Consider the following 72,089-nt stretch of genomic DNA (forward strand, 5'->3'; position numbering starts at 1 on the left):
ACAACTCAAGAATAAGAAAACAACTCAATTTTTTAAATGGGCAAATGATTTAAACAGACATTTCACCAGAAGAAGATATATGAATGGATAGTAAGCACAAGAAAAGATGTTAGTCATCATTAGTCATTAGAGAAATGCAAATTAAAACCACAGTGAAATATCATGACATACCCACAATAATGGTTATAACAGAAAGACAGATAATACCCAGTGTCAGAGAAGATGCAAAAAAACTAAATCCTTGTTCATTGCTGATATGATATTACAATGTAAGGAATGTAAAGTGGCATAGTCACTTTGGAAATCAGTATACCAGTATCTTACAAGATTTAAAAATACACTTATAGTATGACCCAGCAATTTCACTCCTAGGGATCTAGGCAAAGAATTAAAAACATATGTCCATAAAAGGACACGTACATGAATGTTCACAGCACCATTATTCATGATAATCCCACCCTGGAAACTATCTAAATGTCCAACAACTTTTGAATGGATAAACAAAATACTATTCAGAGATATAAAGGTACAAAATACTGATACATGCTAAAACATGGGTAAACAGCCCATCTAAATTCATCAAATGCAAAATACTACATTTTATATGATTTCCTTTACATAATGTCTAGAAAAGCCAAATCTGTAGAGACAGAAAGCAGAATATCATTGTCTATTGTACATTTTGATGTAATACCACTGACAAAAATTCTTTAAAATCCAACTTAATGTTATACAGTAGGAATGGCCACTTTGCACTTGCAACTGCCATTGTCATTGTGAAAAGGTATCAGATTAAAACATAAGTCAGTATTTTCAGATGATTTGCCCAATAGAATGATATTTAAATAAAAGACAGTTTTTAGTTTTAAAAATAACACATTTTTTACTACTTTCTACTATAGAACATTTTTCAAAAATGGAAAAGCTTTTTTAAAAATTCCTGTAATATTATCACTCTGAAAACTAGTATTTCCTTCCACGTCTTATGTTTTGAATAAAACATGGTAATATTAATAACTAGAATTTAATCCTACTATATTTTTATCCTTAATATCATATTTTAAGCATTTTTCCCATGCCTTTAAACATGCTTCAAACCTTATTTTTAATAGTCATATAACAACATAGCAGGTTCTGATTTCATTGAAAAATTTCTAAAAGTGGGATTTCTATTATGAAGAGTGTGAATATTTGCAAAGTTATTCATACACATAGTCAGTCTCCAAAAATAAGTAGACAGAGAGACAGATAAATACAAAGACTGGAACAGTTTATATTCGCACCAGAAATTAATTAAAGTACTCATTTGTCCTTAAAATTATGTTTTTTTTAAAATCACTGATAATTTAATAAGGAAAAGTTATTGCCTGTTTTTAATTAACATTTAATTATTATATGATGGAATTTTGATGATCTAGCTAAGCAAGTATTACTCTGATGACAGTCTTGAAAACTTTCAAGTTTTAACTCTTGCCTGTTTAATTCTGTGATCGAGAATTTTAGATACATCTTTTGTTAAAAATTCTGCATACGTAGAAAGACAACTAAATGCACGAATGATTGAGCCTGGAAGAAAGTGTAAAATCCTTCTACTATACTCATAACTGCCCTTCAAGGCACAGTCAATTGTTACTTTCTTGAAGACTCTGGAAGCAATCTGCTCTTCCACTTTATATATCCCTGAAATTTTTATCTGTTCCTTTCCTGTTATACCAGATTCACTTAAAAAATATATTTTAGAGGAAAAGTTGACATGAATTACCAGAAATGCAGACACTTGATGTGCTCTCTTTTAAGACTATCTTCCCTCTAAACTGTTCCTCACAAAGAGATGTACTGAATTTCTGTGGTAATTACTGATCCAATTAGTAAGTCAGGGTTACATACCTAACAAAAGTAGAAAAGCGAATGGTTAACACAAATCTTAAGGTATGTAGAAATACAGATCCATCGCCATTTCAAAACTCCCCAGATGCATAAGCAAGGAAAACATGTATTCAGGGGATAGTATGATGGTATTTTTTAGCTGCTTCTTATACTGATTAACTTTTGCCTCTTATTGTTGCCAGTTGAGTGAATCTGGGTGGAATACAAGAGTTAGTGTACTTTTCAAAGGTAAGAAATTTTCCAATGGTAATTTTCCATTATTCCATAATTCTCTTTTTAAAATAAGGGTTAGTATAGTACTGTATATGATGCAGTTTTATTTTTATTCCACACAAACTTATTGAATATCAGGAACTACCTGAAGCATTAAATACAAAGATAAGACATAGTTCCAGCCATTTAGGGAACTTATATTCTATAAGTTTAATATTTATATTAGCAAATATTCTGCTGACTTCAAGAGGGTCTTGTGTTGGTCAAAAAAAAAAAAAAGAAAGAAAAAGGATGTCATTCTGTTTCTTATTGCAATGTTCCTGTGAAAGGAGTCAGTTCACTTGCTCTTGGCTGCTTTATGCCAAGTTTCTTAAAATTGCAGCATATTATTCTATTTAGATAATTTCTCATTGTAACTACACTAGTCAGATTATTTGCTTAATAATTATTTGACAATATTTTAAATTTGCTATTGGGAAATAGATTGAAGCAATATTTAAAACAAAATTTCAAAGAACATCATTACATTTTGTCTTATTAGTAATTGCTCTAAGTTCTATATTGCAGAAATAATTTCAGTACAACTAATTTAGTTTGCTACTTATTCTTTTCTTAGCAAAATTAAAAACAAAGTTTTTCCAATATAGCTCCCCTTAGTAAATTTTTACTTAGTACGGCCAGATTTAAAATATATGTAACATACTTCAAAATGCAATGTTAAGATGCAATGTTTTAAAAATAATTGACATTTTCACGAATTTTGTATCATTTAAGTTTTTGCTTGATAACTTTTGTTTATAAGTTGTATTTGTATTTTATAAGTTCATCTTGATGTTTTAAGTTTCCACCTTAACACCAAGGAAAGAATCTGAGTAAGTACAATCCCATTTGCTAAAAGTTTAGATAAACAATACTAATCTTGACAACTAAAAGTCTAAAGGAATAGACTCGTTGATTCACAAATATTTTCCTTCTTTCACTTAAGCCTTTTACCAATAGCAAAAGGGTTTTTTTCTTACAAGAAAGAAAATTCTCCCAGAAAAATAAATTATGACATAAAATAAGTATCAAGATAAGTATCATGAATAATTGACAGCTAAGCATTCTCTCAAGGGAAAATTCAATTATATATTTTAGTAACTCTATTTATACATCTAATATCAATTCTAAACATGAATGTTTGCTTGAATCATCTGCTTTTATTATTAATTAAACATTATGCAGTTGAAATTCCCACATCTTACATTCTACAACAGAAAAGGACTGGTCATATTTTGAGCAGCCATAATCAAGGTGCTAAGACTAATTTAAGCTAAGAACTGATTATTATTTATAATAGAATGATAAGATATTACTAGTTTCTGAATATGGAAATAACATGGCACTCCTTCGATACATGCTAAGAGTTAAGGAATTTCTGCTCTTTTTATAGTGTTCTTAGGTAACAGTAATAAGAGAATATAGAGCAGGGAAAATGCTAGTCTATTAAAAAGAAAGAATTCGTTAGTTTCATTGGAATGTCCATTTAGATAAACTGTGAAATAGTTATTGTAAAAGATTAGTGTAAAACCTAAAAATAGAAATGGTTCCTTAACAAATGCAAACAGAAGTAGCCAAAGTTTAAAAGGAATTAATATAGGAAACTTGATTATTTAAATTATTTAGGCCATTACTTTTACATTTTCTTTTCAATGACATAACTATCTTTTTCTTACCAAATATGAGAGGTGACTTGTGGTAAAGACATTAAGATCTGGAGTAGCCTGTCAGAGTTCAACCAGCTTGGTGAATTTGAGAAGCCACTTAATTCTCTACACCTCAGTTTCCTTCTCATCAAGACTGAATGATAATAGCATCTATTCCATCTATTTGTGGTGAAGATGAAATATGTTATTACATGTAAAACATTTAGATTAGTGCCTCAGCACATAGTAAGTACTCAATAAAAATAGTATAAAATATATACATATACTGTTTTAGCTAGCTCAGGCTGCTATAACAAAATATGACAGACTGGGTGGTTTAAACAGCTGTGAGTTTATTTCTCACAGTTCCAGAGTCTGGGAAGTCCAAAATCAAGGTGCTCATAGGTTAGGGGTCTGGTAAGGGCCCTCTTCCTGATTTACAGAGGACTGTCTTCTCCTTACATCCTCATGTACCCTTTCCTTGGTATAAGGGAAGAGATAGAGATCCCCTATCTCTTTCTCTTTTTACAAGGGCATTAATTTCGTCATGAGGGCCCTACCTTCATGACCTAATCTAACCTTAACTACTTCTCAAAGGCCCCACCTGCAAATACAATTACATTGCTAATTAGGGCTTCAACATATGAATTTGAGGTGGATAAACGTTCAGTCCATGGCATATACATATATGTGATGTATGTATATGACATAAATAATAAGATATGTAAATAAGAATGGAGGAATATTCCTTTGAACTAGAAAGTACAATTTCATTAATGTGTATGCACTTAGTACAATATGTAGAATAATTGTTATTCTTCAATAACAATTATTGAACAAAATGTATAACAAGTATATATTTGTATATAATTCTCATAATCTGACTCAGTTTTGCTCTTAAATTTTAGTTTAAAACTTTATTGGACTTCCCTGAAAGCACAGTGGTTAAGAATCCACCTACCAATGCAAGGGACACGGGTTTGAGACCTGGTCTGGGAAGATTCCACATTCCGTGGAGCAACTAAGCCCGTGCACCACAACCACTGAGCCTGTGCTCTAGAGCCCATGAGCCACAACTACTGAGCCCGCGTGCCACAACTACTGAAGCCTGCGCACCTAGAGCCAGTGCTCCACAACAAGAGAAGTCACCACAATGAGAAGCCAGCACACCATAACAAAGAGTAGCCCCCACTCTCCACAACTAGAGAAAAGCCCACGTGCAGCAACGAAAACCCAATGCAGCCAAAAATAAATAAATAAATTTATAAAACAAGCCAAAAAGAAAACTTTATTAAAAATATTAATTTAACTGACTTAAAAATACTTCTTTCTATTGAATCATCCTCTTAAGGCTTATAAAAGATGATACCCACATGGTTGACTAAATATCTGACTTTCCACTGGATATAATCTAAGTTCCATAATAAGATAAAAAATATACACTTGTATCAGAATAACTGTACTTGCACAAGGTAAGTATGATACATTATGGCATCTTCTATATAGGCCATATCATTAATATGGCTACAAGTAAAATTCAAAATCTTCAAAGCACAAAAAACGTTAGAAATATTTCATGACAGATTATGCTATTAAATCACACTTACAGAGGGTTCAGCAATCCACAGGCCAGACAGAAGTAATGACACTTGGCATCAAAGTGTCAAAAGATTCACCTGATAAGGAAAAAATAACTCCATTTTATTTAAGCAGGGGGTCAATGTTCAGCAAGCTTTTCCTCCCTGGAAGGGTAATGATTTCAATGCAATTACCCCTCAGCTGTCAGAACCCAAAGGTCAGATTTGACCATTTGCTATTTTTAAATGCACTCACTGGGCCTACCAGCTAGACTGAAATTTGCAGTAACTATACAACTAATTTTGAGTGCTGGTAAGAAAGGAGGAAATCATGAAACAGAAACTGTAAGTTAACCTGTGAAATGGAGGTCAGTAGCAAACGTAATGTGCTAGGTGGTTTTGAAATATTAAAGTTTGGAAACTGAAATTCTACTATTACTTACCTCCAGTTAATAAGAAGGTAAACAACTTTATCTAATCTACCAGAGAATCATAAAAAATTATATTTTCCCCAAATTACTCTTAACTTTCAAAGAACTTTTGTTTGTTTTACTGTTTCATTGTCTTTTTCTTTCTGTAACCTCAAGCAGATTGCTTATTCCTTCTCAGAGTTAATTTCTCTATGTAGCCCATAAAGAATTTCAATCTCCCTCACAAATTTCCTGAGGTATTAATTCCATAAGATACTTAGGTTATTAGGTTGTATCCAATTTTTTACAACCAGTAATTTGAAGGGTCCCTCCTCTTCATGGGTTAAGGTGTAATTAGCCCTTCCACTGAGACACAAACATCTATCTGACCCAAACTTTTACTTTCCTACAGGTGAAGGGGTTCCCTACCCTCTTTTTCTTGCTGGACATATTTACAGCTTTATTGAGGTATAATTTACATTACATAAAATTCACTTATTATATGTGCATAAATTGATGGATTTAGGGAATTGCACACAGTTATGTAAACATCCCTATCAAGATGCAGAATAATTCCAGCACCGTAAAACATTTCCTTTGTCCCTTAGAGTCAATCACCTCCCCTGACTGTGACCCCAGGTAAATAGGATGCAGACTGAAAATGGTATAATGTTAGTGGAAAAGGTATGATCTTAGCCTAAGGCTTCATGTTTTTTAAATCTTGCTTTACATTGGAAAGAGTGCATGTGTTTATTAAATCCTTTGAGTTGAAATGAAGAGAAAGACTGGATAAATAATAGGGGTTTACTGAAAGGGTAAACAGCAGCTCTCCTCTAATATTTGGCCATCGGGTATCTCCCTCTATATCCATCCCTCTCACAGTGCTTTGGTCAGTGACACTGCTAGCAGCATTGTCTTTTACTCCTCTCGATATGTATTGATGTTGAGGTTGCTTGGTTTCTTCTGTCATTACTGGTTCAGATGCTGTCAGGTCTTGGGTTTCTTTGGACTGACTGGCCAGTGGGAAGAGTGAGGAGAGTTTGCTGCAATCTTTGACTTTACCATTAACTGCTTCCACTACATTCCTGGATATTTCTCTCTACACTCTTCTCCACCAACCAGCCAGTCTCCTCTGCACCTTCCAGTCTTAATTCCAGGAGAAAATAGGCTGATTGATTTAACTAAATATGTTCCACACTTAAAATATCTGAAGGAATATAAATTCTTGATAGGTTAAGTGGTATTTCTAAAATAAAAAGAAATATTTTCAACTACATTTTTCTTACAATGATTCTGTATAAGAAACATTTTTGCTTTTTCACATCTGGAAAGTTCTCAACCAATGTCATGTATCTAGAACCTGTCATACAAGGATACCTCACATATCACTGTCCAGTATATAGTCTGCCTTAAGGTAAAGTCCATACAAGGATACCTCACATATCACTGTCCAGTATATAGTCTGCCTTAAGGTAAAGTCCATATTCTTAGTCCACCAGTGACCAACACTGCCCAAATCATACAGTAGGACGTCTTCTCTGAACAGAGAGGCTGTTTGTGAGGAAGAGTTACTGAGCACTATTGAATGTCTGACACAATAAATATTTATGTGTGTTTGCATATGTACACACATATGACACCACACCACCACACATTTGAAACTGATAGCATTTTGCCTGCTCATTTTAATGTATGGAGAAATGTTCTAAGTGAATGTGGAGACCTAATCTACAGTAAGTGACAGTAATCTATACCTTTGTAAAGTCTGGACATTTGTCACCTTGATACTTCTATTCTGAATTATGAAAATAATGCCTGAAAAAATAAATCATGGTGTATATTCAATGGTAAACATATATAATAATATGTTAAAACCTAACTTTGTACAGTTCTAGTTAGAGAAATTGTGATACAGTAGGTGCTAACCAGCAGCCTTGACAATCATTTCTTAATAGATCTGTAGGTTCATGTCTAGCAGACTCTAAGAGAACTGTTCCCAGACATACAGTTTGGGTAAATGTAGTGTGGGGCCTGAGGTTCTATATTTGTAAAAATTTTCTAAGTGACTCAAGTGTGTAGCCATGTTTGCATATCACTGGCCTAGGAAATCACTGTAGTCACTTGGACTCATTTCATTCACTTTTACCTGGTTTGAACTCCCCAAATGAAGCTAAATCATGGCTTAATCTTTCTGGTGATCAGCCCCAGTCTAGGATCCCACGAAGAGTTGCCTCATTAGAACAAAAAATTCTGTCACTCAGAAAATGTCAAGGGATTTAGGAGTCCTGTGTCTGATGTGCCTATAATATAGGAAATTATAAGGGTTCTAGGAGCTCTATGTCAAGATCAAATATTAGAACAAAAGCATCTCCTAGTACCCCTACTCATAAGGTTTTAGGAGAGCTATATCAGAAATGAGGGGCATAGACCAATATACATTTCTTATTATTTCACAGTTCACTAACTCTGGGCATTATAAATGAGAATAAACTTAAAATAATTTAAACAGTATATGGATAAGCTACATTTGCCTGTTTACTAATAATTACTTTCATTTATTTAATGATTTTACTATATTCAGGGTACTTTAATTAAGAGCTTCACTTATACTACCTTATTTAAATTTCACACAATCCTATGACTAAGCCATATTTATTATGTTTACATTACAGATGGAAAACAAAGACATGAAAAATTAAGAAACTGCCCCAAGTTCACATAACCTTGATAGGGCTGGGCAGTCTGATGCCAGGGCTCATACTCATAAGAAGATGCTGCCTCAATTTATATAATACTTATTAACAATGTTACATACCTAACAATTAACTTGGGCACCGAGGTAATTAATTAAATTTACTACATAAAACTGAAAAGTAGTCTTGTTTCATCACAAAGCATAGCCCTCTTCACTAACAACTAATAAACACATCTAGTCAATATGGTTAGAGTGGAGTTTCTATCCAAGGTCCTGGATCCCATACTCCTGTCTCTGACTTGCATTGTCTGCTTATTGAACCACATGCTAACTTTTGATGATAGTCAACAGGAGCTTTCAGATCTCCTCTGCAGTGCTCACTTCAGATTATTAAAGGGTAAGGTTTGCAATTCTTACCAAGAAAAGTTTCCACAACTGCTGCAATTACTGTTTTATTGTCATTATGGTTAATTTTGATTAAAGGTGAGTAAGGGTTAATAAAACCCATCCCCTTCTGCATGAAAATCTGATATTTGGTTAACTTTCTAACTCAGTTTTTTTTGAACTGATAAATATAGAATATTGACATTGTTATTGGGATATTTTACTTGTAGTAAAAATGATCTCTGACTGGTAGATTGCATCTGGACTTTATAAACTATAAATACTTTGTGGAAAGCCATAATTTTAGGCATGTTCTGGTTCTCATAATTAGGCATGTCACATATGCCACATAACACTCTGGCTCAGAGTCTCATCTGATCTAGAGAACTGTCCAACCCTGAAGGAATTTGGATTTGCCATTATGAGTTATCTTTCATCCATGGTAGGGTTTTTGTTATATTATCGGACTTGAGATTGGAGACAGACTTAGTGGAGCACTCTTATCAAAACTAGACCCCAAGAGAAAAAAAAAAGTTTTAAGAAATTTTTTCTTTCCTTTCTCTTTTTTGGACGTACATTTGCCATATCTAATGACTTCATTATCTTACACATATAAAGCTACAGCATGAAATTTAGAATGGTTTAGAATAGCAAGAATCGGTATAAATGGTCATACTAAAAATTTAAAGTATAGCATGTTTCAAAGCTTTTAAAAATTACTTTGACATGTCTGAGATGAATTCAGTTACTTTTAATAAAATTTATTTTTCTCATAGTTCTCAATATCAATCCAGAATGAAATAGCAGTTAAACACATTTTTGTCCAATTTCATCAAATACTTCTAATAAATTTTAAAGAAGAAGAAGCTTAGGGTTAGGACTAGTGAATTCAGCAAAATTACACTGAGTAGATCCAGTTACTCTCAATAGAACACCATTTTAAGGGAAAGAAGTAACAAGAAGTACCCTGTTATTTAGAGAACAGTATAAATTCATAGTGGAAAAAAATCAGACCCATCCATTCTATCAGTTGTTGTAATTCTATCACTTTGCATATATTCACCTAGTCTTAGACAACTGTAAAACTATTTATCTTAGAAACAGAATTCAAATTACTAAACAGAGTATTTCCCTCCAGTATAAATCAACTCAATATTTATGAACTCCATTTTAATAAGTAAATTTGTTCAATATGCAGATTAAATTCCAATGTTAATTAACATCTTTCTAGAAAACCCTAAATAATACTATTCAGAGTTTAAATTATAATTTATATGAACACTGATTTCTATTTTGATAAATTATTTTCTCATAGCAACTTGCATTTTAATTGGATGGGTAATGGTTTTATGTAACCAAGAATTTTAGCTGTGGAAAATTGAGCCACTAAAACTTAAAACATAAAAGAGAAGTACAAGGTTTAAGTTGAATTAACTAAGGGAGGTGATGAGTGGCTAGAAGTAGAAGGATTAAAGAGACAGAGAAACAGAAAGAGGTTTTTGGTAAGAGACAAAAAGAACCAGAGACGCATGCAGGTTGCCCAGCAGTGGGACTGTGAGAGGGGAAGAATTTTAAATTCCTTACTCCTGAGTAAAATATACACTATGGACAAAGCCAAGAGCATCATTAAATTGCCTAAGGCAATGGGCCCTCTTTGGTCTGTCCTAGAATCTGGGCACAAACAGCTAGTGATGAAGAATAGGAAGAAGAAACTATTAAAAAAAGAAAAAGTTGACTACTCCAGTTTAAACAATGGCCCATACTCAGCCATAAAAAAGGAACGAAATAATGCCATTTGCAGCAACATGGATTGACCTAGAGATAATCATACTAAGTGAAGTAAGTCAGACAAACATCATATGATAACACTTATTTGTGGAATCCAAAAAAATGATATAAATGAACTTACAAAACAGAAACAGGTTCACAGACATAGAAAACAAGCTTATGGTTACCAATGGAGAAAAGCAGGGGGAGAGGTAAATTAGATTAAGAGATACACACTACTATATACAAAATAGATAAACAAGGACTAACTGTATAGCACACCAGAAACTAACACAGCATTGTAAATCAACTATTCATCAATAAAAAAATTTTAAAAGAATAAAATAAAAACAATGGCCCAGCTCAGTGGCTCCTTGCTTAAAATCAACAGAGGTGAAGCCGGCAGATTTTCAGCTAGGAGACATCAGTGTTGGGGTTGATGATACTATACTAAAGGCATCTTTCAGGCAGTTGCCTAGAGCACTGAGGAAAGTGGCCCTCAACTCGGGCAATAGCTAGAAGCTAAGAATGCAAAGGCATTACGAAAGAAATAATATATTTATTAATAGTTAACACTGCAGCAGCACTTGCCAAATTAATGCAATTTAGGGAATTTTTGTTATTTATGTTATTTTTGTTATTTATGACTGTTCCCCACAGATTCCAGGTATAATCAATTAATTAGGTCAGAGATCTTTTTAATTCCCTGACTCCTAACATGCTAATAATTCCCAGCATGAGAAGATGTGTAACATGAGACAGGCACAGGTTGCTAATGGAGCATAGGAAGGCAAGGATAATAGCAGGATTTAGAGCAGCAGTTCCCAAACTTTAATAAGCATATGGATCAACTGGAGATCTTGGTGAAAAGCAGATTCTTTTTTAAATTTAATTTTTATTTTATATTGGAGTATAGCTGATTTACAATATTGTGTTAGTTTCAGGTATACAGCAAAGTGATTATTATACATGTAGGTATATCCATTCTTTTCCAGATTCTTTTCACATATAGGTTATTACAGAATATTGAGTAGAGTTCCGTGTGTTATACAGTAGGTCTTTGTTGATTATCTATTTTGTATATAGTAGTATGTATATGTTATTCCTGAACTACTAATTTATTCCTCCCCCACCCACCCCCCGCCACATTTCCCCTTTGGTAACCTTAAGTTTGTTTTCAAACTCTGCAAATCTGTTTCTCTTTTGTAAATAAGTTCATTTGTATCTTGTTTAGATTCCACAAATAAGTGATATCAAATGATACTTGTCTTTTTCTGATTTATTTCACATAGTGTGAGAATCTCTAAGTCCATCCATGTTGCCGCAAATGGCATTATTTCATTTTCTATGGCTGGGTAGTATTCCATTGTATATATGTACCACATCTTCTTTATCCATTCCTCTGTCTATGGACATTTAGGTTGCTTCCATGTCTTGGTTACTGTAAACACTGCTGCATTGAACATTGGGGTGCAGGCATGTTTTTGAATTATGGCTTCTTCTGGATATATGCCTAGGAGTGGGATTGCTGAATCATTTGGTAGTTCTATTTTTAGTTTTTTTAAGAAACCCCCATAGTGTTCGCCATAGTGGTTGTACCAATTTACATTCGCACCAAAAGCGTAGGTGGGTTCACTTTTCTCTATACCCTCTCCAGCATTTATTGTTTGTAGAATTTTTGATGATGGCCATTATGACTCATGTGAGGTGATACCTCACTGCAGTTTTGATTTGCATTTCTCTAATAATTAGCAATGTTGAGCATTTTTCATGTGCCTTTTGGCCATCTATACGTCTTCTTTGGAGAAAGGTTTATTTAGAACTTCTATCTATTTTTTGATTGGGTTGCTTTGTTTTTTTTTATATTGAGTTGTTTGTATATTTTGGAGATCAATCACTTGTCAGTCACTTCACTTTCAAATATTTTCTCCCTTCCTGTGGGTTATCTTTTTGTTTTGTTAATGGTTTCCTTTTCTGTGCAAAAGTTTTTAAGTTTAATTAGGCCCCATTTGTTTTTGTTTTAATTTCATTACCCAAGGATGTGGATCCAAAAAGCTGTTGCTGTGACTTATGTCAAAAAGTGTTATGCCTATGCTTTCCTCTAAGAGTTTTATAGTATCCAGACTTACATTTAGGTCTTTAATCCATTTTGAGTTTATTTCTGTATATGGTGTTTGGGAGTGTTCTAATTTCATCCATTTCCATGTAGCTGTCCAGTTTTCTAGCACCACTTATTGAAGACACTGTCTTTTCTCCATTGTATATTCTTTCCCTTTTGTCATAGATTAGTTGACCAGAAGTGTGTGGGTTTATCTCTGGACTTTCTATCCTGTTCCATTGATCTATATTTCTGTTTTTCTGCCAGTACCATAATATTTTGATGACTGTAGCTTTATAGTATAGTCTGACGTCAGGGAGCCAGATACCTCCAGCTCTGTTTTTCTTTCTCAAGATTGCTTTGGCTATGTGTGTGTGATCTTTTGTGGTTCCATACAAACTGTAAAATTTTTGTTCTAATTATGTGAAAAATGCCATTGGTAATTTGATAAGAATTGCACTGAATCTGAAGATTGCTTTGGTTAGTATAGTCATCTTCACAATATTTATTCTTCCAATCTAAAAACATGGTATATTTCTCCATGTGTTTGTGTCATCTTTGATTTCTTTCATCAGTATCTTATAGTTTTCTGAGTACAGGTCTTTTGCCTCCTTAGGTAGGTTTATTACTAGGTATTTTATTATTTTTGGTGTGATGGTAAATGGGATTCTTTAATTTCTCTTTCTGAACTTTCATTGTTAGTGTATAGAAATGGAAGATATTTCTGTGTATTAATTTTATATCCTGCAACTTTACCAAATTCATTGAAGAGCTCTAGCAGTTTTCTGGTAGCATCTTTAGGATTTTCTAAGTATACTATCATGTCATCTGCAAACACAGTTTTACTTCTTTTCCAATTTGGATTCCTTTTATTTCTTTTTTCTTCTCTGATTGCTGTGGCTAGGACTTCCAAAACTATGTTGAATAATAGTAGCAAGAGTGGACATCTTTTCTTCTTCCTGATCTTAGAGGAAATGCTTTCAGTTTTTCACCTTTGAGAATATTTACTGTGGGTTTGTTGTATATGGCCTTTATTACGTTTGAGGTAGGTTCCCTCTATGCCCACTTACTGGAGAGTTTTTATAATAAATGGGTGTTGAATTTTGTCAAAAGGTTTCTCTGCATCTATTGAGATGATCATATGGTTTTTATTCTTCAATCTGTTAATGTGGTGTATCACACTGATTGATTTGCAGATATTGATAAATCCTTGTATACCTGGGGAAATCCCACTTGATCATGGTGTATGATCATTTTAATGTATTATTGGATTTGGTTAGCTAGTATTTTGTTGCGGATTTTTGCGTCTAAGTTCATCAGTGATATTGGCCTGTAATTTTCTTTTTGTGTGTGTGTTATCTTTGTCTCGTGTTGGTATCAGGGTGATGGTGGCCTCATAGAATGAGCTTGGAAGTGTTCCTTCCTCTGCAATTGTTTGTATTAGTTTCAGAAGGATGTGTTATCTCTTCTCTAAATGTTTGATAGAATTCACCTGTAAAGCCCTCTGGTCCTAGACTTTTGTTTGTTAGAAGTTTTTTAATCAGTTTCAATTTCACACTTGTAACTGGTCTGTTCATATTTTCTATTCCTTCCTGGTTCAGTCTTGGGAAATTGTATCTTCCTAAGAATTTGTCCATTTCTTCTAGGTCGTCCATTTTATTGGCATATAGTTGCTTGTAGTAGTCTCTTATGATCCTTTGTATGTTTGTGGTGTCTGTTGTAAATTATTTTTCGTTTCTAATTTTGTTGATTTAAACTCTCTCCCTCTTTTTCTTGATGAGTCTGGCTAAAGGTTTATGAATTTTGTTTATCTCTTCAAAGAACCAGTTTCCATTTTCATTGATCTATTCTATTGTTTCCTTCCTCTCTATTTATTTCTGCTCTAATCTTTATGATTTCTTTCTTTCTACTAACTTTGGGTATTGTTTGTTCTTCTCTCTCTAGTTACTTTAGGTGTAGGTTTAGGTTGTTTGAGATTTTTTCTTGTTTCCTGACGTAACATTGTATTGCTATAAAACTACTCTTAGACTATTTTGCTGCATCCCATATGGTTTGGATCATGTTTTTGTTGTCTTTTGCCTCTAGGTATTTTTTAATTTCCTATTTGATTTCTTCAGTGATCCACTAGTACTTTAGTAGCATATTGTTTAGTCTCCATGTGTTCATTTTTTTACAGTTGTTTTTTTTCTTGTAGTTGATTTCTAATCTCATAACATTATGGTCAGAAAAGATGTTTAATATGATTTCAATTTTCCTAAATGTACTGAGGCATGCTTTGTGGCCCAGCATGTGATCCATCTGGAGAATGTTCCATGTGCACTTGAGAAGAATGTGTACTCTGCTGCTTTTGGATGGAATGTTCTGTAAATATCAATTAAGTTCATCTCGTCTAATGTGTCATTTAAGGCCTGTGTTTCCTTATTGATTTTCTGTCTGTCTGTCCATTGATGAAAGTGGGGTGTTAAAGTCCCTCACTATTATTGTTACTGTTGATTTCTCATTTTATGGCTGTTAGCATTTGCCTTATATATTGAGGTGCTCCTATATTGGGTGCATATATATTTACAATTGTTGTATCCTCTTCTTGGATTGATCCCTTGATTCTTTTTTGCTTGATGAGTCTGGCTACTGGTTTATCAATTTTGTTTATCTTCTCAAAGAACCAGCTTTTAGTTTTATTGATCTTTGCTATTGTTTCCTTCATTTCTTTTTCATTATTTTTGATGGGATTATTATGATTTCTTTTCTTCTGCTGACTTTGGGATATTCTTTTTTTGTTCTTTCTCTAATTGCTTTAGGCATAAGGTTAGGTTGTGAGATTTTTCTTGTTTCTTTGAGGTAGGATAATATTGCTATAAATTTCCCTCTTAGAACTTCTTTTGCTGCATTCCATAGGTTTTGGGGCATCGTGTTTTCATTGTCATTTGTTTCTAGTCATTTTTTGATTTCCTCTTGGATTTCTTCAGTGATCTCTTGGTTATTAAGTAGTGTATTGTTTAGCCTCCATGTATTTTTATTTTTTACAGTTTTTTTTTTTTCCTGTAATTGATATCTAGTCTCACAGCATTGTGGTCAGTAAAGATACTTGATACAATTTCAAATTTCTTAAATTTGCCAAGGCTTGATTTGTGACCCAAGATATGATCTATCTTGGAGAATGTTCCATGAGCACTTGAGAAGAAAGTGTATTCTGTTGTTTTTGGATGGAATGTCCTATAAATATCAATTAAGTCCATCTTGTTTAATGTGTCATTTAAAGCTGGTGTTTCCTTATGTATTTTCATTTTGGATGATCTGTCCATTGATGAAATTGAGGTGTTAAAGTCCCCCACTATTACTGTGTCACTGTCTATTTCCTCTTTTATGGCTTTTAGCATTTGCTTTATGTATTGAGGTGCTCCTATGTTGGGTGCATAAATATATACAATTGTTATATCTTCTTTCTGGATTCACCCCTTGATTATGTAGTGTACTTCTTTCTCTCTTGTAATAGTCTTTATTTTAAAGTCTATTTTGTCTGATTTGAGAATTGCTACTCCAGCTTTCTTTTGATTTACATTTGCATGGAGTATCTTTTTCCATCCCCTCACTTTCAGTCTGTATGCTTCCCTAGGTCTGAAGTGGGTCTCTTGTAGAGAGCATATATATGGGTCTTGTCAATGAATACACTCAGCCAGTCTATGAGTTTTGGTTGCAGCATTTAATCCATTTACATTTTAGGTAATTATCAATATGTATGTTCTTATTGCCATTTTGTTAACTGTTCTGGATTTGTTTTGTAGATCTTTTTTTTCCCTTCCTCTTTTGTCCCCTTCTCTTGTGATTTGATGACTCTCTTTAGTAATGTGTCTGGATTGCTTTTTCTTTTTTGTGTGTGAATCTATTGTAGATTATTGGTTTGCAGTTACCATGAGGTTTTGATATTGCAGTCTATATGTATATACAAGAATGTCTTAAGTTTCTTGTCTCAACTTCAAATGCAGTTCCAATATCCTGCGTTTGTACTCTCCTCTTCTCACAGCTGCTGGTTTTGATATCATATTTGTGTGTGGATGATTTCCTACCTGTACTGTGCATTTGCCTTTGGTGGTGAGCTTTCCCATTTTGTAATTTTCTTGTTTCTATTTGTAGCCTTTTCTTCTCTGCCTAGAGAAGTTCCTTTAACATTTATTGTAAAGGTGGTTTGGTGGTGCCGAATTCTCTTAGCTTTTGCTTGTTTGTAAAGCTTTTGATTTTTCTGTTGAGTCTGAATGACAGCCTTACTCTGTAGTGTATTCTTGGTTGCAGGTTTTTCCCTTTCATCACTTTAAATATACCATGCCACTCCTTTCTAGCCTGCAGAGTTTCTGCTGAAAAATCAGCTGATAACCTTATGGGGTTTCCCTTGTATGTTATTTGTTGCTTTCCCCTTATTGCTTTTAATATTTTCTTTTTGATTCCTTTCTTTTTTTGAATATTTAACATGACTATATTTCAGTACAGATAATTGAAATTACTTTATTATTTATAACACTTTTAAGAGTTAAACAAATTATTATTTTACAGTTATCCACTCCCCAAGAAGAAAATGGGTACAGGAGCTTTCAGTAACGAAGTTGGAACATTGTAGAAGTAAATACAGCATTTGACAAGGAAGATGACATAAATTGGTCCTGTCATTTGTTGTAGAAACAAATGCTGCTTAACAATGTTGAGTCTCTGGTATTATTTATCTCTGATAACATTTCTTGGAAGTCTTGTGCCTTAACAAAATGCTGTGTGATAACAGGTAATAATACAATCCCAAGATTAAAGCTATGTTGCTTGTATTTATCTATTTCCATAATGTATTTTCTAAATTTATTTTTTATACAGCAGGTTCTTATTAGTCATCCATTTTATACACATCAGTGTATACATGTCAAACCCAATCTCCCAATGCATGCCACCAACAACCCCACCCCCCACCGCTTTCCCACCTTGGTGTCCATACATTTGATCTCTACATCTGTGTCTCAATTTCTGTTCTGCAAAACGGTTCATCTGTACCAATTTTCTAGATTCCACATATATGCGTTAATATATGACATTGTTTTTCTCTTTCTGACTTACTTCACTCTGTATGACAGTCTCTAGATGCATCCACGTCTCTACAAATGACCCATTTCGTTCCTTTTTATGGCTGAGTAATATTCCATTGTATATATGTACCACATCTTCCTTATACATTCGTCTGTCAATGGGCATTTAGGTTTCTTACATGACCTAGCTATTGTAAATAGTGCTGCAATGAACATTGGGGTGCATGTGCCTTTTTGAATTATGGTTTTCTCTGGGTATAGGCCCAGTAGTGGGATTGCTGGGTCATATGGTAATTCTATTTTTAGTTTTTTAAGGAACCTCCATACTGTTCTCCACAGTGGCTGTACCAATTTACATTCCCACAAACAGTGCACGAGGGTTCCCTTTTCTCCACACCCTCTCCAACATTTGTTGTTTGTACATTATCTGATGATGCCCAGTCTAACTGGTGTGAGGTGATACCTCATTGTAGTTTTGACTTGTATTTCTCTAATGATTAGTGATGCTGAGCATCTTTCCATGTGCTTCTTGGCCATCTGTATGGCTTTTTTGGAGAAATGACTATTTAGGTCTTCTGCTAATTTTTGGATTGGGTTGTTTGTTTCTTTAATATTGAGCTGCATGAGCTGTTTATATATTTTGGAGATTAATTCTTTGTTCATTGATTCGTTTGCAAATATTTTCTCCCATTCTGAGGACTGTCTTTTCGTCTTGTTTATGGTTTGCTTTGCTGTGCAAAAGCTTTGAAGTTTCATTACGTCCCATTTGTTTATTTCTCTTTTCATTTCCAGTACTCTAAGAGCTGGATCAAAAAAGATCTTACTGTGATTTATGTCAAAGAGTGTTCTTCCTATGTTTTCCACTAGGAGTTTTACACTGTCCGGTCTTACATTTAGGTCTCTAATCCATTTTGAGTTTATTTTTGTATATGGTGCTAGGGAGTGTTCTAATTTCATTCTTTTACATGTAGCTGTCCAGTTTTCCCAGCACCACTTATTGAAGAGGCTGTCTTTTCTCCATTGTATATTCTTGCCTCCTTTGTCATAGATTAGTTGACCATAGGTGTGTGGGTTTGCCTCTGGGCTTTCTAACTTGTTTCATTGATCTATGTTTCTGTTTTTGTGCCAGTGCCATATTGTCTTGATTACTGTAGCTTTGTAGTACAGTCTGAAGTCATGAAGTCTCATTCCTCCAGCTTTGTTTTTTCCCTCAAGACTGCTTTGGCTATTAGGGGTCTTTTGTGTCTCCAAACAAATTTGAAGATTTTTTTGTTCTAGTTCTGTAAAAAATGCCACTGGTAATTTGATAGGGATTGCATTGAATCTGTAGATTGCTTAGGGTAGTATAGTCATTTTCACAATATTGATCTTCCAATCCAAGAACATGATATATCTCCCCATCTGTTGGTATCATCTTTAATTTCTTTCATCACTGTCTTATAGTTTTCTGCATATAGGTCTTTTGTCTCTCTAGGTAGGTTTATTCCTAGGTAGGTTTTGTCCTTTTTGTTGCAATGGTAAATTGGAGCCTTTTGTTAATTTCTCTTTCAGATTTTTCATCAGTGTATAGGAATGCAAGAGATTTCTGGGCATTAATTTTGTATCCTGCAACTTTAGCAAATTCATTGATTAGCTCTAGTAGTTTTCTGGTGGCATCTTTAGGATTCTCTATATATAGTATCATGGCATCTGAAAACAGTGACAGTTTTACTTTTTCTTTTCCATTTTGGATTCCTTTTATTTCTTTTACTTCTCTGGTTGCTGTGGCTAGGACTTCCAAAACTATGTTGAATAATAGGGGTGAGAGTGGACATCCTTGTCTTGTTCCTGATCTTAGAGGATATGCTTTCAGTTTTTCACCATTGAGAATAATGTTGGCTGTGGGTTTGTCATGTATGGCCTTTATTATGTTGAGGTAGGTTCCCTCTATGCCCAATTTCTGGAGAGTTTTTTATCATAAATGGGTGTTGAATTTTCTGAAAAGCTTTTTCTGCATCTATTGAGATGATCATATGGTTTTTATTCTTCAACTTGTTAATATGGTGTATCACATTGATTTACATATATTGAAGAATCCTTGCATCCCTGGGATAAATCCCACTTGATCATGGTATATGATACTTTTAATGTGTTGTTGGATTCTGTTTGTTAGTATTTTGTTGAGGATTTTTGCATCGATATTCATCAGTGATATTGGTCTGTAATTTTCTTTTTTTGTAGTATTTTTGTCTGGTTTTGGTATCAGGGTGATTGATGGTGGCCTCAAAGAACGAGTTTGGGAGTGTTCCTTCCTCTGCAACTTTTTGGAAGAGTTTGAGAAGGATCGGTGTTAGCTCTTCTCTAAATGTTCGATAGAATTCCACTGTGAAGCCATCTGGTCCTGGACTTTTGTTTGTTGGAATATTTTTAATAACAGTTTTTATTATATTACTTGTGATTGTTCTGTTCATATTTTCTATTTCTTCCTGGTTCAGTCTTGGAAGGTTGTACCGTTCTAAGAATTTGTCCATTTCTTCCAAGTTGCCCATTTTATTTGCATAGAGTTGGATATAGTAGTCTTGTTGGATGCTTTGTATTTCTGCGGTGTCTGTTGTAACTTCTCCTTTTTCATTTCTAATTTTATTGATTTGGGTCTTCTCCCTCTTTTTCTTGATGAGTCTGGCTAATGGTTTAACAATTTTGTTTATCTTCTCCAAGAATATGCTTTTAGCTGTATTGATCTTTATTGATCTCTAGGTATTTTTTTATTCCCTCTTTGATTTCTTCAGTGATCTCTTGGTTATTTAGTAACGTATTGTTTAGCCTCCATGTGTTTGTGTATTTTACGGTTTTTTCCCTGTAATTGATTTCTAATCTCATAGCACTGAGGACAGGAAAGATGCTTGATATGATTGCAATTTTCTTAAATTTACTGAGGCTTGATTTGTGACCCAAGATGTGATCTATCCTGGAGAATATTCAGGGAGCACTTGACAAGAAAGTGTAATCTGCTGTTTTTGGATGGAATGTCCTATAAATATCAATTAAATCTATCCGGTTTATTGTGTCATTGAAAGCTTGTGTTTTCTTATTAACTATCTGTTTGGATGATCTGTCCATTGGTATTAAAACCCCCACTCTTACTGTGTTACTGTCAACTTCCCCTTTTATAGCTGTTAGCAGTTGCCTTATGTATTGAGGTGCTATGTTGGGTGCATATATATTTATGATTGTTATATCTTGTTATTGCTTTGATCCCTTGATCGTTATGTAGTGTCCTGCCTTGTCGCTTGTAACATTCATTTTAAAGTCTATTTTTTCTGATATGAGTATTGTTACTCCAGCTTCCTTTGAGTTCCATTTGCATGGGATATGTTTTTCTATCCCCTTGCTTTCAGTCTGTATGTGTCCCTAGGTCTGAAGTGGGTCTCTGGTAGACAGCATACGTATGGGTCTTGTTTTTGTATCCATTCAGCAAGCCTCTGTCTTTTGGTGGAGCATTTAATCCATTCACGTTTAAGGTAATTATCGATATGTATGTTCCTATGACCATTTTCTTAATTGCTTTGGGTTTGTTTTTGTAGGTCCTTTTCTTCTCTTGTGTTTCCCACTTAGAGAAGTTCTTTTAGCATTTGTTGTAGAGCTGGTTTGGTGCTGCTGAATTCTCTTAGCTTTTGCTTGTCTCTAAAGCTTTTGATTTCTCCATCAAATCTGAATGAGATCCTTGCCAGGTAGAGCAATCTTGGTTGTAGGTTCTTCCCTTTCATCACTTTTAGTATATCATGCCACTCCCTTCTGGCCTGTAGAGTTTCTGCTGAGAATCTGTTAATCTTATGGGAAGCTGTTAATCTTATGGGAATTCCCTTGTATGTTATTTGTCATTTTTCCCTTGCTGCTTTCAATAATTTTTCTTTGTCTATAATTTTTGCCAATTTGATTACTATGTGTCTCAGTGTGTTTCTCCTTGCATTTATCCTGTATGGCACTCTGCACTTCCTGGACTTGGGTGGCTATTTCCTTTCCCATGTTAGGGAAGTTTTCGACCATAATCTCTTCAAATATTTTCTCAGGTACGTTCTCTCTCTCTTCTCCTTCTGGGACCCCTATAATGCAAATGTTGTTGTGTTTAATGTTGTCCCAGAGGTCTCTTAGGCTGTCTCCATTTCTTTTCATTCTTTTTTCTTTATTCTGTTCCACAGTAGTGAATTCCACCATTCTGTCTTCCAGGTCACTTATCCGTTCTTCTGCCTCAGTTATTCTGCTATTGATTCCTTCTAGTGTATTTTTCATTTCAGTTATTGTATTGTTCATCTCGGTTTGTTCTTTAATTTTTCTAGGACTTTGTTAAACATTTCTTGCATCTTCTCAATCTTTGCCTCTATTCTTTTTCCGAGGTCCTGGATCATCTTCACTATCATTATTCTGAATTCTTTTTCTGGACGGTTGCCTATCTCCACTTTATTTAGATGTTTTTCTGGGGTTTTATCTTTTTCCTTCATCTCGTACATAGCCCTCTGCCTTTTCATCTTGTCTATCTTTCTGTGAATGTCGTTTTTGTTCCAAAGGATGCAGGATTGTAGTTTTTCTGGCTTCTGCTGTCTGCCCTCTGGTGGATGAGGCTATCTAAGAGGCTTGTGCAAGTTTCTTGATGGGAGGGAATGGTCGTGGGTGTTACTCTGCTGGGCAGAGCTCAGTAAAACTTTAATCCGCTTGACTGCTGATGGGTGGGGCTGGGTTCCCTCCCTGTTGGTTGTTTGGCCTGAGGCAACCCAACACTGGAGCCTACCTGGGCTCTTTGGTGGTGCTAATGGCAGACTCTGGGAGGGCTCACGCCAAAGAGTACTTACCAGAACTTCTGCTGCCAGTGTCCTTGTCCTCAAGGTGAGACAGAGCCACCCCCTGCCATTACAGGAGACCCTCCAATACTAGCAGGTAGGTCTGGTTCAGTCTCCTATGGGATCACTGAACTTTCCCCTGGGTCCCGATGCGCACACTACTTTGTGTGTGTCTTTCAAGAGTGGAGTCTCTGTTTCCCCCAGTCCTGTCGAAATCCTGCAATCAAATCCCACTAGCCTTCAAAGGCTGATTCTGTAGGAATTCTCCTCCCATTGCCAGACCCCCATGTTCGGAAGCCTGATGTGGGGCTCAGAACCTTCACTCCAGTGGGTTGACTTTTGTGGTGTAAGTGTTCTCCAGTTTGTGAGTCACCCACCCAACAATTACAGGATTTGATTTTATTGTGATTACGCCCCTCCTACCATCTCATTGTGGCTTCTCCTTTGTCTTTGGATGTGGGGTATCTTTTTTGGTGAGTTCCAGTGTCTTCCTGCCAATGATTGTTCAGCAGTTAGTTGTGATTCAGTGTTCTCGCGAGATGGCGTGAGAGCATGTCCTTCTACTTCGCCATCTTGAACCAATCCCCTCTCTGTCTTTAATTTTTGTCAATTTGATTAATATGTGTCTTAGCATGTTACTCCTTGGATTTATCCTGTATGGGATTCTCTGTGCTTCTTGGACTTGAGTGACTGTTTCCTCTCCCCTGATAGGGAAGCTTTTGGCTATTATCTCTTCAACTATTTTCTCAGGCCATTTCTCTCACTCTTTTCCTCCTGGGCTCCCTATAATGTGAATGTTTGTGCATTTAATGTTGTCCCAGAGGTCTCTGAGACTGACTTCTTTTCATTCTTTTTTCTTTATTCTGTTTTGTGGCAGTGATTCCTTGCAGTCTGTCCTCCAGCTCATTTATTTGTTCTTCTGCCTCATTTACTCTGCTACTGATTCCTTCTAGTGTATTTTTCATTTCAGTTACTGTATTGTTCATCTCCATTTGTTTTTTTCGTTAAACCTTCTAGCTCTTTGTTGAACATTTCTTGTATCTTCTTGGTCTGTGAGTCCATTCTTTTTCTGAGATCTTAGATCATTTTTACTATCATTACTCTGAATTCATTCTCAGGTAGATTGCCTATCTTTACTTCACTTAGATGTTCTTCTAAGGTTTTACCTTGTTCCTTGTTCTTGAACATATTTCTTTGCCATCTCATTTGTCTAACTTTCTATGTTTATGGTCTCCGTTCTGCAGGCTGCAGAATTGTGGTTCATCTTACTTCTGGTGTCTGCTCCCTGGTGGGTGAGGTTGGTCCTGGGGCTTTTGCAGGCTTTCTGCTGGGATGGACTGGTGGCTGCCCATTGGCGGGTAGAGCTGGGTCTTGTCCCTCTGGTGAGCAAGGTCATGTCAAGGGGTATGTTTAGAGGTGGATGTGGGCTCAGGACTTTAGCCAGCCTGTCTGCTGATGGGTGGGGCTTGTTCCCACCTTGTTGGTTTTTTGGATTGAGGTGTCCCAGCACTGGGGCCTCCAGGCTGTTGAACGGTGCCAGGTTTCAGTGCCACAATGGTGACCTCTGGGAGAGGTCACACTGATGAACATTCCCTGGGGCCTCCACCACCAGTGTCCTTGCCCCACAGTGAGCAACAGACAACCCCTGTCACCATAGGAGACCGTCTAAGACCCTCAGGTAGGTCTGCCCCAGGCTCCTATGGAGTCAGTGCTTTACCCTGAGTCCCAGTACATGTGAAAATTTGTGTACACCATCCAAGAGTGGAGTCTCTGTTTCCCCCAGTCCTGTGGAGCTCCTGCACTCAAGCCTCACTGCCCTTCAAAGCCAAATGCTCTGGGGGCCCCTCCTCCTGATGCCACACCCTCAGGCTGGGGAGCCTAATGTGGGGCTCAGAACTCTCACTTCTGTGGGAGAACCTCTGTGATATAATTATTTTCCAGTTCGTGGGTCACCCACCCGGTGGTTATGGGATTTGATTATATCACAAAAGCACCACTCCTACTGTCTCATTGTGGCTTCTTCTTTGTGTTTGGATGTAGAACATGTTTTTTGGTAGGCTCCAGTCTTTTTTGTAGATGATTGTTCGGCAGTTAGTTGTGATTTTGGTGTTTTCATGAGAGGAGATGAGCTCAAATCCTTCTACTCCGTCATCCTGTCTCCTCCTTTCCAATTAAATTTCCCCATGATGAATGGATTATTTCACTGGAAAAGTGAGTTGCATGATCCTTCTTGCCTGATGCCAGCAGTGTCTCCATGACCCTCAGACAGGCAGCAGTGGAAACAGAAGGGACCCAAGCAGCAGCAAGTGCTGGGCATGGATGGCCTTGAGGATAAAGTGCAAACTGACCCAGATGCAGACCTATGACCCAGAGGGTTTCAAGAAGTGGGCAGTATTGGTCTCCTCTTACCTAGTTAATTTTTATATTAGCCTGGGCTCATTCAGCTGCAAGTGATAGAATTCCAACATCTGTTTCAGATAATCTGAATAAAGGGGATTGTGTCAGCATGAGGCATCCATGCTAGCTCCAGGCTCTCAGCACACACAGTCCACTTAAGCAGGTTCTTATTCAGCCGTTCTGGGGATAGGCCTGAGATTCTGTGTTTCTAACAAACTCCCAGGTAATCCCAATATTACTGGTCCATGGAACACATTTTCAATAATATGGGCTCAGAGAATAGAAACAATTTCTAGGAATAAAAAAGATAAAAAATTCTTGGCTTTGAGTATGGAGTAATACATAAGATAGGGCAATATACAAACTCTTTTGATAAAATACAGCAAGACCACAGCCAAACAACAGTCTGATGCATCACACTTCTGGCCACCACAACCTTCTAAGCAATTTCTATTAGTATGGGAAAATCAATGCACAGCAATGCAACATTCGTCCAATAAAAGAAAATAATGCATGTGTACATTTCTTTGCAGTGTAAGCTGTTACTGAATAATACATTTCCACACTAGAATTATTTTAACTAACAATAATTCTTTATGAGCTTTCATTAAGTTTTATAACTTCCCATTAATATTATCTTTTAACTCCAATCAGAAATACTGTAAACTGTTGGTAGATTTATGCACTGTGAGGAAGGTAAATTACAACCTTATATAAAAGGCATTTCAAAGTTAAGGATGATTTTCCCATTAACCTTCAAGGAAACTTAGATATGACATGAGATCAATATGTAGTGACTAGAGAAGAGATTAGGAGAAAGACTGGAACACAAGATAGAATTCCACAAAATCCAAGCTTGGCCAAATATGTCCTGAAACAAGAGCACTGTTTGAAAAAGAGTGAAAAAATATGATGACCCAAAAGTACAAAAAGTCAAGAGTCTGTGACACCATGTGTAAATCAAATGACACTCACACCTATACAGATAATAGGTTGCTTCAGAATACATTACATAAAGAATAAATTAGCACAAAGAACCAGGAAGCAAAGGATGATCTACAAATTCTATTATTGCCACTGTGCAGAAGAGTTATATATCCTTAGAAAGGCCTGCCTGTGAAGTTGATCCTTGGCTGGCACCTGGGAACGTGATTTAAAGAGGATATTTTTCCACCATTCTGAGAACTGATAAGAGTCACTCATTATGCCTAAACTCTGTTAAAACAATGTGGTTTATGCTGAACATCTACATCACTCCTGGGAGACTAGAAATTTGGTACAGACTAGGCAGAGGGTGACAAAATGACCAGTTCCCAGTAAAAATTTTGGACACTGAGTCACTAATGAGTTTCCCTAGTAGACAGCATTTCAAACTTGTCATCACAATTCAGTGCTGGGGAATTAAATGCCTCCTCTGTGACTCTACTAGGACTCTTTAGAAGCTTACATCTGGTTGCATTGAGACTTTGACCCGTGCACCTTTCCCTTTGCTGTTTTTTTAAAATCCTTTTGCTATAAGAAAATGTAGCTGTGAGTACAACTCTATGTTGAGTTCTGTGAGTCCTCCTAGAGAATCACAAAACTAGGGAATATTCTTGGGGACCCCTAACATGTCATTCACAGTCATAATATATAAAATAATTATGGAGAAAAGCCAGACACTGAGTTTGGTTAATGCAAACATCCTTCAGCTTTGCAGCCCATCAGCACTAGCAGTCATCTGTGTTTAACCCAATCATAGCTTCTTGAGAGTCTTCACTTTTCTCACTACAAATCTCTGCTCTATTTTCAAACCCTGCCCTTCAAACACTGCCTACCTTCTAACCACCTTACAACATGGATCCCATTTCTAATTCAATCTAATTCCCTAAATCTCACCTAGTTAATCTTTTTTACTGGGTTAGTTCTTTCCTCATTGCTTACTAAAATACTCAGATTTGTTCTTTAAGTAAATACCTATTAGAAACATATTATATATGTTTATTAATTATATATTAATTGGATAAAGACTAAAGTATTTTTATTTTTTATTGAAATATAGTTGATTTACAATGTTTCAGATGTACAGCAAAGTGATTCATTTATATATTCTTTTTCAGGTTCTTTTCCATTATAAATTATTACAAGGTATTGAATATAGTTCCCTGTGCTATACAGTCAGTCCTTGTTGTTTATATATTTTACAAATAGTAGTGTGTACCTACTAATCCTAAATTTCTAATTGATCCCTCCCCACCTTTCCCTTTTGGTAACCTTAAGTTTGTTTTCTATGTCTGTGAGTCTATTTCTATTTGGTAAATAAGTTCATTTGTATCTTTTTTTTAGACTCCACATATAAGTGATATCATATGATATTTTTCTTTTTCTGTCTGACTTACTTCACTTAATGTGATAATCTCCAGATCCATCCATATTGCTGCAATGGCATTATTTCATTTTTTATGGCTGAGTAATATTCCATTGTGCATATATTTAAATATAAATAAATGAATATATATATATCACATCTTCTTTATGCATTCATCTGTCAATGGACATTTAAGTTGCTTCCATGTCTTGGCTATTGTAAATAGTGCTGCTATGAACACTGGGGTGCATATATCTTTTTTGAATTAGAGTTGTTGTTCTTTCCAGATATATGCCCAGGAGTTGGACTGCAGGATCATATGGTAACTCTATTTTTAGTTTTTTAAGGAACCTCCATACTGTTCTCCATAGTGACTGTACCAATTTACTTTCCCACCAACAGTGCAGGATGGTCCCTTTTCCTCCACACTCTCTCCAGCATTTATTATTTGTAGACTTTTTGAAAGACTAAAATCTTAACATGACTTATAAAGGCCCTAAATTGCCTAGAACTGGCTACTGTCCCAGCTTTACCTTACATCTCCTTCTCTGAGCTCCAGCTATGTTGGCCTTCTTTCCATTGCTCAGATGCATCTAGTTGTTCCTCCCACAAGATCAATACATCTCTCTGCCTGAAATGTCTTCTCTCCCTTTACCTTGTTTAAAGCTAATTCTTCTTCCATATCTCAGCTCAACAGGAGGCCTATCTTATTATATGCTCTCACAGTACCATCATGGAGTCCATTACACTTATAGTTGGCATTAATTTGCATTATTGTCAGATAAATGCCTTTATGGGATGAGACACTCTACAAAAGCAGGGATTATGTCTTTTGTTCTTGGTAGTTACTCTACAGTGCTTAAATAACCTGAAACATGTTAAGAGCTAAGTATTTGTAAATGAACAAATGAACCAATAAATAAATGAATGTAGTCACTGTCCTAGATAACATAGCAGATAAGAAGGTAAATAAAATACACAGTGTTTCCTTAAGAGAATTCTACTTCAGAGGTTAAATAAGTACATATACATTACTGAAACATAAATAGACAATATTTGTAAATGGAGAGAGAAGAAAATAGAAAAATTTTAGTAAGGTGATCAAAGGAAGGAAATGGTGCAATGTAAATAGTCCCTTGTCCTAGTTCTTTCCACAGCAAACATTCTATTCAGAGCTGCAAGATTCTAGCCTGCACTCAAGCATCTTAACTAACCTTCTAACTTTCATTCTTGCCTCCTGCCCTTTCAAAAATTTCCCCTAAGTTCAATAAGGGATATCTTAATAAAATGTGATTCTAATATTACCTCCTACTTAAAATACTAACAGCTCTGTGGGCCAGAAGGCGAATAAGTTTGTATGACTATGTTAAGTAGGTAAGAATTAAAAGAAAGATTAACACGGTCCCACAATTCTGCATTGTTACATGCTTATGTCCACAAATGACTGGCATTCTGTCAATTATAAGGACAAGAGCAATATGAGCAGAATCTATGACCCCTTTCAAGCTCTGTTGTACCATTAAAGTTCCACCTCCAGGAATAACAGTTTGAAGAGTGGAGAGAGAGGTTGTCTAACAGTCCTAGAGCCTGCTAGCAAATTGGGTGACAGATTTGAGGTAAACTGCAGGCTTCTCTTTGCTCTTAGGACAAAATCCAAAAGTGTCATTATAACCTACAGGGCCTGCATTTGACTCTATGGTAATTTACCATCCCATCATTCACCACTTACTTGTTACCATACTCTAGGCTCACTGGCTACTTTTGGTTACTGCAAAACCATGTTCCTTCTTTCCTTGGGGCTGTCTCTCAAGCTGTTCTTTCTGCCTAGAAAGATGTCCTCCACCTGTATTTCATCCAGCTTACTTTTACTACTGCTTAGGTACTCAAACCTAATTCCCCAGGTAAATGCATTCTAAAGTCTAGGTGAAGGCTGCACAGTAAATACACTTAAGACACAGTGTACTTCTCTACTCTTGCTCCTAACACAGCATAATTAATATTTATGTGAATTTTTTCTTCAATTTCTATCTCCTCTACTCAATTTTGAGTTCTGTAATGTGATGGAACCTGTCTAAACTATTCATTCCTGTAATCCTATAAATTAAAATGATGTCTGGCACACCTTAGGCACTTAATAAATATTTGTTGAAAAAAATAATTTTGAAGAATCAAAACATTCTATGTAAGATAAATAATATAAGCAAACTAAGGAATCACACATATAGGTATTCTAGCAACTATGGTACATAGAGAATTGTAGTAGAAAAAGCTATAATATCACATAGAGGTAATTTGAGGAAGAACTGAGTTTTCTAATTAAATAGTACAGATTAAGTAATTAGTAAAGAGCTTATGTAAACAAATGATATAATTAAAGCCATATCAACTGTAGGAGACTAGTTAGAAAGATATAGATGTCACAGAAGTTTGGGGAAATGATGGTGTCAGGATGGTAGACAATGATCACAGAAATGATTGGATAGACATAAACAGTTTTGAGAAGGAAGAATAAAAGGATTTAGTTTGGATTGGAAGCCTGAATATGAGAAAGGAGTCAAAAAAGATTTTAAGGTTTTAAGACTTCTGGCTTTGATGGAATAATTATTACCAAACTAGCCCTCCTCCTATAAACTACCTCTTCCTGTAAAACTGCAGAATAAGAAAAATACATACAAAAACTTTTTTCAGACACTGGACAATAGTCAGTTCAATCCTATGATTCCTGAGAGTTGTGAAACTCATTTGGGAAACTACAATTGCCCTCTCTCTGTCTAGGGACAATTTCCCAATCACAACATAATGAGCTAGAGGCCAAGCAGAGTACAGCAATTCCACTGAGCTAAGGATAAAGGTCAGAGTTCATGGCAGATGGGGAGTGGCCAGAATTTGTGGGACAGGGCATCTCAGAGGAGGGACCTGTGCATAAAATGGAACACAGAATTCCATGTGGAACTCCCACATAGTCCTTAGCTGAAGAATGGGTGGCACATACACAGGGAAAGACTAAAGTTTATCAGAGTACCTCTGCCATGGGTTAAAAGTGAAGAGAGGTATGAGAGATCAAGCAATGCAAGGGGACATTGGAGTTCAAGTCAACCATAAAGGGCTTCCCTGTGGTGCAGTGGTTAAGAATTCACCTGCCAGTGCAGGGGACATGGGTTTGATCTTCCCATGTCCGGGAAGATCACACATGCCGCGGAACAACTAAGCCCGTGCGCCACAACTACTGAGCCTGTGCTCTAGAGCCCCTAAGCCACAACTACTGAGCCCACATGCTGCAACTAATGAAGCCCGCGTGCCTAGAGCCCATGCTCCACAACAAGAGTAGCCACCACAATGAGAAGCCCAAGCACCACAACTAAGAGGAGCCCACACTCGCCACAACTAGAGAAGGCCTGCACACAGCAATGAGGACCCAACACAACCAAAAATGAATAAATAAAATAAAGAAATTTTTTTTAAAAAGTGTTACCCTTGTAGCTCTATTATACTAGGAAAGAACTCAGACATATCAACTGCATAAGACAAGTGTTAGGGCCTACAATCCAAACCTTACAAAACTGTCTGCAGTGTATAGCACAGTTTAAAAAAATTTTTTTAATAATAGAAAATAAAATCAAAAATTAAAAAAATAAAGGAATGACCAAGTTAATACTTCATTAACACCTTGAACAAACCAGTGACATCAGAAAACTTGTGCTTCAAGAGTAAGAAACATACCATAAAGTAGAGCCTACTTGCAGCATGCCATAAAAAATCTTAAAACAAAGCCATGAAAGATCTTCAGGAAAAAGAGTTTAGAAGTTAGTTCTGCCAAGATATAGAGGCTTGGGAAACAACTTGGACTTTTCATAAATCTGTACTAAAAAAGTGCAAAATAAATCCTACACAAGTTTAAAGTGATCATCCAATAATTAAATCACCTAATAGAGAACAAAAAGCAATACTTTTCAGAGGAATATAGATATATAATATATCATTCACAATGTCAAGTATAAAAGTCACATAAAGAGAAATAGGAAATATGCCCCAGGGTCAAGCAAAACAAAAAAAATCAAAACAATGAATAAAATCTAAACCTATCATGGTCCAGGTGTCAGACTTAACACTAAGGATTTTAAACAGCTGTTAAAATTTTATTTAAAGAATTAAATATAACCATAATGAATGAGAAGACAGGGACTCTGAAAGAAATGGAAATTATTTTTAAATGCCATATAAAAATTAAATAACTGAAAATTATAATTTAAATAAAAATTCACTGGATGGGCTTAGCAACCAAAAGAGTCAACAAATTTAAACATAGATCAGGGGGCTTCCCTGGTGGCACAGTGGTTGCGAGTCTGCCTGCCAATGCAGGGGACACGGGTTCGTGCCCCGGTCCAGGAAGATCCCACATGCCGCGGAGCGGCTGGGCCCGTGAGCCATGGCCGCTGAGCCTACGCGTCCAGAGCCTGTGCTCTGCAATGGGAGAGGCCACAGCAGTGAGAGGCCCACGTACCACAAAACAAAAAAAAAACAAAAAAAAAAACAAAAAAAAAACATAGATCAATACAAATTGTCCAATTTGAAGAACAGAGTGAAAATAGAATGAAAGATAAAAATCGCTGAATGAATTTAAATGGGGGAAATGGTAAACATTAACAGAAACAACATCAAAAGGAATGAATAATTTTTTTTTTTTTTTTTGCGGTACGCAGGCCTCTCACTGTTGTGGCCTCTCCCGTTGCAGACCACAGGCTCTGGACGCTCAGGCTCAGCGGCCATGGCTCACGGGCCCAGCCACTCCACGAAATGTGGTATCTTCCCGGACTGGGGCACGAACCCGCGTCCCCTGCATCGGCAGGCAGACTCTCAACCACTACGCCACCAGGGAAGCCCTGAATAATATTTTTGAGAAGACAGTTAAGTTAAAAAAAACAGGAAAAAATATACTTAACAGTATGTTGGAAACATATAGAAGTCAGCACTTTGATCAGAAGTGAGAGAGGAATATTTGAAGGCTCTCTAAACTAAGGCAAGTTTTGTATGAGCAAATTAGTTCCCAGAGAGATAAAGAAAAAATGATGAGAGGAAAGAACAGAATCTTGGGGAATTCCCTTTATAAAAACATCTAAAGAGTAAGAAGAGACAAAAGAATTAAGCAAAGAAACAGGAGGCAAATCAGATAAAACAAAGCATCAAGTACGCTAAGGAAGGCCAGGGTGTCAAGAAAAAGAAAGCTCCTGAAAAGCCAGGAAAAAAAAGAGAGTTACTAATAATAAAAATTAATATTGGTTTCAAAAGTGAGGAAGTCATTGATGACATCTGAATAGTTAAGTAAAGGGGGAAAAAGGTAAGAAGTAGGAAGATTTTAAGGGAGTAAAACAGTAAGAGAGCAAATGCAGCAAATAGAGTATAAAGAATTCTATAGATGAAACTGGAGAGAATTATAATTTAAGACGGTCACAGGAATGATAGAAAATTTGGGAATTTGTTGATTATAAGAATTCTGAACATACTAGTTGCCTGAGAAGAAGGAATGAGTTTATGAGAATGAAAATTCAAAAGAAAAGGGATTTTGGTATTAAATAAGTGACTGGATGACTAAAAGCAGAGCAAGGCAATTAGTTTTATAAAGGAAGAGAGGTGCTTCTTTAATACAGAAGCAGAGAATGAGTGAAGATAAAAATTTGAAATTTAAGGAAAAGAAATTGAGAACTTTCACATCAAGTGGCCTGAATATTCTCAAAAATGTTAAATATAAAGTCCTCTTCTGGAGGCGAGGCAAGAAGATGGCGGAAGAGTAAGACGCAGGGATCACCTTCCTCCTCACAGATACATCAGAAATACATCTACATGTAGAACTTCTCCTATAGAACACCCACCAAACGCTGGCAAAAGACATCAGACCTCCCAAAAGGCAAGAAACTCCCCCACGTACCTAGGTAGGGCAAAAGAAAAAAGAATAAACAGAGACAAAGAATAGGGACGCGACCTGCACCAGTGGGAGGGAGCCGTGAAGGAGGAAAGGTTCCCACATACTAGGAGCCCCTTCGCGGGCGGAGACTGCGGGTGGCGGAGGGGGAAGCTTCGGAGCCGCAGAGGAGAGCGCAGCAACGGGGTGCGGGGGGCAAAGCGGAGAGATTCCAGAGAGGATCGGTGCTGACCAGCACTCACCAGCCCAAGAGGCTTGTCTGCTCACCCGCCGGGGAAGGCAGGGCTGGGAGCTGAGGCTTGGGCTTCAGTCGGATCCCAGGGAAAGGTCTAGAGTTGGCAGAGTGAAAACAGCCTGAAGGGGTTAGTGCACCATGGCTAGCCGGGAGGGAGTCCGGTTGAAGTCTGGAGCTGCCGAAGTGGCAAGAGACCTTTTCTTCCCTCTTTGCTTCCTGGTGCGAAAGGAGAGAGGTTTAAGCGCGCCACTTAAAGGAGCTCCAGAAACGGGCGCGAGCCGCGGCTGTCTGCACAGACAACAGAGACTGGTGTGGGACACTAGGGTTGCTGCTGCCACCACCAAGAGGCCTGTGTGCAAGCACAGGTCACTCTCCACACCGCCCCTCCCGGGAGCCCGTGCAGCCCGCCACTGCCAGGGGCCCGTGATCCAGTGACAGCTTCCCTGGGAAAACGCGCGGTGCGCCTCAGGCTGGTGCAGCATCACGCCGGCCTCTGCCGTCGCAGGCTCGCCCCGCATCCGTGCCCCTCCCTCCCCCCGGCCTGTGCCAGAGCCCCCGGATCAGCTGCTCCTTTAACCCTGTCCTGTCTGAGCGAAGGGCAGACGCCCTCGGACGACCTACACGCAGACGCGAGGCCAAGTCCAAAGTTGAACCCCAGGAGCTGTGCAAACAAAGAGGAGAGGGGGAGGTCACTCCCAGCAGCCTCAAAAGCAGCAGATTAAAGCTCCACAGTCAACTTGAAGTGCCCTGCATCTGTGGAAAACCTTAATAGAGAAATATCCCAAGTTGAGGAGGTGGACTTTGGGAGCAAGATATACTATTATTTTCCCCTTTTTTCTTTCTGTGAGTGTGTATGTGTGTGCTGCTGTGTGAGATTTTGTCTGTATAGCTTTGTTTTCACCATTTGTCCTAGGGTTAGACTGACCCGTTTACTTTAGTTTTTTTTCTAATAGAAATTTTTCTTCTTAATAATTTTTTATTTTAATAACTATATTTTATCCTACTTTATTTTGTCTTCTCCCTTTCTTTCTTCCTTTCTTCCCTCCTTTCTTCCCCACTTCCCTCCTTCCTTCCTTCCTCCCTTCTTTCTTCCCTTCCTTCCTCCCTTTCTTCCTCTCTCCTTTCCTCTCCTCCTTCCTTCCTTCCTTCCTTTCTTCCTTCCTTCCTTTTTTCCTCCCTCCCTTCCTTTCTTCCTTCCTTCCTCCCTCCCTTCCTTTCTTCCTTCCTTCCTCCCTCCCTTCCTTTCTTCCTTCCTTCCCTCCCTTCCTCCTTCCTTCCTTCCTTTCTTTCCTATTTTTTCTCCCTTTTATTTTGAGCCGTGTGGATTAAAGGCTCTTGGCACTCCAGCCAGGTCTCAAGGCTGTGTCTCTGAGGTGGGAGAACCAACCTCAGGACACTGGTCCACAAGAGGCCTCCCAGCTACACACAATATCAAACGGCGAAAATCTCCCAGAGATCTCTATCTTAACACCAAGACCCAGCTTCACTCAAGGACCAGCAACAAACAGTGCTGGACACCCTATGCCCAACAAAGAGCAAGACAGGTCTATAGCCCCATCCATTAGCAGAGAGGCTGCCTAAAATCATAATAAGGCTACCAACATTCCCAAACACACGACCAGATGTGGACCTGCCCACCAGAAAGACAAGATCCAGCCTCATCCACCAGAACAGAGGCACTAGTCCCCCCAACCAGGAAAACTGCTCAACCCACTGAACCAACCTCAGCCACTGGGGACAGCCACCAAAAACAGCAGGAACTACGAACGTGCAGCCTGCAAAAAGGGGACCCCAAACACTGTAAGATAAGCAAAATGAGAAGACAGAAAAACACACAGCAGATGAAGGAGCAAGATAAAAACACACCAGACCTAAAAAATGAAGAGTTAATAGGCAGTCTACCTGAAAAAGAATTCAGAATAATGATAGTAAAGATGATTCAAAATCTTGGAAACAGAATAGACAAATTGCAAGAAACAGTTAACAAGGACCTAGAAGAAATAAAGAGGAAGCAAGCAACGATCAGCAACACAATAAATGAAATGAAAAATAGTCTAGATGGGATCAATAGCAGAATAACTGAGGCAGAAGGACGGATAAGTGACCTGGAAGATTAAATAGTGGAAATAACTATTGCAGAGCAGAATAAAGAAAAAAGAATCAAAAGAACTCAGGACAGTCTCAGAGACCTCTGGGACAACATTAAACGCACCAACATTCGAATTATAGGGGTCCCAGAAGAAGAAGAGAAAAAGAAAGGGACTGAGAAAATATTTGAAGAGATTATAGTTGAAAACTTCCCTAATATAGGAAAGGAAATAGTCAATCAAGTCCAGGAAGCACAGAGAGTCCCATACAGGATAAACCCAAGGATAAACATGCCAAGACACATAATAATCAAACTGTCAAAAATTAAATACAAAGAAAACATATTAAAAGCAGCAAGGGAAAAACAACAAATAACACACAAGGGAATCCCCATAAGGTTAACATCTGATCTTTCAGCAGAAACTCTACAAGCCAGGAGGGAGTGGCAGGACATATTTAAAGTGATGACGGAAAAGAACCTACAACCAAGATTACTCTACCCAGCAAGGATCTCATTCAGATTTGATGGAGAAATTAAAACCTTTACAGACAAGTAAAAGATGAGAGAGTTCAGCAACACCAAACCAGCTTTACAACAAATGCTAAAGGAACTTCTCAAGGCAAGAAACACAAGAGAAGGAAAAGACCTGCAAGAACAACCCGAAACAATTAAGTAAATGGTAATAGGAACATACATATTGATAATTACCTTAAATATAAATGGATTAAATGCTCCCACCAAAAGACACAGACTGGCTGAATGGATACAAAAACAAGACCCATATATATGCTGTCTACAAGAGACCCACTTCAGACCTAGGGACACTTACAGACTGAAAGTGAGGGGATGGGAAAAAGATATTCCATGCAAATGGAAATCAGAAGAAAGCTGGAGTAGCAATTCTCATATCAGACAAAATAGACTTTAAAATAAAAGCTATAACAAGAGACAAAGAAGGACACTACATAGCAATCAAGGGATCGATCCATGAAGAAGATATTACAATTGTAAATATTTATGCACCCAACATAGTAGCACCTCAATACATAAGGCAAATACTAACAGTCATAAAAGGGGAAATCAACAGTAACACAATCATAGTAGGGGACTTTAACACCTCACTTTCACCAATGGACAGATCATCCAAAATGAAAATAAATAAGGAAACCCGAGCTTTAAATGATACATTACACAAGATGGACTTACTTGATATTTATAGGACATTCTATCCAAAAACAACAGAATACATATTTTTCTCAAGTGCTCAGGGAACATTCTCCAGGATAGATCATATATTGGGTCACAAATCTAGCCTTGGCCAATTTAAGAAAATTGAAATCGTATCAAGTATCTTTTCCGACCACAACGCTATGACACTAGATATCAATTACAGGAAAAGATCTGTAAAAAATACAAACACATGGAGGCTAAAGAATACACTACTTAATAACGAAGTGATCACTGAAGAAATCAAAGAGGAAATCAAAAAATACTTAGAAACAAATGACAATGGAGACACGACGACCCAAAACCTATGGGATACAGCAAATCAGTCCTAACAGGGAAGTTTATAGCAATACAATCATACCTTAAGAAACAGGAAACATCTCAAATAAACAATCTAACTTTGCGCCTAAAGCAATTAGAGAAAGAACAAAGACCCCCCAAATTTAGCAGAAGGAAAGAAATCATAAAGATCAGACCAGAAATAAATGAAAAAGAAATGAAGAAAACAATAGCAAAGATCAATAAAAGTAAAAGCTGGTTCTTTGAGAAGATAAATAAAATTGATAAACCATTAGCCAGACTCATCAAGAATAAAAGGGAGAAGACTCAAATCAATAGAATTAGAAATGAAAAAGGAGATGTAACAAACGACACTGCAGAAATACAAAAGATTATTAGAGATTACTACAAGCAACTCTATGCTAATAAAATGGACAATCTGGAAGTAATGGACAAATTCTTAGAAATGCACAAGCTGCCGAGACTGAACCAGGAAGAAATAGAAAATATGAACAGACCAATCACAAGCACTGAAATTGAAACTGTGATTAAAAATCTTCCAACAAATAAAAGCCCAGGACCAGATGGCTTCACAGGAGAATTCTATCAAACATTTAGAGAAGAGCTAACACCTATCCTTCTCAAACTCTTCCAAAAGATAGAAGAGGGAGGAACACTCCCAAACTCATTCTATGAGGCCACCATCACCCTGATACCAAAACCAGACAAAGACGTCACAAAGAAAGAAAACTACAGGCCAATATCACTGATGAACATAGATGCAAAAATCCTCAACAAAATATTAGCAAACAGAATCCAACAGCACATTAAAAGGATCATACACCATGATCAAGTGGGGTTTATCCCAGGAATGCAAGGATTCTTCAATATACGCAAATCAATCAACGTGATACACCATATCAACAAACTGAAGGAGAAAAACCATATGATCATCTCAATAGATGCAGAGAAAGCTTTTGACAAAATTCAACACCCATTTATGATAAAAACCCTGCAGAAAGTAGGCATACAGGGAACTTTTCTCAACATAATAAAGGCCATATATGACAAACCCACAGCCAGCATTGTTCTCAATGGTGAAAAACTGAAACCATTTCCACTAAGATCAGGAACAAGACAAGGTTGCCCACTCTCACCACTCTTATTCAACCTAGTTTTGGAAGTTCTAGCCACAGCAATTAGAGAAAATAAAGAAATAAAAGGAATCCAAATAGGAAAAGAAGAAGTAAAGCTGTCACTGTTTGCAGATGACATGATACTATACATAGAGAATCCTAAGGATGCTACCAGAAAACTACTAGAACTAATCAATGAATTTGGTAAAGTAGCAGGATACAAAATTAATGCACAGAAATCTCTGGCATTCTTATACACTAATGATGAAAAATCTGAGAGTGAAATTCAGAAAACACTCCCATTTACCATTGCAACAAAAAGAATAAAATATCTAGGAAGAAACCTACCTAAGGAGACAAAAGACTTGTATGCAGAAAACTATAAGACACTGATGAAAGAAATTAAAGATGACACAAATAGGTGGAGAAATATACCATGTTCTTGGATTGGAAGAATCAACATTGTGAAAATGACTATACTACCCAAAGCAATCTACCGATTCAATGCAATCCCTATCAAATTACCACTGGCATTTTTTACAGAACTAGAACAAAAAATTTCACAATTTGTATGGAAATACAAAAGACCCCGAATAGCCAAATAAATCTTGAGAACGAAAAATGGAGCTGGAGGAATCAGGCTCCCTGACTTCATAATATACTACAAGGCCACAGTAATCAAGACAGTATGGTACTGGCACAAAAACAGAAATATAGATCAATGGAACAGGATAGAAAGCCCAGAGATAAACCCACACACATATGGTCACCTTATCTTTGATAAAGGAGGGCAGGATATACAGTGGAGAAATGACAGCCTCTTCAATAAGTGGTACTGGGAAAACTGGACAGCTACCTGTAAAAGTATGAAATTAGAACACTCCCTAACACCATACACAAAAATAAACTCAAAATGGGTTAAAGACCTAAATTAAGGCCAGACACTATCAAACTCTTAGAGGAAAACATAGGCAGAACACTCTATGACATAAATCACAGCAAGATTCTTTTTGACCCATCTCCTAGAGAAATGGAAATACAACTATAAATAAACAAATGGGACCTAATGAAACTTAAAAGCTTTTGCACAACAAAGGATACCATAAACAAGACCAAAAGACAACCCTCAGAATGGGAGAAAATATTTGCAAATGAAGCAACTGACAAAGGATTAATATCCAAAATTTATAAGCAACTCATGCAGCTCAATAACAAAAAAACAAACAACCCAATCCAAAAATGGGCAGAAGAACTAAATAGACATTTCTCCAAAGAAGATATACAGATTGCCAACAAACACATGAAAGAATGCTCAACATCATTAATCATTAGAGAAATGCAAATCAAAACTACAATGAGATATCATCTCACACTGGTCAGATTGGCCATCATCAAAAACTCTAGTAACAATAAATGCTGGAGAGGGTGTGGAGAAAAGGGAACCCTCTTGCACTGTTGGTGGGAATGTAAATTGATACAGCCACTATGGAGAACAGTATGGAGGTTCCTTAAGAAACTACAAATAGAACTACCATACGACTCCGCAATCCCACTACTAGGCATTTACCCTGAGAAAACCATAATTCAAAAAGAGTCATGTACCACAATGTTCATTGCAGCTCTATTTACGATAGCCAGGACATGGAAGCAACCTAAGTGTACATCAACAGATGAATGGATAAAGAAGATGTGGCACATATATACAATGGAATATCACTCAGCCATAAACAGAAAGGAAACTGAGTTATTTGTAATGAGGTGGATAGACCTGGAGTCTGTCATACAGAGTGAAGTAAGTCAGAAGGAGAAAAACAAATACCATATGCTAACACATATATATGGAATCTAAGAAAAAAAAATGTCATGAAGAGATTAGTGGTAGGACGGGAATAAAACAGACCTACTAGAGCATGGACTTGAGGATATGGGGAGGAGGAAGGGTGGGCTGTTACGAAGTGAGAGAGTGGCAGGGACATATACACACTACCAAATGTAAATCAGATAGCTAGTGGGAAGCTGCCGCATAGCACAGGGAGATCACCTCTGTGCTCTGTGACCATCTAGAGGGGTGGGATAGGGAAGGTGGGAGGGAGGGTGACACAAGAGGGAAGAGATATGGAAACATATGTATATATATACTGATTCACTTTGTTGTAAAGGAGAAACTAACACACTATTGTAAAACAGTTATACTCAAATAAAAATGTTAAAAAAAAATAAAGTCCTCTTCTGGATCCTTCTTAAGGAGGCTGAAAAGATTTTAATACTGTTTTTAAAACTATAATGAATAGTAAAAGATGAATAAAATGATTTTCAAATAGAAAAGGAAACAAGTCGACATTAAAAAGCATGACTCAGCAGTAACCAAAAAGCAGTACAATTACATAGCTTTCTTCAGTAATGTTTAGCAGACTACCTATAAAATAGGAGAAATAGTGAGAGTGATCCAGAATAGCATGTTACCACAGCATTGAGTAATGTTGTATTAGTGGAGACACCTACAAAAGATCCAGATCAGACAGAAAACAGAAAACCAGAAGGAAGATGTTTAACACACAACTATGTTGGCATTCAGTGAATAGAGGGAATACAAAAAAGAGAAGTTTCTGTAAGTGGAACTAAGAGTGTGAAGTTATTGGGAAATAGAAGGCTGTGATCACAGAGAGCAATGTCAAGTCTAAGATCTCAAAAGGGGAGTTATTCGAGTAATGAAGGCTGAAGACTACAGATGAAGGAAATAATTGACATGTCTTATCAACTGTCAGATGGATACATCAGTTCAACAATAAACGTTTTTGTCCTGTTTACTTACTATGTGCCAGGTTAAAATGTACAAGACACAGTTTCTTTCCCAATTAACTTGAATATTGCAGATACTGAGGGACATAACAAGAAATTATGTAAAAAGAAATACTATGAGTCATCCCAGCTTCCCTAAGACTTATAGTTTCTGGCCCACAATAAAGCCTTGATGAAGCTTGAAGAAATTAAATAATACAAGATATTGTGCTAGGCACAGGAAATGCCAAATAAATTAAGTCTTTGTCTTATGCACAGGAAAGGGACTATACAAGTTCAAGGAGAGAACTTTTCACTACAGAGTGAAAATATCAGTACTTTCATGTTCAATATCTGTAAATTTTCTTACCACTGCCCAGTCTCTATTTTGAAACTTTCTTTCTTGGATTCCAGGACACTACACTCTAATTGTTGTTCCCTTCTTCAATCTCAGATTAGGCTTTTCTCAGTCATTTAATCTAATTCTGTTACCTTCCCCCTTACCCTAAAAAGTAGGTGTCCCCCAGCTTTTAATCTTAGAACCTATTTCTCAACTTTACAATTTTACAAATTTTCTCTGGCTGTTATTTCAAGTATAGAATGTCTACAGTCATTTCTATTTGATTGACACCTAAATTTGCCTGCCTATCTAGCTGTGAGCTCCAGAATAATACCTTCAAATATCTCCAGAGAGACAGCTCACTAAGCACTCAAGTGTTAACTAAAACCAAATTTAAATTATCAAAAAAGAAAAAGTAGTTCTTGTATTTTTTATACTGATTAATATCAGGCCAATTGATCCATTGTCAACTTAAGCTGAATGTGGGAATGAAAAGGCAGTGGTGAACTTTTATATCATTCTTTTGCCCACTGAAATTTTCCCAAGGATAAATGAGACCATCATTTTTAAAGTATTTTAATCCTCTGTTTGGCTAATCAACTGTTCTCCTTTTAATATAATAATATTGACTTACAGAAATGGTAATCACACCATATGATCCATTTCTATAACAGTGTTTCTCAAGCTTTAGTGTGCACAGGAATTTCAATAACACCAATGACTAATACAGTATTTATTGAATGCTTACTTATGCTAGGCACTATTATAAGTAAGAACTTTCTACAGTTATTTCATTTAAGCATCACAAAGGTAAAGTTATTCTCATGTGAGCATGTTAAAAATGGAGATTTTGATATAGTAAGTCTGGTTTGAGGCCCAAGAATCTATATTTTTAAAAAATATTCAAAATTTTGTGATGCTTGTAGGCATTAGATTCACTGTTTTATAGAATCTCTTTAATGTGCCATTAATATTCAATTCCTGTTATTACCATGTTAATTCATGACCCAACTCCCTCTCTATATATTTTTACTTTTCTTTACAACTGCAATCCTTCCCCACTGTTAAAATTCTGTACTTTCTGTTGAGAAAGTTTTTTCAGCTCCTTCAGTTCACTAGAATAGAAAGTTGGTAACACATAGCCATACTATTTCCAAATATACTAAACTAGTTAAGCTGTATTACAGTGGATAATGCAACACTGTCCATATATTCTTACATATTTAAAAACTCTGGACTTTTAATTTAAAATATAGCTTATAAGTGATATTGGTTGTACTGTAACTATAATATGTTTTCAATTCTGAGAAAATCCTTCTAAATCATTCTGAACATAGAGACAACCAATTTTAAACAAGTAGAGACTCACTAAGTTAAATAAAATTAAAATCAACAATCCCAAAATATCAGTAGCTTCATATATTAATAGTTTCTTTCTCTTTCTCATATCATAGTTAATAGATATACACATGAAACATGTCATAGCTAACTGCAATGTTGGGGGCAGGGTGTGGTAATCTGCTTCACATGGTCACTTCAAATGGGGACCCAGGAGCCTTCCTAGGTCAACCGTCTTCTAGGCGTCTCTTTTTATAAAAGCAGTATATGTATTCAATTCTTTAAATGAGTTCCTACAGCCCTCAGACTCTATTTCCATTTCATATGAAGTATTAAGATTGTATCTTTCTAAAAAAGAAAATCACTGAATCTAAATAAAACAGAAAAACTTTAATAGAAAATCTCTTTACAGAATAACTTCTTAGTATGCAAATAAGGTAAACATAGGCATAAATGTATAAAACTGTAGTCTACATTTTGAGAGTAATTCACATTTAAAGGACAAAAGAGGACTATTATCTATAGCGCAAAAACATGTACATCCTTGCAGGAAAGGAACAATACTTTATTTCACCATACCACAGAGGCCAAAAATAATTAACTGTATAAAATGTAATCATAGTTATTAATCCCTCAAATTTCCTAACTTTGTAAATCCTACAAAGCTAATAAAGTCTGATACACTAGTATGAATGTCCAGATAGCACAACAATACTTTAACTCACATAGTCCATTTAATGTGAGCTATGATGTTTGGGTACAGAAGGCCAATTAAAGATGAGTTAGGAAGTATTTTTCCAGCCTTATGAATTAGGACAGACCCAGTACACTCTACTGACATTCTGTTCCTAAAGCTTATCTAAATTATCGGACCTACTGGAGATCTTACAAAGTAAATGCAACTCTTGTGATTCAATTCCTATAGGAGGGCTTAATGTTTTCCACTAGACTTTTGTTTTCTTATAGTAGTTATTTCAAACACCTTTTTCCTCAGTCTAGTAAATAATCCAAAATCTACACAAAATTGCATTGGGCAAGCTAAGCCACGGTTTTCTCACTAACAAGAGAGTTGGTCATAATGAAATGGGATAAGTTCCCAATACTGTAAACGAATTCTCTGAAAGAATTCTCTGAAAGAACCTGCCTATCGCTGGTTCTTGAGGAGGTGTGAAGAGGAGACACTCCGGGCAAATGCACATGTACTAGAATATTAAAATATTAAGTCCTTCTATTTCAATTTCAATTGAGACAAAAGATATGATACACATCAAATATAGAAATGAGTGCAAGACAGATGAACATATACAACATTTATAAAGAAAATGGCAATAGCAACAATTCTTGGACTCCTCAAGCAAATCAGAAATAATAAACTGAGGCAAGGTATGGAGAGAGTAGATTTCTGAGAAGACCCATTGGTAGAAATCCCCACCCTCCCCCAGGAGGGATAGGATAAGTGTGCAAGTTCCTAACTCTTCCATCTAAAGCCTTAGAATGGGCATTTCCATTGCACTACTCTCAGATCCTAGAATGTCCATTCCCTAAAGTTTGAAGTTACAGAGAATGCCTCAGGGTCTTAAAGAGGCTCGTGGCAGCAGAATAAATGTGGCTCTGTTGGGACTGGCCTTCATATCCAGAGACTGTCAGGTTCAAGGTGGTGAGCCATACCAGAAAGAGAAAAAGCAAAACTGGAGCCATTTTAAGTCCAAGTTTCAAGTCCAGGAGAAAAGGTAGGAAACACCAATAGCTTATTTTGTGGAGTGGACTACCAGAAAACCAGGGGCTAAAGGAAGAGCAGTAGATTGGGAAATGGATTGCACTGCACATATCCTGAGACATAGAGCTGGACAAGTCCTCAGTGATGGAATCTTCAGGAAACACACACACACACACACACACACACACACACACACAGAGGCACCCATAAGAAAAAGAAATCAGCATGTAACATCTACCAGGCCCTAAAAGCTTAAAGTCAGCTTATGACATCACCAGATATCTCCCAAGTAAGATACTTCTCTGTTCTATGTCATTTTTTCCCTTCTCTCCACCTATTTCCATTTGTTGAAGTTAGAGAGTGGGAGAAGAAGTGAGGTAGGAAGGAGGATGGAAAAAAAAGAAGCTGAGCATACTATCTTCTCCTGATTAGATCAAAGGATTCCATCTGCTACAGGTCTTAGGTAAGGAAGGGAGACACTATGAACAGCTAGCTGGACCTTCCTGCAGAGGGAGACAGTTATAATTTTCATCAAAGCTTAAAATATTTTTATACCGAATGAGATTTTTACTTAATGAATTAACACTGTATTTGTAACTTAGAAGGACTTGAACCATAAGACTTTTGTTACCAGAGATTAGCAAGAAATGTCTTGGGCCTGCCAAGATTTAATCAAGGGTCAAGAACACTGTCCTTCTGAATAAGTTTTCATAGACAGAAGATAAAAATAAAATTATTCTTTGATTACAAATGAATCACATATGCTAAACATCCAAGTGAAACAATATTTATGATTAAAAAGAACTTGGCCCTAAATGACTTTGGGGCCCACCAGCTTTGGTAAGTGAGCTAAACTACCTGTAAATCATGGATCATCTTCTTGTTTACAATATTCAGGCCAAAGTCCTTCGAGTCAGACCCTAAGGCTACAGTGTTCTTTTGTTATCAGTATTCCATTTTTCTAATGGTAGTAACACATTAAGAAGAAAAGCCGGTTTTCCCCCAAAGCATAAAACATTTGACTAAAGCTTTTCAAACCTAGAGCAGGTAAGAGATAGCCACAATGCCTACGACTTCTCAGGAGACATCCATAAGATAGTCTTATTGAAACAATTAATTGGGAAATAATATTCCAAAAATGTACATCATAGAACAACCATGAAAAGGCCCACTGAATAGATAAAACATCCCAGCCATGTCTGGTTCTGATGCTTGCTCTTTCTCTTCAAATTGTGTTTTTTGTCTTTTAATATGCCTTGCAATTTTTTCTTGACAGCCAGATATAAGGTACCGAGTAAAAGAAAATGATATAAAGAGGCCCTTAGTAATATGGTGGTGAGGTGTCCATGGGAGGGAAAGCCTTTTTTGGTCTTATGATTAAGTCTCAGTCTCTCAGTGAGCCTATGCCTCTGCACTTCAGGAGTGTTTCTTGGCCACAGCTCCCCCTCAACCCTTAGGTGGGACAGGATAGCTAGAGGGTACTGAAGTTGGGTATTTCCCTTCCCCCAAGTCAGTTAGTCTCTAGCTATCTAGTTTTCCTTGAGGGCAGGCCTTGTTAAGAAGAACAGAATGCTCTGGGTATTTCAAAATGATTCCTCCCACTCCCCCCCACCCTCCTGCCAGAAGCCTGAGGGTATTTTTCTCCCATATTTACTGCCAGAACCTGATCAAGCTCCTGGAGGTAAATCTCCCTAGTGAAGTCTTAAAATAGATTTTAATCTCTTCCAGCATTATACAAAAAACTTAATTCCTCAAAACTGTTAATCAATAGTATCCTTGTCTTTGACCCATTAGCACTCCTCTCAAAGGGTATAGTGAGAGTGAGGCAGGATGAATGCCCTTAAAATGTATTAAAAAGATTTCTTGTAAACTGCAGTTTAGTGGAAGAGATATGGGCTTGAACAAAAGCCAGATGTTGCAACTTTCTCCATTTTACTAAATTGATTAAACTGCAACAAATTAGGTTTTATTTGCTATGATCAGGTTCAGGGTACAAGTTCAAAGGGCTCAAAAACTGAAATTAAAAATGAGCATATTGATCTAAGGATAACTTTTCATCAAAGGCTTCTATCTTCACCATATGTGTAAATGTAAATTCTTACTTCAAGAATACAAGAAACTGCAAATTTTAGTCATTTATTTTCTAATACCTGGTCCAACATTCAAAAAGCAATCAGCTTAGGAAACTGTGGTTTTGGACCCAGTGTCTCCATGGCCATGAAAATGTCCCAGTATTCTTACAATTCTGAGGCCATCCTCCTAATCATTCTGAACAGAGGGGCAGCCAACTCCAAGCAAGCAGAGATTCACTAAATTACCTAAAGCATGTAAGGAAAACAGATAACTCTACTGTCATTGTGGTGATTGAAGATGTTTCTTAGAATCAGAAATTCAGTGTGACACAAAGGCAAATGAGTTTGCAGTTCTCCCCACACCCACAAATTAGGAAGTCAGTTTCTTGTTAGTGGACATCATGCTATCAGATACAAGGAGAATAATAATACATTCAATGTGTGATAGATGATTACAGGTAACCCAGTGCCTGAGACAAAGAAAATAACAAATATCATTGTTAGCTTAGTGGCTGTCATCCTTCAGGCTGCTGAGACAATGTTCTCTCATTAGTTTTAGGCTTATAAATAGCTTGTAAGGATTTCTGGTTAACAAATATCTTCTTTATAGCTAACTCTTTAGAATTACATCCTTAAGAATCCATGGTTGTTGACTTAAGACAGTGACACTTAACCAAGGCTTGACTTACCTGGCGAGTTTTTAAACCTAAATATTCTCTAAGCTACATCCTCAGAGTTTCTGATTTAATTGGTTTGGGGTAGGGTGCAAAAAATATTTCTTTTTAAATAACAAACAAAGACTTCAAATGCAGCTGATTTGGCCACAGGCAGTCTTTATGGAGAAATGCAGAATTCTATCTGGTCCTATGTATGTCAGAGTAAACAGAACATGAAATCCATAGGCACATTATAGAGGTATGGAGGAGAAAAATGCAAAAGGACAAGGTAGAAATTTAAACTGTTCACTGCAATATTTTGCCTAGAATCATTTCTGACTCATCATCATGGCTTAATTAGAGTACAAAAGCCTGATGAAGAGTAGATGGATTCGAAAAGTTTGGTACAGGTGAATTTTAGAAAACTTGTTCTGAAAGTCTGTTTTTCATGGTTGACTTCTTTCTGAGAAGTAGCACAAAAAATGTTTGACAAGCATTATCTCCACCATAGTCCTTAGCTCAGCAGGTATTTTCTCTACCTCAGATGGAGAAAATTTTCATGAAGACAATAAGTAACCCTGCAAAGGTCAGCCAGCATTCTCTGTCACTCCAATAGGGAAAATAGTAACAAGCTAAATTTAAGCAATGCCTTCTTTTCAAAGAGAACTAACACACATTTCCAAGTTGAGGAAGGTGAAAGAATTACCACTCTCTCCTAGGTCACTTAAACCCACAGATTTAACAAAATACAAAAGAGTTTATGGCAGACCCTACTTCTACATTTCAATTTCAAAAACTATGGCACTAGTAAATAAAATTTAAAGCCTTTTCAGAGTGCTATACATGTTTGTGGCGTAAATATTTATTATAAAAATACAGCAAAACTGCTTCCACAACAAAAGGACAATATTGGCTTTCTAAAATATTACAACCAGTTTTGTTAAAAAAATCAGGGCCATTTAAAGAGATAAGTTAAGTAAAACAATTTTTCTTTCTAAACTCCAAAAGCAAAACTTTACTCCTCTGTAACTTATTATACTGAGATGTCAATAAAATATAATGTGTTCTTTGTAATTTGCAAGTGGAAATTCTTCACTTACTAGGGCATATCAGTGCTGTGTATTTAAAGCAATCAGGTGTGTTTTAGATATTACACCAATGCCAGGACATTATAATGGCAACATGTTACAAATTAAATAGCCCTGAAATAAAGATTTTATTTAATTTTTCTTTGTTTTAATGGAAATTAGATTTTGGAATTAAATTATTTAGCAATCAAATGGAGAATAAGCATAAATATAAGACTGTGTTACCTCTAGATGATGTTGTTAGCAACCAAGACTAATGGCTGGGGGCGGAGTCAAGATGACGGCATGGGAAGACACTGAGTTAGCATCTCCACACAACTAGGGTGCCTGCCTGCCGCTGGTGGGAGACCCTGACACCCAAGGAGATAGGAGAAACGCCCAAGTGAACAGGTAGGACGTGGGGGGACAGAGGGGGAGGAGAAGAGGAGGCCATACAGGATCCATGCCCCTGATCCTGGGGAGATCAGGAGAGGTAGGTAGGCGGGGCCCTCCAGTAGGAGCAGGACAGGAGCAGAGAGTGATCTCCCCACCCACTCAGCCTGAGAAGCCTGCTGAGCTCCCATGCAGGCCAGTCCCCTGCCCTCCAAAGCCCCCTCCAGGCTGTGTGGATCCTGGAGGCATAGGAAGAAGGCCAGGGAGATGAGGAGGGGCAGGTGGGAGGGGCCCTCTGGGACCAGAGGAGCAGGAGAGGAGAGGAGGGCGTTTGCCCTGCCCACTGGAGCCCAGGAAGCCTTCTGGGGTCCCACGTGAGGTCGCCTGCCCTTTGAGACCACTGGGGGACATTCCTGGGCCCCTTCTGTTCTTCAGCCTAAGCTCCACTACCCACAGCCCCCAGGGCCTTTTCCAGCCCTGTGGGTCCTTAGCACAGGCCCCGCCCATGACCTACACCTCGCCCTTGCATAGGCCCCACCCTCTACAGCCAAGGACTTTTCTCTGTTTTTTTTTTTTTTTTCTCCTTTTCATCCTCCTTTTTTTAACTATTGTGGTACTGTTATAATTTCTGGTTTTTCATTCATTGATATTTTTATTTTTGTATTCTTTCTAACATATCTGTTAGTTTTCTAGTGTAATTTTATTTTTTATTTTGTTATTGTTCTCTCCTTTTTTTTTCTTTTGCCACCCCACTCCAGGGTTAGAAGCCTCAGGCCAAAAAACCAGTAAGACAGGAACACAATTCCACTTTAAAAAAAAAAGAGAGAGAGAGACAGAAAAATATATCACAGATGAAGGAGCAAGGTAAAAACCTATAAAGCCAAATAAATGAAGAGGATATAGGCAACCTACCTGAAAAACAATTCAGAGTAATGATAATAAAGATGATCCAGAATCTCAGAAATAGAATGGAGGCATGGATTGAAAAATACAAGAAATGTTTAACAAAGATCTAGAAGAACTAAAGAACAAACAGAGATGAACAACACAATAACTGAAATGAAAAATACACTAGAAGGAATCAATAACAGAATAAATGATGCATAAGAACAAATAAGTGAGCTGGAAGACAAAATGGTGGAAATAACTGCTGAGGAGCAGAATAAAGTAAAAAGAATGAAAAGAACTAAAGACAATCTCAAGACCTCTGGGATAACACTACATGCACCAACATTCGAATTACAGGGGTCCCAGAAGAAGAAAAGAAAAAGAAAGGGACTGAGAAAATATTTGAAGAGATTATAGTTGAAACTTCTCTAACATAGGAAAGGAAATAGTCACCCAAGTCCAGGAAGCACAGAGAGTCCCATACAGGATAAACCCTAGGAAAAATACAAGACACATATTAATCAAACTAACAAAAATTAATTTCAAAGAAAATATTTTAAAAGCAGCAAGGGGAAAACAAAAAATAACATACAAAGGAATCCTCATAAGGTTATCAGCTGATTTTTCACTGGAAACTCTGCAGGACAGAAGGGAGTGGCAGTATATACTTAAAGTGATGAAAGGGAAAAACCTACAACCAAGATTACTCTACCCAGCAAGGATCTCATGCAGATTTGATGGAGAAGTCAAAAGCTTTTAAGACAAGCAAAAGCTAAGAGAATTCAGCACCACCAAACCAGCTTTACAACAAATGCTAAAGAAATTTCTCTAGGTGGGAAACACAATAGAAGAAAAAGACCCACAAAAACAACCCAAAACAATTAAGAAAATGGTAATAGTTACATACATATCAATAATAACCTTGGGGCTTCCCTGGTGGCGCAGTGGTTGAGAATCCTCCTGCCGATGCAGGAGACACGGGTTCGTGCCCTGGTCCGGGAAGATCCCACATGCCGCGGAGCAACTAAGCCCGTGAGCCATGGCCGCTGAGCCTGTGCGTCCGGAGCCTGTGCTCCGCAACGGGAGAGGCCACAACAGTGAGAGGCCCGCATACCGCAAAAAATAATAATAATAATAATAATAATAACCTTGAATGTAAATGGATTAAATGCCCCAACCAAAAGACACAGACTGGCTGACTGGATACAAAAACAAACTCATATATATGCTGTCTACAAGAGACCCACTTCAGACCTAGGGACACATACAGACTGAAAGTGAGGGGACAGAAAAAGATATTCCATGCAAATGGAAATCAAAGGAAAGCTGGAGTAACAATTCTCAAATCAGCCAAAACAGACTTTAAAATAAAGACTATTATAAGACACAAAGAACACTACATAACAATCAAGGGATCAATCTAAGAGAAGATATAGCAATTGTAAATATTTATGCACACAACACAGGAGCACCTCAATACAAGAGGCAAATGCTAATAGCCATAAAAGGGGAAAACGAAAGTAACACAATCATAGTAGGAGACATTAACACCCCACTTTCACCAATGGACAGATCATCCAAAATGAAAATAAATAAGGAAACACCACCTTTAAATGATACATTAAACATGATGGACTTAATTGGTATTTATAGGACATTCCATCCAACAACAACAGAATACACTTTCTTCTCAAGTGCTCAGGGAACATTCTCCAGGATAGATCAAATCTTGGGTCACAAATCAAGCCTTGGTAAATTTAAGAAAATGGAAATCATATCAAGCATCTTTTCTGACCACAATGCTATGAGATTGGAAATCAACTACAGGAAAAACACTGTAAAAAACCAAAAATACATGGTGGCTAAAGAGTGTGTTACTAAATAACCAAGAGATCACTGATGAAATCAAAGAAGAAATTTAAAATATATAGAAACAAATGACAACAAAAACATGAAAACCCAAAACCTATGGGATGCAGCAAAAGCAGTTCTAAGGGGGAAGTTTATAGCAATTCAATCTCACTCAAGAAACAAGAAACATCTCAAATAAACAATCTAACCTGACAATTAAAACAACTAGAGAAAGAAGAACAAAGAAAATCCAAATTCAGTAGAAGGAAATAAATCATAAAATCAGAGCAAAAATAAATGAAACAGACATGAAGAAAACAATAGCAAACATCAATAAAATTAAAAGCTGGTTCTTTGAGAAAATACATAAAATTGATAAACTCTTAGCCAGACTCATCAAAAAAAAAAAAAGGGAGAGGATGCAAATCAATAATATTAGAAATGGAAAGGAGAAATCACAACTGACACTTCAGAAATACAAAGCATTGTAAGAGACTAATACAAATAACTCTATGCCAATAAAATGGACAACCATGAAGAAATGGACAAATTCTTGGAAAGGTACACTTTTCCAAGACTGAACTAGGAAGAATTAGAAGATATAAACAGACCTATCAAAAGAAATGCAATTGAAACTGTAGTTAAAAATCTGCCAACAGGTGGCGCAGTGGTTGAGAGTCTGCCTGCCAATGCAGGGGACACAGGTTCGTGCCCTGGTCCGGGAAGATCCCACATGGCGCCGAGTGGCTGGGCCCGTGAGCCATGGCCACTGAGCCTGTGTGTCCAGAGCCTGTGCTCTGCAACAGGAGAGGCCATAACAGTGAGAGGTCCGCGTACCACAAAAAAAAAAAAAAAAAAAAAAAACTGCCAACAAACAAAAGTCCAGGACCAGATGGCTTCACAGGTGAATTCTTTCAAACATTTAGAGAATAGCTAACACACATCCTTCTCAAACTCTTCCAAAACATTGCAGAGGGAGAAACACTCCCAAATCCATTCTAAAAAGCCACCATCACCCTAATACCCAAATGAGAAAAAGATATCACAAAAAAAGAAAATTATAGACCAATATCACTGATGAACATAGATGCAAAAATCCTAACAAAATACTAGCAAACAGAATTCAACAACACATTAAGAGGATCATACACCATGATCAAGTGGGATTTATCCCAGGTATGCAAGGATTCTTCAATATATGCAGATCAATCAATGTGATATACCACATTAACAAATTAAGTAATAAAAACCATATGATCATCTCAACAGATGCAGAAAAAGCTTTTGACAAAATTCAACACCCATTTATGATAAAAACTCTCCATAAAATGGGCATAGAGGGTACCTACCTCAACATCATACAGGCCATATATGACAAACGCACAGCAAGCATCATATTCAATGGTGAAAAACTGAAAGTATTCCCACTAAGATCAGAAACAAGACAAGGATGCACACACTCGCCACTCTTATTTAACATAGTTTTGGAAGTTCTAGACATGGCAATGAGAGAAGAAAAAGAAATAAAATGAATACAAATTGGAAAAGAAGAAGTAAAACTGTCCCTTTTTGCAGATGACATGATGCTGTACATAGAAATTCCTAAAGATGCCAAGAGAAAGCTGCTAGAACTAATCAATGAACTTGGTAAGGTTGCAGTATACAAAATTAATGCACAGAAATCTCTGGCATTCCTATACACCAATAATGAAAAATCAGAAAGACAAATTAAGGAAACAATCCCATTTACCACTGCAAGAAAAAGAATAAAATACTTAGGAATAAACCTGCCTAAGGAGGCAAAAGACTTGTACTCAGAAAACTATAAAATACTGATGAAAGAAATCAGATGACATAAGTAGATGGAGAAATATACCATGTTTTTGAATTGGAAGAATCAAAATTGTGAAAATGACTATACTACCCAAAGCAATCTACAGATTCAATGCAATCCCTATCAAATTACCAGTGGCATTCTTCACAGAATTAGAACAAAAAATTATACAGTTCGTATGGAAACACAAAAGACTCTGAATAGCCAAAGAAAACTTGAGAAAAAAAGCAGTAATGGAGGAATCAGGCTCCCCAACTTCAAATTATACTACAAAGCTACAGTGATCAAGATAGCATGGTACTGGCACAAAAACAGAAATATAGATCAATGGTACAGGCAGGATAGCATGCCCAGAGATAAACCCACACACATATGGTCACCTAATTTACAACAAGGGAGGCAAGAACATACAATGGAGAATGGACAGTCTCTTCAGTAAGTGGTGTCGGGAAAACTGAACAGCTACATGTAAAAGAATGAAATTAGAACACTCCCTAGCAACATACACAAAAATAAACTCCAAATGGATTAAGGACCTAAATGTAAGACTAGACACTATAAAAGTCTTAGAGGAAAACACAGGAAAAATACTCTTTGACATAAACCACAGCAAGATCTTTTTTGACCCACCTCCTAGAGTAACGGAAATAAAACCCAAAATAAACAAATGGGACTTAATTAAACTTAAAAGCTTTTGCACAGCAAAGGAAACCATAAACGAGACAAAAAGACAACCCTCAGAATGGGAGAAAATATTTGCAAATGAAACAATGGACAAAGGATTAATCTCCAAAATATACAAATAGCTCATGGAGCCCAATATCAAATAAACAAACAATCCAATTGAAAAATGGGCAGAAGACCTAAACAGACTTTTCACCAAGGATGACTTACGATGGCCAAGAGGCACATGAAAAGATGCTCAACATCACTAATTACTGGAGAAATGCAAATCAAAAGTACGAGGTATCACCTCACACTAGTCAGAATGGCCATCATCAAAAAATCTACAAACAGTAAATTCTGGAAAGGGTGTAGTGAAAAGGGAACCCTTCTGCACTGTTGGTGGGAATGTAAATTGATACACCCACTATGGAAAACAGTATGGAGGTTCCTTAAAAAGCTAAAAATAGAACTACCATATGACCCAGCAATCCCACTACTGGGCATATACCCTGAGAAAACCATAATTCAAAAAGAGATATGTACCACAATGCTTACTACAGCACTATTTACAATAGCCACGACATGGAACCAACCTAAGTGTCCACCGACAGATGAATGGATAAAGAAGATGTGGCATATATATACAATGGAATATTACTCAGCCATAAAAAGAAAGGAAACTGAGTTATTTGTAGTGAGGTGGATGGACCTAGAGTCTGTCATACAGAGTGAAGTAGGTCAGAAAGAGAAAAACAAATACCATATTCTAACACATGTATACGGAATCTTAAAAAAAAATGCTACTGATGAACCTAGTTGAAGGGCAGGAATAAAGATGTAGACACAGAGAATGGACTTGAGGATACAGGGTGGGAGGGGGAAGCTGGGGCAAAGTGAGAGTAGCATCAACGTATATACACTTACCGAATGTAAAATAGTTAGCTAGCGGGAAGCAGCAGCATAGCACAGGGAAATCAGCTGGGTGCTTTGCGATGCCCTAGACGGGTAGGATAGGGAGAATGGGAGGGCGTTCAAGAGGGAGAGGATATGGGGACATATGTATGCATATGGCTGATTCACTTTGGCTTCACAACAGTATTGGTGAAGCAATTATATTCCAATAAAGATCTATTTTTTTTAAAAAAGACTAATGGGTGGGATATACAAATTACTGCCCCAAGGTGAGTTGCAACTCCATCTGCTCTTCCCTATTCAATTTCTTGAAGCGATTCTAACTGCTAATTAACCATGAAAAGTTGTGCTGTGAACCTTTCACCTGACTTTTGGAAAGAGTAAAAGTTCTTAAGGAGTGCTCATAGCAATGTATTTGTAATCAACTGCCATTTCACAGGGTCTCAAACTGTGATTTTTCTGCTCTTGGGGAGGAAACTTTTTTACTTTTTACTGGCTAATATATACAAACACATCTACTAGACTGTTTTGAGTCATTTGGTTTGCTTCTTGCATAAACCTTAGTTCATTAGATGATCAGACACAGGAGGAAGGCAGATCTGACTCCATCTTTACATGCAGACAGTGCTGGAGGGGGTCTAACTTACCATGCAGAGTCCAGGCTCCAGAGTCAAAACTTCTTGCTGCTTCTTCTGGCCTCACAAATTAGAAAACTGACTCTCAGCATTGGTGGCAGATTAGAGTCATCTGGAGAACTTTAAAAAAATGCTGACATCTGGGTCCCACCTCCAGAGAATTTAGTTTAATTGGTTTGGGGTGAAGCTTGAGCACTGGATATTTTTAAGTTCCCCCAGGTGATTCTAATGTGCAGCCAAGGCTGAGAACATCTGACTTAGAAGGAGACTCTAATTAGATCTGATTATCGATTCTAAAGACACTATTAAGACTAGTTCCTTAGGTCCTGGTTGCCTTCAGAAATTACAAGAAGCCTATGACTCTGCGTCCTAACTGTGATCCCTGTGACACATTTCCATACAATCCCTTTACTAACACATTTACCCACTCCTCTCTCATTTCCACATATTCTTGCACTTTGCCCTGGGAAACTCACAGTCTGTCATCAGCAAAAGCACCTGACTCAGTAACCACAACTTGTTACTACCTCAGGCATTCCAGTCTCAGTTTCTAATATCCCCCTCGCCACAACTAAGATATTGTTGGATCCTCTTTATCCCAACTCCAACAATTATTTGCTTCACTGAAACCTCTAATCTATTGATTTTTTTCTCCATCACCCCCTTCATAATATTTTTTCATCCTTACTCTATTTAGATTCCATGGTTCATCAAAATACTCACTTCTTTCTTCATCTTTCCCCTCAGTATACTAACTTGGCAAGATTCCAACTCTGGTTAACTTCTAGTTCTCACCTACTTCCTAACTTTACCTGAGCAGCTGAATCTTGCTAAGGAAAATCTTAGAGCCATGTTGGTCTCAGCTTCAGTACATGACCACAGACCTCAAGGGGAGAGGTAATGTTACCTGGAATTCCATGAAAGTACCATAGTAAAATAATCCTCCCATTCTCTTTGATGACAATTTCTCACCTGTGATAACATCCAAAACACCATTTTCCCTCCTAACTCTTACCTAATTTATTTGCACTTAATTCGATAGGGAAAACAGGAACACCAGAGATAACTTCATCTCTCCACCATCTCATCAAGATCAAAAATGACCTCCACATTGCAAATCCAAATGTCAATGCTCAATTTTTTTAACTGACATCTCCATTTAAATATCTAACACAAATTCCATATCTAGCATACTTCAAAGAAAAGTCGTGATCTAATTATACCCTAAGACATGCTTTTTCCCTAATCTTAATAAAATGGCACTTTCATTTTCTAAAAATATCCAGATCAAAGTCATTGAACCCCTCTATAACTCATCTCTTGCTCTCTATATTTAAAATAAACCTAGAACCCAAGCACTTTTCATATCATCCAACATTATTAACCTAGTGAGTCTCTTGCCTATACTACTGAGATTCGTCTTAGCAGGCTACCTATTTCCATCATTGTTTCTACTACAGTCAACGAGAATGATATTTTTTAAATGTAAATCAGAATATGTCACTGCTCTGCTACAAATCCTCCAGTGGCTTCCATCTCATTCAGAATTATCCCATCGGCAATCTTCACCAAAGCCTTCAGAAGCCTGACATACTTAATCCCACTCCTGTACCTTCCTAATCTGCTTCTTCTTGTAGTTGTTTCCTATCACTCTCACCCACAGTCATGCCTTTCCAACCAGACTGTCCTTTCTACCCCAAGCAAAATAGTTACAAAACTTTTTAGGGTCTTTGAATTTATTTTATTCCCCCTTGCTAGAGTACTCTTTCCCCAAATATTATCTTGGCTCTCTCATTCTTTTCATTCAAGTAGAAAAGCCACATAACCAGAGAGGTGTTCTTCAATTATACTATATAAAGGAATCCCCAAACCTCCATCCCCAGTCTCACCACTATCTACCTCATTACTATACTTTATATTGTCTTTATTGCCCTAAAATGATATTTGTTTATTTGCTATCTACCTCCAAATTAAGTTCCATTATAGCAGAAATTGTTTCTTTTATTCATTATTTTACCCTCATAGTATGTTCTTAATAATATTAAATGACAGAAAAGTAAACATTTTTCAGTTTTCCCATTTATAAAATGAGAAATAATACCTGATTATTATGAAAAGTAAATGCATTTATATATGTAGAACACCAGGCATCCAATAAGCCCTTGATAGAAGTAAAAATAAAACTATGAGAAGGACATATGGGAACATATGTACATGTATAACTGATTCACTTTGCTGTAAAGCAGAAACTAACACACCATTGTAAAGCAATTATACTCCAATAAAGATGTAAAAAAAAAAAACTATGGGAAGGAATATGCCAATTTGTGACAAAGATGACTAACATTAGTTATTCATTTTTAAGTAACAAATCATCCTGTGGAGTTTCATACCACTTCAGTTTGCAGCTGAATTCCTGCCTTGCACTTCAGCATCATTTCTCTGGGTTGATAATTCCCCCTTGTGAGTATCTCAGAAATTATTTAAAAAGATAAAATCATGTAGTAGCTCAATTTTGTAATAAAACCAATATAAAAATTTTGCTACTCTTCATCTCATGACTTTATCCCTTGAATGTTTACATTTTTTAAAGGACATATACAAGTGAAACTAACAGAAAAGTATAAATACCAAATTCACACATTAAAAACAGAAAATATTTCAGTGACATCACCACAATGGACAAATAAGATATCTCTTTCTCATATCCCACCCACCCCCACCAACACCAGTAATTTGGTATCCATCCATGGACTAGTATGCTTTGTAGGGAACATAAGACCCAGATAGGTGACTATGAAACCCTAGTGCAGACTAAGAGCAAGGAGGGCTGCTTTGAGAAGACAGGCCTGAACCAAACAAATAAATCACCAAACATGGTCCCAGCCACAGTCCCAGAAACAACTCTGTACTCTTGAAATATCAGCTACAGACCCATTTGGCTTTGGTTCTGCTGTCAGCACCAAACCCAAAGACATAGAAATCTGCAACTTATCCAGTAAATAATACTAATTAGCTGTTTTAAGGAAGTGCAATGAGCTACAAGAAAACATAAAGACACAATTCAATGAAACCAGAAAAATATATACAAACAAAATGAGAAGTTTAACAAAGAAATGAAAATTATAAAAAGATATCAAACAAATTCTGGAGCTGAAGAATACAAAGAATGAATGTGTGTGTGTGTGTGTGTGTGTGTGTGTGTGTGTATCTTAGTATCAACATCAGAATGAACACGCAGAGGAGACCTTCATAATGGTGGAGGAGTAAGACATGGAGATCACCTTCCTCCCCACAAATACATAAGAAATACATCTACATGTGGAACATCTCCTACAGAACACCTACTGAATGCTGGCAGAAGACCTCAGACTTCCCAAAAGGCAAGAAACTCCCCACGTACCCAGGTAGGGCAAAAGAAAAAAGAAAAACAGACACAAAAGAATAGGGACAGGACCTGTACCTCTGGGAGGGAGCTGTGAAGGAGGAAAAGTTTCCACACAATAGGAAGCCTCTTCACTGGTGGAGACGGGGTGGTGGGAGGGAAGCTTTGGAGCCACGGAGGAGAGCACAGCAATAGGGGCTCTGAGGGCAAATTGGAGAGATTCCCGCACAGAGGATTGGTGCTGACCAGCACTCACCAGCCTGAGAGGCTTGTCTGCTCCCCTGCCGGGGTGGGTGGGGGCTGGGAGCTGAGGCTTGGGCTTTGGAGGTCAGATCTCAGGGAGAGGACTGGGATTGCTTGTGTGAACACAGCCTGATGGGGGCTAGTGAACCAGAGCCTGTTGGGAGAGAGTCTGGCAAAAAGACTTGAACTCCCTAAGAGGCAAGAGACCATTGTTTCAGGGTGCATGAGAAGAGGGGATTCAGTGCACCACCTAAACGAGCTCCGGAGACTGGCTCTAGTCGTGCTATCAGCGAGACACTACAGATGGGCATGAAATGCTAAGGCTGCTGCGCCAGCCACCAAGAAGCCTGTGTGCAAGCACAGGTCACTATCCACACCTCCCCTCCCAGGAGCCTGTGCAGTGCACCACTGCTAGGGTCCCGTGATCCAGGGACAACTTCCCTGGGAGAACACACAGCACACCTCAGGCTGTTGCAAATTCATGGTGGCTTCTGCCGCTGCAGGCTCATCCCACATTCCATACGTCTCCCTTCTCCCAGCCTATGTGAGCCAGAGCCCCCCAATCAGCTGCTACTTTAACACCATCCTGTCTTGGCATGGAACAGACACCCTCAGGCGTCCTACCTGCAGAGGCAGGGCCAAATCCAAAGCTGAACACCAGGAGTTGTGCGAACAAAGAAGAGAAAGGGAAATCTCTCCCAGCAGCCTCAGGAGCAGCAGATTAAAGCTCCACAATCAACTTGATGTACCCTGCATCTGTGGAATACCTAAATAGACAATGAATCATCCCAAAATTGAGGTGGTGGAATTTGGGAGCAACTGTAGACTTGGGGTTTGCTTTCTGCATCTAATTTGTTCCTGATTTTATGTTTATCTTAGTTTAGGAATTAGTGTTTATTATAATTGGTAGATTTGTTTATTGATTTGGTTGTTCTCTTCCTTTTTTTTTCTTTATATATATATATATTTTTTCTTTTCCTCTTTCTGTGAGTGTGTATGTGTATGCTTCTTTGTGTGATTTGTCTGTACAGCTTTGCTTTTACCATTTGCCCTAGAGTTCTATTGGCCCATGTTTTTTTTTTCTTTTTGTTTTTTGTTTATTTCTGGTTTTCTTAGCATACTTTTTAGCACTTGTTATCATTGGTGGACTTGTTTTTTGGTTTGGTTGCTCTCTTCTTTCTTGCTTGCTTTTTCTATTACTTTTTAATTTTTTTGTTTTTAATAATTTAAAAAATTTATTTAATAACTTTATTTTTTCTTTATTTCTTTTTTTCTCCCTTTTCTTCTGAGCCATGTGTCCGACATGGTCTTTGTGCTCTGGGCGGGTGTCAGGCCTGTGCCTCTGAGGTGGGACAGCCGAGTTCAGGACATCGGTCCACCAGAGACCTCCCAGCTCCACGAAATATCAAACAGCAAAAGCTCTCCCAGAGATCTCCTTCGCAATGCTAAGACACAGCTCTACGCAATGACCAGCAAGCTACAGTGCTAGACAGCCTATGCCAAACAACTAGCAAGAGAGGAACACAACCCCACCCATTAGCAGAGAGGCTGCCTAAAATCATAATAAGGTCACAGACACCCCAAAATACATGACCGGATGTGGTTCTGCCCACCAGAAAGAAAAGATTCAGCTTCATCCAACAGAACACAGGCACCAGTCCCTTCCACCAAGAAGCCTACACAACCAACTGAACCAAACTTAGCCACTGGGGGCAAACACCAAAAACAACAGGAACTATGAACCCGCAGCCTGGGAAAAGGAGACCCAGACACAGTAAGTTAAGCAAAATGAGAAGACAGAGAAACACACAGCAGATGAAGGAGCAAGGTAAAAACCCAACAGACCAAACAAATGAAGAGGAAATAGGCAGTCTACCTGAAAAAGAATTCAGAGTAATGATAGTAAAGATGATACAAAATCTTAGAAATAGAATAGAGAAAATAAAAGAAACGTTTAACTAGGACCTAAAACTAAAGAGCAAACAATGATGAACAACACAATAAATGAAATTAAAAATTCTCTAGAAGGCATCAATAGCAGAATAACTGAGGCAGAAAAACAGATAAGTGACCTGGAAGATAAAACAGTGGGAATAACTAACGCAGAGCAGAATAAAAAGAATTGAGGACAGTCTCAGAGACTTCTGGGACAACATTAAATGTACCAACATTCGAAATATAAGGGTCCCGGAAGAAGAAGAGAAAAAGAAAGGGAGTGAGAAAACATTTGAAGAGACTATAGTTGAAAACTTAAGTAATATAGGAAGGAAAATAGTCAATCAAGTCCAGAAAGTGCAGAGTCCCACACAGGAAAAAATCCAAGGGGAAACACGCCAAGATACATATTAATCAAACTATTAAAAACTAAATACAAAGAAAAAATATTAAAAGAAGCAAGGGAAAAACAACAAATAACATACAAGGGAATCCTCATAAGGGTAACAGCTGATCTTTCAGCAAGACAGAAGGGAGTGGCAGGACATAGTTAAAGTGATGAAACGGAAAAATCTACAACAAAGATTACTCTACCCAGCAAGGATCTCATTCAGATTCGATGGAGAAATAAAAACTTTACAGACAAGCAATAGCTAAGAGAATTCAGCACCAATAAACCAGGGTTACAACAAATGCTAAAGAAACATCTTTAGGCAGGAAACACAAGACCTACAATAACAAATCCAAAACAATTAAGAAACTCATAATAGGAACATACATATTGAAAATTACCTTAAATGTGAATGGATTAAATGCTCCAACCAAAAGACACAGGTTTGCTGAATGGATACAAAAATAAGACCCATATATATTCTGTCTACAAGAGACCCACTTCAGCCCTAGGGATACATACAGACTGAAAGTGAGGGGATGGAAAAATATATTCCATACAAATGGAAATCAAAAGAAAGCTTGAGTACCAATTCTCAAATCAGACAAAACAGACTTTAAAAGAAATTTAAAAGAAAGACTATTGCAAGAGACAAAGAAGGACACTACATAATGATCAAGGGATCAATCCAAGAAGAAGATATAACAATTGTAAATATTTATGTACCCAACATAGGAGCACCTCAATACATGAGGTAAATGCTAATAGCCATAAAAGGGGAAATTGACAGTAACACAATCACAGTAGGGGACGTTAATACCCCACTTTCATCAATGGACAGATCATCCAAAATGAAAATAAATAAGGAAACACCAGCTTTAAATGATACGTTAAACATGATGGACTTAATTGGTATTTATAGGACATTCCATCCAAAAACAACAGAATACACTTTCTTCTGAAGTGCTCATGGAACAGTCTCCAGGATAGATCATATCTTGGGTCACAAATCAAGCCTTGGTAAATTTAAGAAAATTGAAATCATATCAAGTATCTTTTCCAACCACAACACTATGAGAGTAGATATCAATTACAGGAAAAAAAAATCTGTAAAAAATACAAACACATGGAAGCTAAAGAATACACTACTAAATAAGCAAGAGATCACTGAAGAAATCAAAGAGGAAATTTAAAAATACCTAGAAACAAACGACAATGAAAACACGATGACCCAAAACCTATGGGATGCAGCAAAAGCAGTTCTAAGAGAGAAGTTTATAGCAATAGAATCCTACCTCAAGAAACAAGAAACATCTCAAATAAACAACCTAACCTTACACCTAAAGCTATTACAGAAAGAAAAAAAAAAAAAAAAAACAAATTTAGCAGAAGAAAAGAAATCACAAAGATCAGATCAGAAATAAATGAAGGAAATGATAGCAAAGATCAATAAAACTAAAATCCGGTTCATTGAGAAGGTAAACAAAATTAATAAACCATTAGCCAGATGCATCAAGAAAAAAAGGGAGAAGACTCAAATCAACAGAATTGGAAATGAAAAAGGAGAAGTAACAACTGACACTGCAGAAATACAAAGGATCATGAGAGATTACTACAAGCAACTCTATGCCAATAAAACGGACAACCCGGAAGAGATGGACAAATTCTTAGAAAAACACAACTCTCTGAGACTGAACCAGGAAGAAATAGAAAATATAAACAGACTAATCATAAGCACTGAAATTGAGACTGTGATTTAAAATCTTCCAACAAACGAAAGCTCAGGACCAGATGGCTTCACAGGCGAATTCTATCAAACATTTACAGAAGAGCTAACACCTATTGTTCTGAAACTCTTCCAAATTATACCAGAGGAAAGAACACTCCCAACGTATTCTACGAGGCCACCATCATCCTGACACCAAAACCAGACAAAGATGTCACAAGGAAAGCAAACTACAGGCCAATATCACTGATGAACGTAGATGCAAAAATTCTGAACAAAATACTATCAAATAGAATGCAACAGTACATTAAAAGGACCATACACCATGATCAAGGGGTGTTTACCCCAGGAATGCATGGATTCTTCAATATACACAAATCAATCAATGTGATACACTATATTAACAAACTGAAGGAGAAAAACCATATGATCATCTCAATAGATGAAGAAAAAGCTTTTGACAAAATTCAACACCCATTTATGATAAAAACCCGCCAGAACATAGGCATATAGGGAACTTACCTTGATGTAATAAAACCATATATGACAAACACACAGCCAACATCGTTCTCAACAGTGAAAAACTGAAACCATTTCCTCTAAGATCAGGAACAAGACAAGAATGTCCACTCTCACAACTATTATTCAACAGAGTTTTGGAAGTTTTAGCAACAGCAATCTGAGAAGAAAAAGAAATAAAAGGAATCCAAATCAGAATAGAAGAAGTAGAACTGTCACTGTTTGCAGATGACATGATACTATACATAGAGAACCCTAAAGATGCTACCAGAAACCTACTAGAGCTAATCAATGAATTAGGTAAAGTTGCAGGATACAAAATTAATGCACAGAAATCTCTTGCACTCCTATACACTAATGATGAAAAATCTGAGAGAGAAATTAAAGAAACACTCCCATTTACCCTTGCAACAAAAAGAATAAAATACCTGCGAATAAACCTACCTAAGGAGACAAAGGGCCTGTATCCAGAAAACTATAAGACACTGCTGAAGGAAATTAAAAATGATACAAACAGATAGAGAGATATACCATGTTCTCGGATTGGAAAAATCAACATTGTGAAAATGATTATACTACCCAAGGCAATCTACAGATTCAGTGCAATTCCTATCAAACTACCAATGGCATTTTTCACAGAACTAGAACAAAAAATTTCACAATTTGTATGGAAACACAAAAGACCCCAAATAGCCAAAGCACTCTTGAGAAAGAAAAACGGACCTGGAGGAATCAAGCTCCCTGACTTGTGACTATACTACAAAGCTATAGTAATCAACACAGTATGGTACTGGCACAAAAACAGAAATGTAGATCAATGGAACAGGAAAGAAAGCCCAGAGAAAAACCCATGGACATATCATCACCTTATTTTTGATAAAGGAGGCAAGAACATACACTGGAGAAAAGACAGCCTCTTCAATAACTGGTGCTGGGAAAACTGGACAGCTACATGTAGAAGAATGAAATTAGAACACTCCCTAACACCATGCACAGAAAACACTCAAAATGGATTAAAGACCTAAATGTGAGACCAGACACTATAAACCTTTTAGAGGAAATCATATGCAGAACACTGTATGATGTAAATCACAGCAAGATCCTTTTTGCCCCAACTCCGAGAGAAATGGAAATAAAAACAAAAATAAACAAATGGGACCTAATGAAACTTCAAAGATTTTACACAGCAAAGGAAACCATAAACAAGACAAAAAGACAACCCTTGGAATGAGAGAAAATATTTGCAAATGAAGCAACTGACAAAGGATTAATCTCCAAAATATACAAGCAGCTCACACAGCTCAATATCAAAAAAAAAAAAAACGACCCAATCCAAAAATGGGCAGAAGACCCAAATAGACATTTCTCCAAAGAAGATACACAGATTGCCAACAAACACATGGAAGGATGCTCAACATCACTAGTCAGTAGAGAAATGCAATTCAAAACTACAATGATGTATCACTTCACAGCAGTCAGAATGGCCATCACCGAAAAATCTACAAACAATAAATTCTGGAGAGGGTTTGGAGAAAAGGGAACCCTCTTGCACTGTTGGTGGGAATGTAAATTGATACACCCACTATGGAGAACAGTATGGAGGATCCTTAAAAAATTATAAACAGAACTACCATACAACACAACAATCCCACTACTGGGCATATTTCCTGAGAAAACCGTAATTCAAAAAGACTGATGTACTACAATGTTCATTGCAGCTCTATTTATAATAGCCAAGACATGGAAGCAACCTAAGTGTCCATCGAGAGATGAATGCATAAAGAAGTTGTAGTACATATATACAATGGAATATTACTAGGTCATAAAAAGAAACAAAATTGAGTTATTTGTAATGAGGTGGATGGACTTAGAGTCTGTCATACAGAGTGAAGTATGTCAGAAAAAGAAAAACAAATACGGTATGCTAACACGTATATATGGAATTTAAAAAAATATATATGGTTCTGACGAACCTAGGGCCAGGATCGGAATAAAGACACAGACCTAGAGAATGGACTTGAGGACACAGGGAGTGGGAACAGTAAGCTGGGACGAAGTGAGAGAGTGGCATGGACATATATACACTACCAAATGTAAAATAGATAACTTGTCGGAAGAAGCCTCATAGCACAGGGAGATCAGTTCAGTGCTTTGTGATCACCTTGAGGGGTGGGATAGGGAGGATCAGAGGGAGACCCAAGAGAGAGGAGATATGAGGATATATGTATATGTATAGCTGATTCACTTTGTTATACAGCAGAAACTAACACACCATTGTAAAGCAATTATACTCCAATAAAGATGTTAAAAAAAACTATAAGAAAAAGAAAACAAAAATGAACAAGCAGAGAAAGAATCTATGAAATAGAAGACAGGACCTTTAAAATTGTATAGTCATAGGAGAACAAAGAAAAAAAAGGGTGTGAAGGAAGCTTATATGAACTATGGGATACCATTAAGAAAAGCATCTCTGAATTTTTGGAGACCCAGAAGGAGAAGCCAGGGAGAAAGGGACAAAAGCTTATTTACAAAAACAGTGGCTGAGAACTACCCAAACCTGAGGAGAAATCTGCATATCTAAGTTAATGAAGCTAATAGGTCACCTCAAAATTTCAATCCAAATCAGTCTTCTTTAAGACATATTAAAATAAAACTGTCGGGCTTCCCTGGTGGCGCAGTGGTTGAGAGTCCACCTGCCGATGCAGGGGACACGGGTTCGTGCCCTGGTCCGGGAGGATCCCACATGCCGCAGAGCGGCTGGGCCCGTGAGCCATGGCCACTAAGCCTGTGCATCCGGAGCCTGTGCTTCACAACGGGAGAGGCCACAACAGTGAGAGGCCCGCGTACCGCAAAAGAAAAATAAATAAATAAAATTTAAAAATAAAATAAAACTGTCTAAACTTAAAGCAAGGATAAAATTTTGAAAGTAGCAAGAGAACCAACATTCTCTCCTACAGGGAACTCACATAAGACTATCAGTGGATTTCTCAGCAGAATTCTTACAGGCCAGGAGTTGGATGATATATTAATATAATAATTTGTGAATGTACACTAATAGAAAAAGAGGTGAATTTTAACATTGAAAACATAAGGAAGGGAATAAAAGGATAGAGCTTAATATGTGATCAAAGTTAAGTGGTTATCAGCATAAAATAGACTATTATATCTATAAAATGTTTTACGTAAGCCTCATAGTAACCACAAATAAGTAGATATATGCCAGATAAAAGGAAATCAAAGCATACTACTACAGAAAATCATCAGTTCACAAATAAGACAGCACAAGAGGAAGAAAAGAACAAGGGAAGTACAAAACAGAGAAACACCAATTAATAAGTTGGCATTAGTAAGTCCTTACCTATTAATAGTCATTAATAATTACTTCAGATGTAAACGGATTAATTCCCAATCAAAATGCATAGTGGCTGAATGGATGAAAAAAATAAAATATACCCTACTATATGTTGCCTACAAAAGATTCACTTCTGCTTTAAAGATACACATATGCTTAAAGTGAAGGAATGGAAAAAGATATTGCAGCCAAGTGGAAACTAAGAGATAAAGGGTAGCTCCACTTCTACCAGACAAACAGACTTTAAATCAAAAGCTTGTAACAAGAAGCAGATTTCCTTACATAATGATAAAGGGGTAAATTCATCAAGAGGATATAACAACTGGAAATATGCATGCACCTATCATCAGAACACCTATATATATTAAGCAAATGCTAACAGATCTGAAGAGAGAAGTAGACAACAATACAATAGTAATAGAAATGTTCTATAGCTCACTTTCAACAATGGATAGATATTCCAGACACAAAAACAATAAGGAAACATTGAACTTGAGCTATACTCTGGACTAAACAGACCTGAGACATATACAGAACTTCCCATCTATCAGCATCAGAGCACACATTTTTCTCAAATGCACACAAAACATTCTCCAGGATAGACCATATGTTAGGTCACAAAACAAGTTTTAGCAAATCTAAGATTGAAATCATGCCAAGTATATTTTCCAACCACATGGCATGAAACTAGAAATCAATAACAGGAAGAAAACTGTAAAATTCACAAATATGCGGAAATTAAACCACTCCTAACAACCAATAAGTGAAGGAAGAAGTAAAAAGGGAAATCAAAAAATATCTTGGAGAAAACCAAAATGAAAACACAACATATCAAAACTTATGGATGCAACAAAAGCAGTTCTAAGAGGGAAGTTTATAGAAATAAACACCTACATTAAGAAAAAAGAAAGATCTCAAATAAACAACCCAAACTTGCACTTCAAGAAACTAGAAAAGGAAGAACTAATTATGCCCAAAGTTAGAAGGAAGGAAATAACAAAGACCAGAGAATAAATAAATTAGACACCAGAAAAATAATAGAAAAGATCAACAAAACAAAGAGATGTTTTTTGAAAAAATAAACAAAATTTACAAAACTTTAGCTAGCCTAAGAAAAAGAGAGAAGACTCAAATAAATAAAATTGGAAATAAAGAGAAGACATTACAAATGATACCGAAGAAGTACAAAGGATCATGAGACCACTATGAACAATTATATGCCAACAGATTGGATAAGGTAGAAGAAATGAATAAATTCCTAGAAACATACAACCTAGAAAAACTGAGTCATGAAGAAATACAAAAATTGAGCAGATCAATTACTTCTAGGGAGATTGAATCAGTAATCAAACTGTCCCAACAAAGAAAAGCCCAGGACCAGATGGCTTCCCTGGTGAATTCTACAAAACATTTAAAGAATAATAACACAATTCTTCTCAAACTCTTCCAAAAAATTAAAGAGGAGGAAACACTCACAAAGTCATTTTATAAGGCCAGCATTACCCTGATAGCAGAGTCAGATAAAGACACTACAAGAAAAGAAAATTATCAGCCAACTTTCCTGATGAATATAGATTTTAAAAATTCTACAAAAGTTACTAGCTAACAGAATTCAAGAGCACATTAAGAGGAATGAGTGGAATTTGTCTCTGAGATGCAAGAATGGCTCAATATACCAATATACTTCAGCTGTGCTTCTCTACACTAACAATTAAATATCTGAAAAAGAAATAAAGAAAACAATCTCATTTACAATGGCATCAAAAACAATAAGATACTTAAGAATAAATATAACTTAGTGAAAGACCTGTACACTGAAAAATGACTTTGATAAGAGAAATTAAAGATTAAGCAAATAAATGGAACAATATCCTTGGTTCATGGATTGGAAGAAGTAATATTATTTAAAATGTCCACATTACTCAAAGTTATCTATATATTCAATGCAGTCCCTATAAAAATTCCAATGGCATTTTTCACAGAAATAGAAAAAAACCCTAAAATTTATATGAACCCACAAAAGACCCTGAAAAACCAAAGCAGACCTAAGAAAGTAGAACTAAACTGGAGGCATCACATTCCTGATTTCAAAGTATTACAAAGCTATAGTAATTAAAACAATATGATACAACTGTATGGTATGTCTAAAAACAGACGTGTAGACCAATGGAACAGAATCAAGAGCCCACGTATACACACTTATATACATGATCAACTAATATTTGACAAGAGAGCAAAACATATTTAGTGGTGAAAGATCGTCTCTTTAGTGAATAGTGTTGGGAAAACTAGATAATCTAATGCAAAAGAACAAAATTGGACCTCTATCTTACATCATACACAGAAATTAACTTGAGATGGATTAAAGATTTAAACATAAGACCTGAAACCATAGAACTCCTAGAAGAAAAGATAGGGAAAAGCTCTTTGATACTCATCTTGTTAACAACTTTTTGGAAATGACATGAAAAGCACAAGCAACAAAATCAAAAGTAAACAAGTGGGACTACATCAAACTAAAAAGCTTCTGCACAGCTGAGGAAACCATCAACAAAATGAAAAGGCAACCTATGGAATGGGAGAAAACATTTGCAAATTATATATTTGATAAGCAGTTAATATCAAAATTATGTAAGGAAAGTCTACTCAATAACAAAAAACAAACAATCCAATTAAAAAATGGGGAGAGGACCTGAAAGGTCCTCTGAAAGTTTCAACACCACTAATCATCAGTGAAATGCAAATCAAAACCACAATGATATATCACTTTACACCTGCTAGAATGGCTATTATCAAAAAGACAAAAGATAAGTGTTGGTGAAGATGTGGAAATAAGGGAACTTATGTGCACTGTTCTTGGAAGTGTAAATTGGTGCAGCCACTATGCAAAACAGTATGGAGATTCCTCAAAAAACTACAAATAGAGTACTATATGACCTAGCAATCTCACTTCTGGGTATATATCCAAAGGAAATAAAATCAGGATCTCAAAGAAATACCTGAACTCACTTGTTCAATGCAGCATTATTCAAAATAGCCAAGATATGCGAACAGCATAAGTGTTTATCTATAGATAAAGAGATGTATCACATATATACAATGGAATATTATTCAGCCATGAGAAAGAAGGAAATATTACCATTTGAGACAACACAGATGAACCTGAGAGCATTATGCTAAGTGAAATAAGTCAGAAAAAGACAAATATTGCATGATCACACTTACATGTGGAATCTAAAAAAGTTGAACTGATAGAAACAGAGTAGAATGGTGGTTGCTACGGATGTGGGGTCAGAGTGATGAGGAGATATTGGTCAAAAGGCACAAACTTCCAGCTATAAGATTAATAATGTCTGGTGATCTAATGTAAAACATGGTGAATTTAGTTAACAATACTATATACTCGAAAGTTGCTAAGAGAATATGTATTAAACTTTCTCACCTCACAAACACAAAAAAAGGTAATTTTTATGTGCAGTGATGGAGTTGTTAATTAATTATACTGTGGTAATCATACATACATATGTATGTACGTTTGATACATATATGTGTAACAAATCATCACATTATACACCTTGAATTTATATAATTTTAAATGTCAATTATATCACAGTGAAGCTGGAAAAAAAATAAAATAGCAAATATCTAGCATATGTTTGGGTCTCAAATTATTAAGTATTACATAAAAAGGCTGTATATATTGCAAATACTTAAATATTACACCTCAAAACCAGACTCAAAGATCCCAATTTAAAGACACACGCACAAAAAACCACCAATCAAGATAAAATATTTTGTAGATAAATTTCACATTATGCATTTAAAATGAAATGTTGAAGATTCTCATTGTTCCCATAACCATAGTAAAAGTCTCATTTTGTATGATTTTGTACAAAACAACCAATCAATTGAATTCAAACCTGAGAAAATTTTATAAAAATGTATTTTACTCTTGACATTTTAAAGAATCTATCTATAGACTAAATGTTTCACTTTAAAATTAGTTCCTTTTGCAATTTTTTACCACAACCAGGCCTACACTCACAGGTCTGGCTTCTAATTTAACATAGTCATTCTACTAAATTGTCTACAATTAAATTGTTAAACTAGACTATAAGATAAGTTGGCTGTTAAACTGAACAAAGTTTAACATGTATGTTTGTAATCAAGGGCTTTAACAGAGAGATTTTAAATCTGATGAAAGCAATATACCCTCTCAGAAATAAGCACATACTTAAAATTTGGCATAGAACTTAGGGAGTTCTCTAAATGGAGAACCTCCATTAAATGTCAGTGGATCCCAGATTAAACCCATGGTTAAACAGAAAGAAGACATACAAACACCTGTATAAAATACTATTTACTGAATCTGCAAAAAAATACCAGGTACTGTCCCAGGCACTTTATATATTTAATTTAATTTTCACAATAATTCCTGTAATATACAGTAGTATCACTACTTTATAAATAAGAAAAGTAAAGAGAGTAAATGACACAGGCAGTGTCACACACCTGAAAAGATAAAATTTGACAGTCTTTCCATCATACTGTCCTGCTAACAACTTTTCTAGGATTATGTAAATATTAACTGAAAACCATGATCTGAATTTATATCCCCTTACTTTTTGGACTTTATCTGAATTACACAATAGCACCAAGTTTTTTTATATGACACAACCACTCCCATAAAATAGACTACACTGGAACTCACAATGGGTCCAATTCCCTATCCTGACTCCCAAGAGAGTATTTAAAGCATATTAAATAGGTTACTGTGTTTTTAGAAGTTTCTTCTCTATCACCACGATCCTCAGAGCAAATATAAATGATAAAGACATTAAAAATGCATTTGAAGCCATTTTAAGTCCATTGTAAAATTCAGCAGTCACTCAACAACGTTTTGTTTTGTTTTCTATTTTAAACAATGAGCTACTTATTTTTACTCCCAGGTTCTTAAAAAAAAAAACCAAACAAACAAAGCAAAACAAAAAAACAGGATTGTTCATCAATGTAGAGTTCACAACGTTAGCTTTTTTATGTGAACAACCTCATATGTTTTCATAAACACTGTACTCAAAGCCAACTAATCCTCAGGGAATAAGTATCTAGGCCTTCAAAACAGATGAAATTATCTAGCCAGCAAGCTCCTAGCATTCACCTATTAAAATGAACCA

Source organism: Kogia breviceps, chromosome 3 (assembly GCF_026419965.1).
Source record: "Kogia breviceps isolate mKogBre1 chromosome 3, mKogBre1 haplotype 1, whole genome shotgun sequence".
Classification (NCBI taxonomy): Eukaryota; Metazoa; Chordata; class Mammalia; order Artiodactyla; family Physeteridae; genus Kogia; species Kogia breviceps.